We start from the raw sequence: 70,946 nt of genomic DNA on the forward strand, positions 1-70,946 counted from the left end.
CGGGGCCGCGGGAGGGGGCCGGGCCGGGCCGCCGCGGAGGCCGGGTCTGCCGCGAGGCCGCGCCCCTGTCTTCTCCGGGATGAGCTCGTCCTTCTGAAGCCCGCAGGCCCCTCCCTGACGCGCTCCCACCCGCTTCTCTCTCCTCGGCCCTGGGTGGGCTGCCCTCCCGCGGGCGGAGGCCCCTCCTCCCTTTCATCCCCGCCTTCCCCGGTCCTCGGACAGACGACCACCCCGGATGAGTCCCAGATCCGCCCTCCATCGCCTGCTCTGTCCCCGCGGGACTCGCCCTGGGGCCACCCCTTATGCAGTCTCTAACCCGGGCCGGGAAGAAAGAGGCGCTGGGAAAGCCGCATCCTTGGGTCTGAGTCGCCTGCCCGGCTTCGTGACCTTGAGTCAGGCGCTGAAGTTTCGCTCAAGCCAGGCCTCAGTTTCCCGTCTGTACAATTGGGGGCCGCGTAGTTGGCCTCCGGTCCGAGTGGTTGGAGGCCAGATGGTCAGAGCGGAGATATGCCTCCAGGGAACGGGAGACTGTATGCTGGGGGCCCCCACCCCCTCTCCCTGCACCAGACCTGCTGCCTGCCATCAGCCTTGGCAGAGAGGATGACTCGCATCCCATCCTCCTCTTCAGCCGCTTCCCCCTTACTGGGGTCCAAGCTTGAGGTGGCACGATGGTTAGGCTATGAAGACCCCCAGGACTCCCCCAGCCCAGGACAGGATCAGATCTCCTTCCCTGCGTTTCTTCAGCCGGGCCATCACATAGGCCCACTGGTCCAACGCAGGTCCTAAATGCCAGCTCCTGCAGCACTGCCCTCTCCTAGGGCTACTGCCAGTCCTCCCCCAGCTCCTTGAAGGCCTGCTTGGGGCAAGGGTCCACCTCACCATAGCCCCTCCGTCCCTGGGTGCTCATGGAGAGGCAGGCTGTGGCTTGGAGCCTGGCTGAGTGTCTCTCCAGGGCTCAGTCTCCCCAGCTGTCCGATGGGAAGGGGCAGGCTTGGATCTTCCAGGGCCCACCCTGCTCCAAGGGTGCCAGGCCCCAAGGATGACTAAGCATGCCTAGTGGCCGGCTTGAGGAGGTGCCAGCCCTCCCCAGAGCAGGTGTCTACGAGTGCCCGGCTCTGCAGCCCCAGCCCCTAATCAGGCCAGGGCATAGCCAAGGCTCAGTCGAGGCCAGCACCTCTGGGCTCCCTGCCCTTCCCCTCCTGGGGCGGGGGAGGGGGGCTTCAGCCCAGGACGCACCAACCTGGCCCAGTCTAGTCCCTGCCCTTTGAAGAGTCCTTTTAGTACCTCTTCCTGGGCATGCCAGGGGGGAAAGGGAGCGGTGGCAAGAGTGTTACCCGCTGCCTTGTTTCTAAATCCTGCTGCTCGCTTTCTCTGCATTTACCTTGCTAGACCCTGAGTTGAAAACTGCTGTTGCTGGAGGGTGGACATCTGACCCTCCTCTTCAGTTTCCAGATAGGAAAACTGAGGCCCAGAAGGGCTTGGCACCTTAGCCAAGGTCTCAGCAAGACTCTCAGACTTACGTCCTTCCTTGTGCTTGGCGCAGTGTGTGTGCACAAGGATTTGTGCAGGTGCACGTGGGGTCCGCAAGACAGGCTGGGCCTACACCCAACTGTGCCTCCTAAGAATCGTTCCTAACTCACTTTCCACCCTTGCAGGAAGCGAGTTGCCCATGTGTGCGAGCTGCGGCCAGAGGATCTATGACGGCCAGTACCTCCAGGCCCTGAACGCGGACTGGCATGCAGACTGCTTCAGGTAGGGCGGGCTGGCCAGGAGCGAGCGCCCTACGCGAGGCCAGGAGACCTAGGTGTGCCTCCTGGGGCTGCCTCTGGTGGTGACTTCCAGGGAGTCCTCAGCCTCCATTTCCCCCTCTGTAAAATGTGACATTTGGACAAGAAGATCCCTAAAGGCATTTCTGTTTGGTCCTTCTAGACCTCTGAGGGGTGGAGAGGGGAGACATGCGTTTCAGCCAGTGCTGCCGAGGCCAGCTGGCGCCTGGGGGGGGGATGGAGTGGAGAGCAGTGCGCCCTTGACCTGGTGCTCATGCTCCAGGGGAGGGAGGGAAGCAAACCTGGCCTTGGGAGAAGCTGGCCCTCCTTCACCAGCCCCAGTCTGGTTGTGAAGATGCATAGCCCAGTAAGACCAGCCCCTTCCTTCCAGAACCAACCCCCAGGAGTAGGAGAGAGGGTCAGGGCTGTGGCCGAGCACATGGGGACCCAGAGGCGGCCTAGCAGGACCATCCTGAGAAGCAGGAGCAGGGGATACCCTTAGAGTTGTCTGTAGGGCCAGAGCAGGGGTCTCCCGGAACGTGACATGCCCCAGGGGAAGAAGGGTGGCAGGAAGGAATCCCAGGCAGAGGGCCCAGGAGGTGCAGAGGCTGGAAGAGCAGAGTTCAGGCGGGAAGCCACTGTGAGGGCCAGACGGTGAAGCTGGGAGACCCAGCGGGGGTCGGGGCATCGACCGCCAGCTGAAGGAGTTTATTTTAGGCAGTGGGAACCTCTGACAAGGTGGTTTTTTCCTTTTTTAAGAATAATGTTTAACATTTTCTACAATTTAGTAAGGGCCAGGCATTGTTGTGAGGTAACTGTTATAAAGTAAATATTGTATTTCCTCCATTAACTGGGACACAGAGAGGTTGATTCTCTTGACCAAAGTCACACAGGCGGGCAGGGAAAGGTACACACAATGCCCCTCCTGGCTGGGGAGGCCAGAAGAGAGGCCAGCAGCATGCCCTGGGGTTCCCAGTCAGGTGTTCAGAAGGAGGTCTTCAGGGAGGAAGGGGTCTGTCAAGAGGCAGAGAAAACCACGTGCACAGAGACAGGGCAATGGGACGCTTGGGGGAATGGGAACAGCTCATCTGATTGGAACAGAGCGAGTCGAGGGACCCGGTAAGGAGGCACAGTTGGGACTGATTTGTGAAGGATCCTGAATGCCAAGATAAAGACCTTCTGAGGGCAGTGGGGAGCCAGCAGGGGAGGGACGTGGGCAGAGGTGCTATTGAAAAATGCCATCCCAGTGGGCGGATGGTGGCAACTCAGCAGGGTAGGGACTGTTACAACGGTTTAGGGATCTGCGCTCAGCATGCCTGACCTCGGACAGTGACTCAGAGTGGAGAGAACGTCAGATAGAGAAGGGACAATATTTGGCAAGTATTAGTCATGTTAGCCAGCATTTATTGAGCACTCTTAATGTTTCACTAAACCTTCACCGTAGCCGAACGAGGTGCCATTATTTGCCCAGTTTGCATGTGAGAAACAGAGGCTCAAAGAAATCAACTTGCTGAAAGTTGCAGCAGCTGGAGCTGGGATTCGAGCCTGTGTCTGCCCCACCCTCAGTCACTGCAGAGTTGAAGCAGGCCAGGCCTCGGGGTGGAGCTGGGGCTGGTGCCTGGCGGGGCAGACTCAAAAGTGGTCTAGATTTTGACCCTGGCTGCTGGGGCGGGTGGTGGTCCGCTGGCGCTGGTGATGAATTGTACCCTGTCCATGTTGAGTGGGAGGCGGGTAGACCGTCTGGGGGGCAGTACCCTGCCCAGAGCTGACCGAATTGATCTGAGACCAGTTAGAGGTGGGAAGACCAGAAAGAAAGGCCCACTCAAGGCTGGCACTGAGATGGGGCCAAGAGAAATCAAGGAAGAACTCTGGGGGCCCCTGTGCCTGAGGTGGGGAGGGAGGTGGGGCCTTGGGAGACATGGGGGAAGCCCGGGAGGGAAGCAGTGGGGCAGGATGCACTGAACGTAGCTTTGGAGGGGCCCTGCCCTGTGTGCCCAGAGAGGTGGGGGCAGTAGGGAGAAAGCGTCTTCGGGCTGTCCCTGGTGTGATGGGGACACCAAGAAGGTTCCCACAATGAGGGAGGGCCCACATTGTGGCTTACACGGGTGTTCCTGTCCCAGTGGCCTGCAGTGCTCCCAAAAGCTCCCAAAGCTGGATGAGACCAACAGTGTCCTCACCTCTATCTATGACAATTAGAAAAGCGACTCGGAGAAGTGTCACTGCTTTCCTGGGCCCCATGACTAACAGGCACCCAGGCTCTGGATTCTGCCTGGTTTCCCTCTGGAAGCATCTCAGTGCCATGAAGTGGGGCTGACACCAGCCCACGAGCTCTGAGGCCTTGCAGTGGGAGAGTTGCTGTGGGATCACAAGATACCTCTGGCATTAGCATTAGGGGTCATTGTCACCCCAGGACCTGCCCCTTTCTCTCTTCCAATTGTCCCACCCACCATGGGCCCCACCTCCCAGAAGTTTATGCCAGGCCCAGATTGGTCCAGGCCTCCCTTTGGCCCAGCTGCTGCCTCTGGGAGGTGCCTTTCCAGAAGCCTGCAGTGCACAAGCCCTGGGGCTGCCATGGCCCTGGTAACATCTCTCCAGAGGCTGGATGGGCTGGCCCTGGGCAAGGAGGGGCAAGCACGCAGATGGCACTGGGGCTCGGAGCCTGGGCCAGGATGTGGCCTCCCCCTCTTCAGGGGACCTTTCTGCCCCTTCGAGGAGGACAGACTGTCCATGCAGGCCGACCTCCATTCCCTTGGGGGCACCACCAGAAGAAGCAGCTGCTTTGGAGTGTGTCCCTGTCCCCAGACAGTCCCAAGCCCCTAGCGCCTTTGTCAGAGCAGAGCCCAGGGGCATGGAAAGCGCTTTTCTCGGGTGTGCAGGCCTGAGGGCGGAGTGCCAGCCAGAGCCTCCTGGGTGCACTGGAGCCCAGACAGAGGCCCTTCCACTCCTTCCTGTTGTGGGCTCAGACCCAGTCCCCTCGCACCCACATGGCTGGATCCTCCTCCCATGCTGTGTGGCCACTCTGGCCCCACCCTCTGCAACCACCAATCCTGAGTGCCTAGAGTAGGATGGGGAAGCAGCTGGTTGACCCACCCCTGCGTTCCCCACTGCACTAGGACTCCAGAGCCCCTGCTGCAGGGGGCTGCAGAGGATGCTTGCCTCGGCCCCGAGAAGAAACCGCTTCCTCCGAGGGGCCAAGTAAGTTGAAAGCCCCCACCCCTCCTTCCCAGGCTTCACCCAGGGCCCCTGGTGTGAGGGCTGGGGCGGGAGGCAACCGTGGGACAGACCCACCTGGGTCGAGGCTGTGGGGCAGAAGTGAAACTCCTTGGTCATTGCTGGCCGCCTCTTGAGGGGAAGCAGGCCGCTGCTGAAGCTTCTGGCCCTGCTGGTACAGTGTTCTCGTGAGGCTGGTCCTCCAGCTGCTCCTTCTTCAGCCCTGGTGTCCGGGGATGTGGGCACGCCGGGGCGGGATGGACCTGTCATTGGAGAGGTTGCCACTGCCTCCTAGCCCAGCCCTCCCCAGGCCTCCCCAGTGATCTCTCCCCTCCTGCCCGAGCCTGGCTGTGTCTTCACCTGCTCTCTGGGAGGGGTACCCTGTATCAGAGCAGACAGACAGCTGTCCTCCAAGAGCTCCTCTCTGTTTGGCTCTAGGCCACTCTACACATCCTTAGTACCTGGTGCTCCTCTCTTGACATCCTTTGTCAGCAGGGCATGTGGGGGACATCCCTAAGAGGCCTGCCTGCCCCCCTTCCTCCTCTGGCACCTGGCTGGATGTTGGCCTGACGGGAGAGGGGATGGACAAGGTCAGGGGCTCCTGTGTGCCTCCCATCAGCAAAGGTCCACTGAGGCCCCAAGTGCCAGCCACTGCGTGAGCCTGGGCCAGATCCCCGTCTGAGATGGAGGTCCCCTGCCCCCTGTCTGAGATGGAGGCCAAGCCAGGGTGCCCTGCAGCAGCCCTGAGGACGCTGTGATGGTAACTGTGCCAGGCGGAGTGTCTAGCAGGAACTGCTTTTGTTGTCTTTGGGGTCCAGCGCTGGTGCCTGGCCTGGGACCCCAGGGGCCTGAAGGTAGATGGCAGAGACAGGTGGGCACACACAGGCTGGTGGTGCAGGCTGCGGGGGGTCACTGGGGGCCCCCCAGCCGGGCCCCTGAGCACGCTTCAAGGAAGCGGTAACCTGTGAGCGATTACACTCATGGAGCCCTTGGGTGAGTCAGCGTTGGGTCTTCCAGGGCTGCTGAGATGGGTGACGATGATGCGTGTTTGTGAGTGAGTGAAGGAGTAGGAGTTTGCAGCCGGGAGAAGAGTATTCTCTCCCCTGAAGGAAGGCAGCTGCTCCTGAGCCCGACCAACACACCCACCTCGAGGCAGGCGGGGCCCTGCTTCCTGCAGCCTGGCAGCCGGGGAGGAAGGAGGAGGTTCCTGTGATGCTGTGTGTCTGGTCTGCGGAAGGGCTCAGTGAGTGGATGGGGCTTCCCCAAGGTCACGGTGCGGTGCCCCGCCACCTCTTTGCAGAGCTAACTCCTCCTGCTGTGCACCTTCCTGCTAGGTTAAACCCACCCTGGGGACATGTGCCTCTCCCCATCACGGGGCTTCCTCCCACCTGGCCTTCTTTCCCCAGGCCTGCTGTCTGTGGGCACCCAGTCCTAGGGCCACGAGGGGGCGGGAAGGGCTGTGGGGGCAGTGAATGACATCATCGCTCCATCCAGCTGCAGCTTCCTGTGCCTCCTCTCACCTCCCTGGGTGGTGGCGGTCTCGGTCTCGGAGGCCCTCCCTGCCTACTCCCCCGTCTCCTGCCCCTCAGAACCCCCTTCCTGGATGCCCTCCCAGCAGGGGCTTCTGAACCCAGGCGTTTTGTGCTCCTCCCCACCCCAGCCCCTGGCTGTGGTCCCCGTGCTCCTCCCTCAGGCTCCCACACAATGGGGAACTGGCTGGATCCTCTTAAAGGGACAGTGTCCCGCCAGCACTCCAGCTGCTGTCGTCTCCCTCCTCCTCGTCCCAAGTTTCCTAGTTTCACTAAATGAACAGTCAGTGAGTGTTGAGGGCTTCGTGAAGGCTGAGGGAGGGTGGGGGGTTCCCTGGCTGCCTGGGGGATGGGCTCTCTCACCCAGCGCCCGGCCTTCCCAGCCCACCTCTCTCCTGGATTGTTTCCCTACTGAGCTCTGAGCGTGGGGCCTCCTGTCCCTGCGTGACCTTGGCACATGACCCCCAGTGCCCAAACAGCAGTGGAGTTGAATGGATTCTGGACATGGTGTGTGCTCCAGCCAAACGTACGGATGCACCCAGGACCCTGGGTCAGGCTCTGCAGAACATGGCGGGGCCTGTGCCCCTGCAGGCTCACTGGGGGTCCTGCATTTCTGTGTTTGCTCATCCTGGCTTAGCTGGGCTGCTGGTCCCCACCCTACTCAGACGCTTGGGTGGAAAGAAACCAGGCATGGCGGTCTAGCTCCTGGCCTGTGGCATGGCACCTAGAAGCCGGTGCGTCGTTTCTCCCCATCTGCCCTTCAGGGGCCCACCAGCCAGGCCTCCCTGGTAGGCCCTGGTGATGGTGCAGGGGGCCCCTGGCGTTGATGACCCCACGCCTCTGGGCATTCTCCATACAACGCGACTGCTTTTCTGAGGGAAGGCGTGGGGACTAAGGCTCTGGCTGGGCTGCCCCTGAGCCCCCTTCTTGTGACTGGCAGCACCTGCAGGGCTGGCTGGGGTCTGGGAAACCAGGAGCTACCCTGTCTTGACTGATCCTGGCCGGTCTTAACTAAGCTTAGCTCCTGCCTTGTATCTTAGCGGAACAGGGAGTCGCTTTGTGGGGATTGTGGCACCAATCATGTGACCTTGGGCAGTTTAGAAACCCCAAGGCTCATCTACCTCATCTCTGAAATGAGGCTAGCTGTGTCTGCCTCATGGTGGCCTGTGGCGAGTCAGTCATTTAATCAGCACAGTGGGAAGGGGCTGGCACTCACAGGTCTTCACAGCTCCACAGGTCACGCAGCTACATCAGCTGGCCGTAGATGCTGGCCGGATGCTGGCCGAGCTGCCTCCTCATTGCTGGGAGTCTGGGATGGGAGGGGTGGGGAGCAGACTAGACTAGAAGAGAGGCCCACGGTTCGTTCCAGCCCCACTACCTGGATCCTGGGCTCCCAGGTTCCATTCCTCCCTCCACCTGCTAGTGACCAAGAGCAAGTCACTTGCCCTCTCTGGGCCATCGTCCTCACATGACAAGGACAGGGCTGAGATGAGGAGCGCCTCTCACCTCGGGGCCAGCCGGTGGGCCAGACGCTCTGGATGCAGAACTGCTCTGGGTGGTTGTGCAGGCTGTGCACTGCATGGAGGCTTCCAGCCAAGGGGCCCACATCCATTCCTGGCTCCACTTGCCAAGTCCCAGCGTAGGCTGCTTCTGCCCAGAGAGGGCACCTTTTTCTCCTTCTTCCAAAGGCACCTCTGGACCTTGGCAAGGCCTCGATGTGGGGGTGGGGTGGGGCCTGGGCCTTCCTGAGCCCCAGCACCTCTCGCCCGCAGGTGCTGTGACTGCAGTGCCTCCCTTTCGCACCAGTACTATGAGAAGGACGGGCAGCTCTTCTGCAAGAAGGACTACTGGGCCCGCTATGGCGAGTCCTGCCATGGGTGCTCGGAGCACATCACTAAGGGGCTGGTCATGGTAGGTGCCCCTCCCCCACTCACACCCCTCGCCTGGCGCGCGTGTCCATCCACATGTCCTCACAGGTCTCCCTGCTCCAGCTCTCTCTTGTTCTTCTCCTCACCAGTACTCTGATTCCCTCAGGCCTTCTGAGCCTGTTTGTCTGTCTGTGTGTCCCTCGGCCCCCTCTCTATGGAGCCAGCTCTGTCTGGGAGCTCAGCTGGCTAGCCAGACCCCTGAAGTTTATCTGGGGCTCCCCTTCTGAGAGGAGACTGAGGGGAAGAGCTAGGGGGCCTGAAGGGGCCGCTGAGCTGGCTTGTCCCCCATTTGCCGCCAGGTGGCCGGGGAGCTGAAGTACCACCCCGAGTGCTTCATCTGCCTCGCGTGCGGGACCTTCATCGGGGACGGGGACACCTACACACTGGTGGAACACTCCAAGCTGTACTGGTGAGTGCCCGGGCCCTGCTCCGAGCCTGGTGCGCCCACCTGTATCACAAGTCTCCCCACCAGGGCCCCTTCCGTCCCTGTGTGGGAGCGGTCATTGAAAGCGTCATGGAAGTGATAGTGTAGAAGTCATGGGAAACATGACACAGGAGCCCCACTGAGAAGGCCCCAGACATCAGCTTTCTTACTGACGGATTGCTGCGCTGCTGTTCTGGCACCGACCGCCAGAGTCAGCGCTGGCCCCGTGAGTTCAGGGCCCGGTCCCAACAAGACCGCCCTCGCTTCAGATGCCAGCCACAAGATCAGGGGTCCCCAGGCCACTCCCAGTCCTGACTGGCTGGTTACAGAGTCAGGGATTCCCACAACCCACTCAGGTTCGATAACTCGCTAAACCGCTCACGGATCTGAGGAAAGTGCTTTCCTTAGGATTGCAGGATTTTTGTAAAGGGTACAAATTAGGACCAGCCCGATGAAGAGACCCAAAGAGCAAGGTCTAGGAGGGTCCCAAATGCAGAGCTTCTGTGCATTCTCCCTGTGGAATCAGGACGTGTGATGACCCCCCTGCTCTGGCATCACCACTTTTTATTGGGGTTTATTTTGTAGGCATAATTGAATGAATATTGAGCACGTGATTGAACTCAGTCTCCAGGCCCCCTTCCCCCCTTGGAGGTCAGGCTGAGTCGGAGCCCCCGCCCTCCAGTCACAGGGTTGGTCTTTCCGGTGCTGAGCCCCATCCTGAGTCATCTCCTTAGTGTAAACTCAGGTGTGGTCTGAGGGGCTCCTGAGAAACAGAGACGTTCCTCTTCCAGCCTCTTCCCCAGGAACCAGAGACAAAGAGGAGACAAATTATTTAGTCCACAATGCTTATAAAGCTGGATTTGAGGGTGGTGTGGCTTAGTCCCAGATGGGCTTTTAATGACTTCCTCCTGAACTGGATTTATCCGCAGGCCTTGGCCCGGCCAGCTCACAGCATGGCAGAGAGTAGACAACCCAGAGTGACTGAGCCCAGAGAGGGCGGGCTGGGCTGGGCATGTGCAGTTCCTGCTCCCAGTCCCATCGGGCAGCTGAGACCCCCTGCCTCCCATGGGGAGGAGAAAGGGACTGGGGGATGGGGGAATGGGGGAAGTGGTGATGCTGGTGACTGTCCTGACACTCTTTTCTTCCCACTCTTTGGGTCCCCACCGCCTATGGCTCGTGCAGCGGGCACTGCTACTACCAGACCGTGGTGACCCCCGTCATCGAGCAGATCCTGCCTGACTCCCCCAGCTCCCACCTGCCCCACACAGTTACCCTCGTCTCCATCCCAGCCTCATCTCATGGCAAACGTGGCCTCTCGGTCTCCATCGACCCCGCTCACGGCCCACCGGGCTGCGGCACAGAGCACTCCCACACCGTCCGCGTCCAGGGGTGAGTGGCTGGCCTGCCGAGGCTGCAGGTGGGTGGCTGACTGTGGGGCTGGGGGCCCTGAGACCAGGTGAGCATTTGGGCACAGATAGAGCCCAGCTCTGACTACGTGGTATACCAGATGCCTGGTCCAGTCTTTCCTTTAAAAACCGTTACAAGTGCTGGATAAAATATTTAGATTTTTTTCTTTAATCCATATATGATCCAAGAAGAAAGAGGTGTAACCAGGTCAGTAAGGAGTAAAGGAGGGAGCCAGGGGCGTCGCAGAAGACTGAGGGCAGCCGTGCCTTAGGGGCAAGTCTAAACCGAGTGAGCTGGGGCTTTGACAGGCAAGTCCTTCTGTGGCTGGGCCTCTCAGAGCCCCGACCTGCTGGAGGAGGCTGATCTCACGGGAGAACTCCTCCCTCCCCCCGCCACTGGGACCCCAAGGCTCTCAGGGTGGGGACGAGTGAGAAACAAACCACACCTTCCATCAGCCCCCCACTCAGCTCCCAGAACTGTAAGATAAACCGATTGGAACCTGGGCGGGAGAGGAGGGGAGTCTCCCCTGAGAATTTGTGAACTTGGACTTGGAAACCAAATTCATCTGCCTGGGCGGTTCAAAAGACCTCAAGGCAAAATTGTAAAAGTTTAACGTCCTTTCCAACTGGTAGTGTCCCAGGCCACAGCGGAGCCGGACGCAGGGCCTTCCTGGAGGGACCCAGCTCCAGGCTTCTTTGAATTTACTTAGAAAGCGTCCCCAGGAAGATGAGCGATTGGGTCACAAACCATTGAACAGAGGAGGAAGCAAGGGACTGGGAGCCAGAGTCAGCAGAAAGGACAGGAAGCAGAACCAGAGCTACAAAAGCTTCAGATAGTGGCATTATCAGAAATGATATAAAATAATTATGCCCAATGTGTCTTAATAAATAAGAGCTGCTTGAAAAATGAATAAAGAGCAAATAAATTTGGAAAAGAACCAAATAGAACCCCTAGAAATGAAATAAATAATTATTCAAATGAAAACATCAGTGCAAGGGTTTAACAGTAGAGTAGGGTTTAAACAGCTGAAGAGAGAAGCGGAGACACAAAAAGATGCAAACTGTGAAGGAGATTGAGACACGTGGAGGACAGAGTGAGAGGGTCGAGTCATCTCTTTGGAATCCCAGAAGAAGAGAGAGAGAAGGGGAGAGGGGCAAGATTTGAAGACACGATGGCTGAGAACTTCCCAGAACTGGTGAAAGACACCAGTCCACAAACTGAAGCCCAGTAAATCCCAAACAGCAAAGTAAACAGAAAGCCACCCATGCATCACCCATCTAGTGGAACTACCACACCAAAGGCGGAAGACCTTAACATTGGCCATAGGAAAAAGACAAATTACCAAATTACCTTCAAAAGAGGCCACTTAGGCTGACAGCTGATTTCTCAACAGAGACAGTGGAAGCCAGAAATCAGTGAAATGATATATACAGTAGTCATCACCCTAGAATTCTATACAGACGAACCTCATTTTATCATGGTTCGCTGTATTGTGCTTCTCGCAAATACTGCGTTTTTTACAAGACCCTCTACCAGCAAAAAGATTATGACTCACTGAAGGCTAAGATGATGGTTAGCATTTTTTAGCAATGAAGTATTTTTTAGTTAAGGTATATAGATTTTTTTTTTATTTTTTTACTTTTATTTTTGTTCCCTCCCCAAAACCCCAGTTACGTCGTTGTAAGTCCTCTGGTTCTTCTGTGTGAGCTGCCGCCACAGCATGGCTACTGACAGACGGGTGGTGTGGTTCCACGCCTGGGACCGAACCCAGGCCACTGAAGCGGAGCGCCCCGAACTTTAACCACTAGGCCATCAGGACTGGCTCAGTATGCTGTTTTTCAGACATGATGCTATTGCATACGTAATAGACTACAGTATGCTGTGAACGCAACTTTTACATGCGTTGGGAAGCCAAAAAATTCACATGACTTGCTTTAGCACAATAATTTGCTTTTTTCTGGTGTTTTGGAACCAAAACTGCAGTATCTCTGAGGTATGCCTGTACTTGAGGAAAATGTCCTTCAAGAATGAGAGTGAGGAGCCAGCCCTGTGGCTGAGTGGTTACAGTTGCGCGCACTCCACCTCGGCAGCCCAGGTTCACCGGTTCAGATCCCGGGTGTGGACCTGCTCCACTCATCAGCCATGCTGTGGCAGTGACCCACATACAAAGTAGAGGAAGATTGGCACAGATTTTAGCTCAGGGCTAATCTTCCTCACAAAGAAAAAGAAGAGTGAGAGTGAAATAGAGACATGTTAAGGCAGACCAAACCAAGATTTGATACTAGCAGATCATCCATAAAGAAAATTCTAAAGGATGTGGAAAAGGTCTGAGATGCAAGAAGGGAAGAACATTAGGGAGCCAGCGCAGTTGCTAACAGTGTGTGACGTTAAGCAGCACCCTCGTCCTCCGGGCTTTGGGATCTTGGAATAATGAGGAAGCTGGACACCTTGGAGTCTTCTAAGGTTTCTCCTGGGCCTTTGATGACTCCTTGAGAAGTAGTCTTAAATGTCCCCATGCCCAGGCACTGGTGAGGAGTGAGGATGGCGCTGGGGAGGGGAGCCGCTGGGCTTGGCTCTGCCTCGCCACCCACCTCAAGCATCAGCCGGGCCAGCAGCTGTGCACAAGTGAGCGGACAGACTGGTGAGAGAGATGGGGAAGCTCCCAGACCAGCTGGTCCCTGGAAACCAGGCAGAATTTGAGAAATGGAAAGCCAAGGACACCTCGTCCCTGTCTCCCTCACTGGGTGAGCATTCTGTCCAGCCAACATCTGCTTTCCCAGCAATTTCTGCAGAGAGCCACGCCCTTCTTGGAAGCGGCCCAGCTTGCCCAAAGGCCCCTGACCAGATTTACTGGTTTGTTTTAAGCGAGTCGTAGTTGACCATTTTTCATTTATTTATAGGAGCCTTCTAAGGAAAGTTTAATTCACTGGTGCCCCTGCCCCCTGCTGCCCTAGCAGGAGACTGAGGGAGGGGACATGGGAGTCTGAGACATAGATTTTTAAGGCTATATTCATGAGAAGCCTATATCGATGAAAGTATAGTCGTTTTTTCAACTTTTGACCTTGAAATTTTCAAATTTACAGAAAATTTTCTAAAACAATAAGTATATTGAATACCTATGTACCCTTCACCTAGGTTCACCAATTTTAACTTTTTGCCACATTTGGGGTGTGTGTATCTCCCTCTCTGTATGTGTGTGTATTCATATACACGTATATACTGATGTATTTATACTTACATGTGCACACATGGTTACCATTTACTGAATCATTTGACAGCAAGTTGCAGACATCATTGACCCTTCCTCCCCTCCCAAAAAAAACTTTAGACATTCTCCTAAAAACAAGGCCACTCTCTTAGATAATTGTCAGTTGTACATTATAGTGCAGTTATGACACTTAGCAAATTTATCATTAATACATACTTTTATCCAATATACAACCCATATTTGAGTTTTCCCAATTGTCTCGATGCTGTCCTTTCTAGCAGTTTCTCTATGATCCAGGATCCAATCCTGATCGTACGTTGCATTGATTCATTATGTCTTTTCAGTCTCTCTTAATCGGTGACGGTTCCTCAGCTTTTCATTGTCCTACGTGACGGTGACATTTATGAAGAGTACAGGCCAGTTGTTGAGTAGAACGTCCCTCCGTTTGGGTGAGACTGATGTGTCCTCTTGGTTAGGTTTAGGTTGTGCGTTTGGCCTGACGCTGCGTAAGTCATGCTGCGTCCTTCTCCGTGCATCTTACTGGTAGACATACAATGTCAATATAGTCTGCCCTCTGTTGGGCATACATCAAAGTTGTCAACTTTGATTACTTGGTTCAAGTGCAGTCCACTCTCTCTGCGGTAAAGGCTCTCCCCCACCCTCGTAATGTAATCATAAGTCATTTGTGAGATTGGAGTCTGTAAATATCCAACAGCCTTTTCACCAAGTGATTCTAGCTTCCATCCATGATTCTCACCTGTGTCAATTATTACTCTGATGGCTACAGAAAGGAGATTTTCCAACTGTGTTCTTTCTTCTGCATTTATTACTTGACCTTCTACTATAACGAAGAGCTTCTCCCCCATGTGAGAATATACCTTTTTTTAATTGAAGTATAATTGACATATGATATCCTGTTAGTTTCAGGTGTATATCATAACGATTCAGCATTTATATACATTACAGAGTTGATCAGCATAAGTCTGGTTACCGTCTGTCACCATACAAAGTTATGACATCGTTATTGACTATATTCCCTGTGCTGTACATTACCTCCCCTTGACTTATTTATGTTATAACTGCGAGTTTGTACCTCTTCTTCTCCTTCACCTGTGTCACCACCCCGCCCACCGATGCCTCCCGCCTCTGGCAGCCACCAGTGTGTTTCCTATGGCTATGAGTCTATTTCTGCTTTGTTTTGTTTGTTCATTTATTTTTTAGATTCCACATATAAATATTTGTCTTTCTTTGTTTGACTTATTTCACTTAATATAATACCCTGTAGGTCCATCCATGTTGTTGCAAATGGCAAGATGTCATTCTTTTTTATGGCTGAGTAGTATTCCATTGTATATATACCACATCCTTATGCATTCGTCTGTCGATGGACACTTAGGTTGTGTCCGTATCTTGGCTCTTGTAAATAATGCTGCAGTGAACATAGGGGTGCAGATATCTCTTCAAATTAGTGTTTCCATTTTCTTCGGGTAAATACCCAGAGGTGGAATTGCTGGATCATATGGTGGTTCTATTTTTAATTTTTGAGGAACTTCCATACTGTTTTCCATAATGGCTGCATCAGTTTGCATTCCCACCAACAGTGCACAAGGGTTCCCTTTTCTCCACAACCTCACCAACACTTGTTATTTCTTATGTTTTTGTAATAGCCATTCTGACAGGTGTGAGGTGATATCTCACTGTAGTTTTGATTTGCATTTCCCTGATGGTTAGTGATGTTGAGCATCTTTTCGTGTACCTTTTGGCCATTTGGATGTCTTCTTTGGAAAAAGGTCTATTCAAGTCCTCTGCTCTTTTTTTAATCAATTACGTTGTTTTTTTGATATTAAGTTGTGTATGCTCTTTGTATATTTTGGATATTAACCCCTTATGTATGATTTGCAAATATCTTCTTTCATTCAGTAGGTTGCCTTTTCGTTTTGTTGCTGGTAGAATATATTCTTGATAATGAAAATTTTTTAGGAATCTGTTTTTCCTGAAACTCAGTCTCATCCCTCAGCCCTTCCCCACCTCAGGGCAGAGACAAAGTGAACATTCCTTAAAAAGCTTTTATGAAGACAAAATGAAAACCCGATAACTAACAGCAAAGAGCTAAAAGAAGCAAGTCAGTTTGGCAAATTCACCACCCCGTGAGCTAGCGTGTGGCTTCATCCCCTCCTGCACTATGCAGCTGTGGCTCAGGGCAGGTCGCTGGCCCCTTCCTGCCGACTCCAGAGGAGTGGGGGCCTTAGCCTCATCCTGCAGGGCAAGTGTGGGAGTCACTCAGGAAGCCAATGGATCTGGACCCTTTTAGGACTCATGACACTGGTCTGCTCCAAGCATACAAGGCAGCTGGAAGGATAGGTCTGTCCTCCATGGCAGAGCCAACGTTCTGTTGAACAGCAGCCCCTGAGCATCAAATACTGGGTGGCAGATACCTAGGGACATGCCCAGTTCTTCAGTTTCACACCCATGGCAGACATCAGTAATCAATTACAGAATTCTTCCCACCAAACCAGAACTCAGGGTTCTGGACAGTTGCCCCCTAGTGTTTACACAAGATAGGGTCATTTGCCCCCTCATCCCTAATCTGATCCCCTTGGCCTTGGTTTCCTGTCAGGGCTCTAGGGCGAAGGCAGGAAGGGAGCTGACCACTGCTTTATGCCCACAGTGTGGACCCAGGCTGCATGAGCCCAGATGTGAAGAATTCCATCCACGTTGGAGACCGGATCCTGGAAATCAATGGCACGCCCATCCGGAACGTGCCGCTGGATGAGGTATGGGTCCTCGGTCTGGAGAGCAGGATTGGAGGTGGTGCCTTCCTGCCTGGCCCTCCCCAACCCTCATCCCCACCACCTCGGGCTCACGTGTCTGCACCCCTGCTCTCCCCAGATTGACCTGCTGATCCAGGAAACCAGCCGCCTACTCCAGCTGACTCTTGAGCACGACCCCCATGACACACTGGGCCATGGGCTGGGGCCTGAGCCCAGCCCTTTGAGCTCCCCAGCTCACACTCCCAGTGGGGAGGCGGGCAGCGCCACCCGGCAGAAGCCTGTCCTGTAAGTCAGCCTGCCTCGTGCTGCATCTGGGTACTTTCACTGGCTCTGGGCCTTGGGGGATGGGACCTGGTCCCCACCCTCCAGTCGCTCACAGTCTGATGGGGAGTCATTCCTGCAAAGAAGCAGGCCTGCAAGGGACACTGGGGGTGATAAACAAGGGTAATGAGAAGTAGGACGTGAGAGCCCCTCCCCCAGTGAGGGTTAGAGCGCTTCCAGGGTGGCCCAGCACCCAGGCTTCTGGAGCAGCTGGCAGGTAGCTCAGGATGATGCAGCCTCACGTGTGGCTGGGGAGGGGTGGGCTCTGAGGTGAAGCCAGTGGCAGGGCTTCAGATGTGGCAGGGGGCTTTGGATTTTGTCTGCCTGTTGTGGGCCCCACTGAAGGGTGTTGCACCAAAGCGATGTGTTTCGCAGAGGCTAGTCGTCCCCTATGCGGGAGGGTGCCCCAGACCAGAGTCGGCTGGGGGGCTGTGGCAGTGGTCCAGGTGGGAGGGGCCAGGTGCCCCGTACCCTCTTGAAGGGAGGCCAGGGGGCACAAGGAAGAAACCCAGAGGCAGCCTGGTCCTCTCTCCACTTCCTGTGGGGCCTGCTCAGGACTCCTGGTAAAGACATCTGGGGTGACAGCCTTTACTCTAACAAACAGCAATGTTGAAGGCACGTATTTCCTCCTTGCCTGCATTTGGAGCTCAAGCCATGCTGCAGGACCACCTAAATGGCAGGGGTATGGGCATCCCAGGCAGGTTGTCTGCCTCCGCACCCCACAGCCTCGGACCTGAATGCTGGGAGACAAAGCATCTGCCTCAGGGTCACCAGCAGAGAAGGCCAAGGACAAACATTGCTCCCAAGGGCACCTGCAGGATAGTGGGCCTCAAACGGGAAGTCCGAGCAGGACAGGACACTGGGTCTGGGCATCGGGATGGGGCAAGAGCCTTATGATGGCCCCAGGAGAGGTGCCCTGTGCCCCCTCCACTGGAACAGGGTGATTATACATAGTCTGGCATAGATGGGAGCATGGCAGGTGGGAAGAAGGGGGCAGGGCCTTGGCCAGGTGGCCCCCTTGCCCCAGTGGCACTGAGCACTGTGTCTGTCTCCCCAGGAGGAGCTACAGCATCGACAGGTCTCCAGGTGCTGGCTCACTGGGCTCCCCGGCCTCGCAGCGCAAGGACCTGGGTCGCTCCGAGTCCCTCCGCGTGGTCTGCCGGCCACACCGCATCTTCCGGCCGTCAGACCTCATCCATGGAGAGGTGTTGGGCAAGGGCTGCTTTGGCCAGGCCATCAAGGTACGGCGTGTGCCCAGGCAGGCACGGGGCCGTGAGTGGCACCCGGAGAGCAGTCTGGGTGTGACCATCAGTCCTCCTTCCTCCTCCCACCAGTGCCTCCAGGGATCCACAGTGGAAGGGTGTCCCGCTGGCTTCCAGACTCCCCGGCCAGTGCTCTCCTCCACCGGGGCCTCCTTGAGCTATTTGGGAGAGGGGACTTACCATAGATAGACCCCAAACTGTATGTGGAGGAGGTTGTTGGAACGTGACTCCTTGGGGTAGAGGATGGGAGTGCAGCCAGACTGACCCTAAAGGGTTCCTCCCCTGGGACCCCATACTGAGCCTGATGCCAGGTCTCTCGTGGCCTCTGGGCTGCTTCTCCCCTCACACTCGCCCCCAGCAGAGAGAGGAGCCCTTCTCTGGCTCTGATGTCACCTGGCTGTGACCAGGCTGGAAGGCTCAGATTCTACAAAAGGTGCCAGCCAGGCTGCCCACATGTCCACACAGACCCCAGCCCCTGTCCCTGTCCCTGTCCCCCTTGCCTGGGGAGGAATCTCTGGTGGAGCCACCGTTCGACCTTCAGGAGACCGTCCAGCAGAGCAGAGGGAAAGCGCTGGCCTCTAGCTCCAGCAGTCCTGGACCCAAGCTCCCGCCACCCCGTTCCCTGCCACCTGGGTGAACTTGGGCACTGTCAGGAAACCTCCCTGAGCCTCAGTTTCCTCATCTGTAAAGAAATTGAGTCCCACCCACTCGGGGGCTGGGAGTATCGCATGAAACGTCTGTGAAGAGCTCTAAGCCGTCTATCCATCTCCCTGGCAGTCCTGGGGCAGGGATGGGGCCTCCTCCAAGGCAGGCTTAGAGCAGAGCCTCTGTCAGTACTGAGTCTCTGTGCCTCGGTGTCCCCGTGCAGGTGACGCACCGGGAGACAGGCGAGGTGATGGTGATGAAGGAGCTGATCCGGTTCGATGAGGAGACCCAGCGGACATTCCTCAAGGAGGTCAGTGAGCGGAACTCTTCACCAGACGTCTGGGGCGGCCCGTGGTCCTCACCCCCTTCCCCGATTGAGAGCGGGTAGCAAGGGGCTCAGGGAGGGTGTGGCACTCATGCCACACATTGGAAGAAGAGAAAATGTCTTCCAGGAGGGTGAGAGGGGCAAGGGCATCCGTTGGTGTGGGAGCAGCCCGAGCAAAGAGCACAGCAGCTGGCAGGTGTGGCAGGGCCCATGGGGCGCAGGGGCTCCTCCATCTCTGGGACCATCTGTGGCCTCTGGTGGGACGGCGGAGGGAGGAGATGTGGGCACAGCCCCGGGCCCTGCCTGTTCACACCCCACCAGGTGAAGGTCATGCGATGCCTAGAGCACCCCAATGTGCTCAAGTTCATCGGGGTGCTCTACAAGGACAAGAGGCTCAACTTCATCACCGAGTACATCAAGGGGGGCACCCTCCGGGGCATCATCAAGAGCATGGTGAGTATCCGGGCAGAGGCCCACGTGCTGTGCCGTCCCAGCCACTCCCCCTCTGGGACCCCTGGGACCCAGCCTCCTAAGCTCTTCGATGGGGTCAGCCTCTGGTCTCAGAGACCCTCCCAGCCCTGGTTCTGAATGGAATAGGGAGCAACAGACTCCGTCAAAAGCTGGGGCCCAGAGAAGGGTGGCAGCTTCGCTGAGGGGATGCACAGACTGTTGGCCGCCCTGCAGGGTGCCAGGCCCTGCCTCAGAGCAGCCCGACCCAGCCGCACCTGCCACAGGTACCTGAGGATGGGCACGTTCCGTTACCTCTCTGCCGGGGGCCTTTGTTTTGCTTCTGGCAAAACCAAATCATTTTTACTATTTGCCATGTTCCAGAAAATTCAGAACTTTCTTTAAGGGCTTGGATCACATCACAAATCCATCTCGAGAAATAAAATGCTTGCAGCGGGGCCTTCCAGCTGACAGCGCCCCGGGGCTCCAGGGCTCACCCCACCCCAGCATCACCCTGAGACAGCGGGACCCTGTTCCCTCCCATGCTGATGCCTCCCTCCCTCGGCTGGACTCCCTGGTGCTGCCCGAGGTGGTCCCTGCAGCCTCCTAATAGGTGTAACTTCTCAGAAGGGATGCTGTGGGCACCCACGGTTTAGAGACGCAGGACCCACCCTAGGTTGCCTAGCTGACCTCTGAACCTGATACACTCTGACGTCCCCGCCCTCCTGCCTGAGGTCTCCATGGGGTGGGGTGACAGAACGAGGCATTTCTCCAAATGATCTGAGCCCACAGCCCTGCTCTCCCCAGCCCAGGCTGGCACTCTACAGGCGACCTCACCGGGCCAGCTGTCTCCACCTGGCCCTGAATGTAGGTTCAGATTTTTTAAAAACTTGACAGAACAGGATTTTATAGACGATAAATAGAGCTTTTCTTCTCAGAGTTGGCGAGTGAAGAACTATGGGGGAATACTCCCCTACTATTGGAAATCAGCTTTACCGGAAAGCTGTTTTGAATTACTCACCCACACCCCTTAGAACGGACAGTGGTGGGTGCAGACGAGAGTGGGGATCATTAAACCCTCTCGGACACCTGCCCCCGCCTGCCGCTCTCTCACCCACCTGCCCTGCCCATGGCCCCATTGGCCCATCCTGGCCCTCTCTCTGCCCCCAGGAAAGCCAATACCCATGGAGTCAGAGGGTGAGCTTTGCCAAGGACATCGCCTCGGGGATGGTGAGTGGGCCCTGCTGCCGACATCCCGGGGGTGTGGGCAGGGCCATCTGACCCCTCTTATAACATGTTCTCTGCTGCTCACCTAAGATTCCACTCGGAGTTTAGAAACGAAGCCACGGGAAGCTCTGAGAGGGCGGACGGGATCAAATGGGGAATGGGAAGAGCGCCCCACATGGCGTGATGGGGGCGGGAGGGGAGCTGGGAGCCCTGGGGTCCCTCCGCGCAGCCACCTCCTGACCTCCATACCCCCCACAGGCTTACCTCCACTCCATGAACATCATCCACCGGGACCTCAACTCCCACAACTGCCTGGTCCGTGAGGTAAGCAGCCTGGACCCGGGAGGGGACAGCAGGAGCCCCGCCCATGATTCTCCCAGCCTCGGGGCCTCCCCTGAGCAGGGCTCCCTGGGGCGCCTCCCTCACTCCAGTTTGGCCTGTACGGAAAGGCAGGGCCAGGAGGCAGACAGACCTGGCTCTGCACTGACTGTCAGTGTAGCTCCAGCTCTCTGAGCCACCCACATCCCAGGCTGTAGGAGGATCCGATAAACTGATAAAGGAGAAAGTATTGAGTAAACTGTAAAGGACAGTGAGCGTGGCATTCACAGAGAACGGTCCACAGCAGGGTGGCCAAGCCTGTAGCAGGCAGCACCAACAGCTGCAGGTCCGGAGGAGGGCTTGGACGTGTGGGCTGTGTGGTCCGGGCAGGCTGCCCGAAAGAGGCTTTAGGGGGACATACTTAAGTGGGGGGCCGTGGAGGCAGGGAGCCCAGGGTCTAAGGGGCGGTGATTTAGGGGACCACAGGCGGTCCACAGAAGGCAGTGGGGAGTGACTGGCCATGCCCAGCTGGAGAGGCAGCATCCTGGTTTGCCGGGGCTGCCAAACCAAGTACCACACGCTGGATGGCTTGAAACAACAGAGATGCTTCCTCAGAGTTCAGGAAGCCAAAAGTCCGAAATCAAGGTGCTGGCACGGTTGGTTCCTTCTAGAGGCTGTGAGGGAGCGTCTGCGCCTCGCCTCTCTCCCAGCTTCTGCTGGCTGCTAGCACTCCTTGGCGTTCCTTGGCGCATCACTCCAGTCTCTGCCTCCATCTTCACACGGACGACTTCTGTGCGTCTCTGTCTTCTTCTTACAAGGACACTGGTCGCTGGTTTTAGGGCCCACCCTCACCCAGTATAACCCCATCTTAACTGATTACATCTGCAAAGACCCTATTTCCAGATAAGGGCATTTCCACATAACCAGTTAGGTTCTGGGTGGACGTGAGTTTTGGAGGGGACACTACTCGTCACACCGCAGGCAGGTCGAGATCTGGTCCTGGAGGAGGTTCTCCAGGTGACTTCAGCACAGGAAGAGTGTTTCTGGTGGCAGGAACAGCACGTGCAAGGACCCAGTGGTATGACATTCAGGAAGTGATGAATAGCTCACGTGGAGTGAGGGTCTCAGCCCTCTGGGAATGTCCACTAGGACTGGGACTGGGAAACACTAGGCAGTGAGCACAGAGAGGTGGGTGAGGCTGGATCCACAGACCTCCCAGGCAGCCGGCTCGGACTGCCCCTGCCGGCAGTGGGTGTCACTGCAGGGCCAAGCCGGTGTAGTGGGTGGGACGAGGAGAGGGTGACCCATCGCAGCCTGGATCCCGCAGCAGGGGCCATCGCTTGGGAATCTGATGAGCGTCGTGAGCCCTCCTGTCCCCAGAGTCCATCTACACACAGCCCAAACCTTTGCCTACCGTTTGGGGGCCTCCGGGAATCCAGCGGCCGCCCTGGCTGCCTTCCCTGGAGCTCTGTCCTGGAGCAGCATCTTTGGACCCCCATGCCTTGGGGGGCTCGTCAAAGCGCAGAGGCCTGAACCCCACTCCGATCTTCTGAAAGGGCCGGGGCAGGAGTCGGCTCCAGGACAGTCCTGGTGGACCCTGGCCTTCAAGAACCCCCTCTGGGGGTCCAAGCGTCCGGGGTCAAGACCTCCCCCAACCAGCCTGCCACCTGGTATTACCCCCGAGGGGGTGGAGCCCTGAGAGGGGCCGTGTCACCTGAGGCCCCATCAGGGGGGGCTGGGGACGCATGTTCCACCCCTCCCCCGTCTGCCGTCTTTAGAGTTTCTCTAGGTGACTGTCCGTGTTGGCATCACTCCCAGGGGTGGCTCAGGGTCCTTCCCTTCAAAGCGAACCTGTCCTGACCCCGCCTGGCGGGACCTTTCCACCTCGGCCTCTCTGAGCTCACTCCTCAGTGTCCACACAATAGTGGCCAGTCCTGGAGCTGGCACGTAGGGACCAGACTTGCAGGGCTCCCCACTGTCCCTCTTCTTCCTGATGTTCCCATCTTGCTGGGCAGACACAGCAGTCAGCATCTGCACTCTGCAGGATTCCAGGCGGGTGCTGGGAGGGGCTCCCTCACACCTAAAACAGTAGAGCTGACCTGCTGGGTGGCTTGGGCAACTTTCTTAACCTCTCTGGGCCTGAGTCACCTCATCTGTAAAGTGGGGATAAAAATAACCTATTCCTCACCAGATTGTTGCAGGATTAAGAGACGAAAGCTGTAACAGGCCAGGGAGAGGACCTGGGTCTCTAGCTAGAATTACTGCTCTCCTTCCCTCCACAAGGCCAGGGCCCTGCTGGGGCGCACAGAGCGCTCAGAGAGGCCCATGTTCTCTGGGCTGTCTGCGCATGGGTGTGGGGTCCAGGCTAGGAGCAGGTGGTGCCAGGAGCGTGTCCGAGTGTGACCCCGCTTCGTCGACCCCCCAGAACAAGAATGTCGTGGTGGCCGACTTCGGTCTGGCGCGGCTCATGGTGGACGACAAGACGCAGCCCGAGGACCTGCGAAGCCTCAAGAAGCCGGACCGCAAAAAGCGCTACACGGTGGTGGGCAACCCGTACTGGATGGCGCCCGAGATGATCCACGGTGAGGGACGGCTCCCTCTGCCACGCCCCGGGCCTGGGGTCCCGGCAGAGCTACAGCTGCCTGACCCCCGGCCTCCTGGGCCCCTCAGCTTCCTCTGAGTCCTGTAAGTCATTTCCCAAAGCTGCCGTAGTGGATTACCACACGCTTGGCTTAAAAGACACGCGTTGCCGTGTGGCCTGGAGGTCAGTTGCGCTGGGCTGAAGTCAGGCTGTTCCCTCTGGCACACGAGGGGAGAATCTGTCTCCCTTCCTTCTCAGCTTCCAGAGGCTTCTCCCTCCTCGGCTCATGGCCCTTTCCTCCCTCAGGGCGAGCAGCGCAGCCTCTTCTCTCTGACGTCGGTGTCCGTTGTCACATCTCTTTCCCTGACCCTCCTCCCTCTCTCGTAAGGACCCTGTGACTACGCAGAGCTCACCCAAAACTCCAGGATCACCTCCCCATCTCAAGATCCTGAACCACACCTGCAAAGTCCCGCGTAGGGCGGCGTGTTCCCAGGGCCCATGGAAGGGGACGTGGACCTCTTTGGGGCCATTACGCAGCTCAGCACAAGTTCTCTCTCTCCCACCCCATTTTTTTTTTTATCAGGCCCGTCACACAGTGGTCCCGTGTGTGCCTGAGGTGGGGTTAGAAAGCCCCTCCACAGGCAGGTGGCGTGCAAGTGCAGGATCAGGGCAGGCAGAGACGGGGCCACCTCAGCGCCAGCTCTGACCGAACTTAACATAGGCCCCCAAGTGACTTCACCTGTAAAATGGGACTAAGGGTCCCCATCTTTAAAGGGCAATGTGAGGATCAGATAATCTAATCTAGCCAGCGTTCACTGAAGTAGAACGGCTGAGGGCATTGCTGTTAACATCGTGAGGTGACTGGAAATATTCCCACTTTACAGATGAGGAAACTGAGGCTCAGAGAGTCTATCTCGGCTCCTGAGGCTGCGGTAACAAGTCACCACACACTGAGTGGCTGGGAACAACAGACATGTGTTGTCTGGCAGGCCTGAGGGCTGGAGGCCAGTCAGGTGTCCCCCTTGCAGGGACCTTAGGGGAGAAGCCATCCGTGCTGCTTCCAGCTCCTAGTGGCCGTCTCGGCACCCCCAGCCTTGTGGCCACATCCCTCCAGTCTCTGCCCTCTCTTCACGCGGCTGCCTCCTCTTCTGTCTCTCTAATAAGGACACTTGGGATGGTGTTGGGGTCCACCCACATAATCCAGGATTATCTCGTCTCAAGACCCTTAACTTAATCCTGTCTGCAAAGACACTTTCTTCAATAAAGTAACATTCGCAGGATCCACGGTTTGACGTGGTTATCTTTCGGGGCCACCATGAAGTCCGTGACTTGCCCAGAGTCACACAGCTGGTCAGTGACGGAGCTGGGCCTGGAACTTCGCACCCAGGGCTCTCATCCTCACCCCCAGGGCTCCCAGAGGGTTTCCCTGGTGGGGTCGGGGGCAGAGCCTAACCCCTGATTCCGTGGAGTTGCCAGCATCTGTCTTCTGGTCCCGACCTGCTGAGTGGGGCATCGTCCCTGGACCGGCCCCCTCAGCGATTGACATCCTGGCCCCGCCTCGCTTCCTGACTGTCGGTCTCTTTGTCCAGGTCGCAGCTATGACGAGAAGGTGGACGTGTTTTCCTTTGGAATTGTCCTGTGTGAGGTAGGTCTGGGGCGGGCAGCAGTTGGCGTCGGGCCCAGCGGCTCCTCTCCGCCCCCCAGACTTGCAGGCTGCAGGCTGGAGTCTGCAGGGGCCCCAGCCAGGGAGGCTCCTGGGAACAGGGTTGCCCACAACCACCTGCATCCCCTGGGGGTGCGGTGGGCAGACTGGCACCAGGCCCAGGGTGACCAGTCCCAAACCCACCTGAGTGGCACTCGGCCCCAGGGGCCCCCGGGTAACTCCTGGGCCTCATGCTGGACAGATCATCGGGCGGGTGAATGCTGACCCCGACTACCTGCCCCGCACCATGGACTTTGGCCTCAACGTGCGAGGCTTCCTGGACCGCTACTGCCCCCCAAACTGCCCCCCAAGCTTCTTCCCCATTACTGTGCGCTGTTGTGATCTGGACCCTGAGAAGAGGTGAGTCGAGTGGGGGCCCAGCCTGGGGGGTGGAGCCAGTCCCCAGCAGAACCAGAACCCACTGTCCCCCTGCCTATCACCCCAGGCCCTCCTTCGTGAAGCTGGAGCAGTGGCTGGAGACCCTCCGCATGCATGTGGCCGGCCACCTGCCACTGGGCCCACAGCTGGAGCAGCTGGACAGGGGCTTCTGGGAGACCTACCGGCGTGGCGAGAGTGGACTACCTGCCCACCGCGAGGTCCCTGACTGAGCCCGGCCTGCCCAGCTGCCCCCGTGCCCCTCTCCGGAGAATCTACCTGCACCAGATCCCTTTGCACGAGTGGCCAGGTGTGGAGCCCTCACTGGAGCAGTGGGCACCCAGACCCCTCCCCAGTGCCAGGCCCTGACTTGCCTTCTCCTACCCTGAGGGCTGTGGCCCCTGTCCTGTCTCTGCCCCCGGCCCCAGAGCTGGCTTGGCTGCACACACACCACCTCCTCACCCTGCCTTACCTCTGTCTTGGGGGCCGCCCCATCTCACTTCTCCTTGCATGAGCTGGCGGGCCTATGTGAGTTTGCCCCGTCCCATGCCCACCACCCCAGCCGTCCTGCATACACTCCGCCTGTCTGCAGCTCCTCCGAGGCTGGGCTGGAGGACAGCTTCAGCCCGTGCCCTGTCGCGGCTGGGTACATAGGCGGGCATTTCTCAAGGGAGAGGCCATGTTCCCAGGAGCTGAGTGGGGAGTCGGGCCCCTCACCCCCAGGGTGGGGGGTCTAGGTAGCAGCAGATGTTGATAGCTATCCAAATCCCCAAAGAGAGAGAGGGCCGCTCCTGCAGGGGAGGTCCTTGTCGGCTGGGCAGCAGCCCTTTCTCGCTTTGGGTCTTTTCATTTCTTTATTGAAGCCACTTTAGTGAGAAGCAGGTACCAAGCCTCAGGGTGAAGGGAGGGTCTCTTGGGGGAGAGGGGAGCCGTGGTCCCTGGGCCAGAGCTGCTGGCAGGAGCAGCAGAGGGAGGCTGGGCAGAGCGGACCAGGCAGCTGTCCACCAGCATCCCAGCCCCCCGACGTTCATCTCAGTGCCCCCTCCGGGCCCCTCCCCGAGGCTCCCTGCCAGCAGCTGGAGCAGCCCCTGCACACCCCTCCCCACGCCCGCTGTCCTCTGGGTTCTTTCTGTGTAATCTATTTTTTAAGAAGAGTTTGTATTATTTTTTCATACGGCTGCAGCAGCAGCTGCTGGGGGCTTGGGGTTTTATTTTTTTGGCGGGAGGGGGTGGGGGGGCCATTTTGTCACTTTGCCTCAGTTGAGCGTCTAGGAAGTATTAAAACTGTGAAGCCTTCTCAGTGCACTTTGAACCTGGAAAACAATCTAAATAGGCCCGTGGGACCACGACTCAAGGAGGTGGGACCATCACCTCCATCCGGGAATCGTGATGTCTAAGGAACAAAACCCAGACTCAGAACAATAAAATAAATTCCGTACTCCCCCCACATCCCGCGTGGCCACGTGTGTCCAGGGGCCCTGAGGAAATAGGACGAGAAGGGAACTCTGTGACCAGAAGCCTGGTGGGAAGAAGGAATGGAGGGGCGAGTAGGGTGGGCGGAGGGTGCAGAGGGCTGGAGCAGAGGTGGCAGCCCCAGGGGACTGGTGACCACTTTCTCTGAGCTGAGTTTGGGAGGCGGGAGGAGGGGCGGGCGATCCTAGGGGATGTGTTGCTTTCATTTCATGTCTTCTTCTTTCTGAAACTTAAAGGGTCCAATCAGGATAACAAACCACACTGGTTACTTCAGAGTAAAGCATTAATCCAGGGAGCTGCTTAAGATGTGGAGAGATCGTGGAAGGATAAAGAGTGGACACTGGGGTAACCCAGAGATGGTGCACTCAGGAGGCACTCCCACCTCTGGTGGGGCATTTAAGGGAAGACGGGGTTACTTCAGTTACCAGGTGTTGCATATAACATCACCCCGTAAACTTGGTGGCTTGAAATAACCGGGACCACTCGTGGCTCACAACTTCTCTGTCAAGAATTTGGGAGCGGCTTGGGTGGATGGTTTGGGTCTGGGGTCTCTCCTGAGGTTGCAGTCAGATATTGCCTGGGGCTGCAGTCCCCTGAGGGCGTGGCTGAGCCAGAGGGCCTCCAAGGACCCTTGTGAGTGGTTCACTCACATCGCTGCAAGTTGATGCTGCCTGTTAATAAGCGGCCTCAGTCCCTCTGAGAGGCCTCTCCACGGGGCTCTTTGAGTGTCCTCACAGCATCCTCTAGGGTGAGCATCACAAGACAGCAGAGCAGAGCGCTCCACTGCCTTTTATGACCTCTTCTCAGAGGTCACACAGCATCACTTCCACCATATTCCATTGGTCATGTGGGCCGACCTTGATGCAATGTGGGAGGGGACTACACAAGGCGACAAGTATCAGGACCAGGAGGGATCACGGGATCGTCTTGGAAGCTGAGGGAGGAGCCCCATGGGACCAGTGCTTGGATTTTTGATGTGTGTTGGGGGGAAGGACTGGAGTCTAAGCAGGTGGTGCTGGAACTACTAAGGTAGGTGCAAAAACAGTGAGTGCTGGAGCTAAATGTCTGCTACTGCTGACTACCGGGAAGTCCCCTCCCTTCTTTCACTTTCCTGTCACCCTCAGCTGGCCCCTGTTAGCAGGCTGACCTTAACAGGAAGCCAGCTAGCAAGGATGTCTGGGAAATATAGTTTTCAGCAGTCCAGCAACAGCATCACAGAACAAAAGATGGGGTGGGCTTGAGCTGAGATGCAATAAGCGACCAGCACAGTCCACCCCTTTGGCTGCTTGTCACCCATACACGCCTTTCTACCATATTTGATTTCCATACAACTTGAACAGTTTCATGCTTCCACCTAACAAGGGACAAGTGTCCTTGTACACGGATGTGTCATCTCTCCCTAAAAGGGAGGGACAGCGAAGTTCTAGAGGAGTCGTATCCATTACTCCATTCATTGCAGGCAGGACCCCACTTGAAGATTCTGTACCTTAGAGACTTAAATCGTCCTCAATACTTTTACATAAAGTAAGGGAAGTAGAAGGAAGGAAGGACTAGTTGATAGACACGTAAGCAAAGAAGAAAATATGCAGAATTCTTATAGTCTTTGTTTTTACAACTGGTTATGATGTCATTACTGATTTTCTAAAACTTATAATGAGATATGCCACCTACTAAAAGGATAAAATTCAGTAGTTTCTAATGTATTCACAGAGTTGTGCAACCATCGCCACAATTTTAGAACATCTCATCACCCTGAAAGGAATCCCTGTGCCCATTAGCAGTCACTCCCTGTTGCACCCCAGCCCAGCCCTAGGCAGCCCCGCATCTACTTCGTAGATGTAGGTATGTTTGGGCTATACACTATGTAGTCTTCTGAGACTGGCGTCTTTCAGTTAGTATGTTTCCGAGGTTCGTCCATGCCATAGCATGCATCGGCGCTTCATTCCTTTTTGTGTAGAATAATATTCCACTGTATGGATATACCACTACTTATCCATTCATCAGTTGAGATGTGATCAGTTTCCACTTTTTGGCTACTATCAATAATGCTACTGTGAAGAGTGGGGTACAAGGTGGTGTGTAAATGTATGTTTTCATTTCACTTGGTTACATACCTGTGAGCAGTAACTCTATGCTTAGCATTTTGAGGAACTTCCAAATTGTTTTCTGCATTGGCTGCACCATTTTACATTCCTACCAGCAATGTATGGGGCTTTCAGTTCACGTCCTCACTAACACTTACTATGGTCTGTCATTTTTGTTATAGCCATCCTTGTGGGTGTGAAGTGGTATCTCACTGTGGTTCTGATTTGTGTTTCCCTAGTGACTAATGATGCTGAGCACGTTCTCATGTGCTTATTGGCCATTTGGGTATCTTCTTTGGAGAAATGTCCATTCAAGTCTTTTGCCCACTTTTAAATTGGGCTATTTACCTTTTTGCTATTGAGTTGTAGGAGTTCTTTAAATATTCTGGATACAAGACCCTTATCATATATATGATTTGCGAATATTTTCTCCCATTCTGTGGGTTGTCTTCTCACTTTCTTGATAGTGGCCTCTGAGGTACAAAGGCTTTGAATTTTGATGAAATGGACTGATGGCTTAAAAGACGCAAACAACCAAAAGTGACTCGAGAATAAATAGAAAATAGGACTAATCATTTATTTACTAAGTGAATTGAATTTGTAGTTTAAAACCCTCAGAAAAAGAAAACTTCAGGCCCAGATGGTGTCACTGGCCAATTTAAAGAAGGAAAAACAGGGCCGGCCCGGTGGCGCAGCGGTTAAGTTCGCACGTTCCACTTCTCGGCGGCCCGGGATTCACCGGTTCAGATCCCGGGTGCGGACATGGCACCACTCAGCACACCATGCTGTGGTAGGTGTCCCATGTATAAAGTAGAGGAAGATGGGCACGGATGTTAGCTCAGGGCCAGTCTTCCTCAACAAAAAGGGGAGGACTGGCAGATGTTAGCTCAGGGCTAATCTTCCTTGGAAAAAAAATTTTAAATAAATAAAGGAGGAAAAACATCAATTCTACACAACCTTTTCCAGAAAATAGTAAAGAACACTTCTTAACTCACTTTATGAGGTCAGTATTACCCTCTTACCAAAATGGAATACAATACAAGAAAAGAAAAGTTACCAATATCATTTAAGAATATAAAAGCAAAAATCTTTATTAGCAAATAGAATCTGGCAATATCTAAAAAGGATAATGTACTGTGGCCAAGTAGGGTTTATCCCAGGAATGTAATAGTGTTTGAATATTTTAAAAATCAATTCATGGAAAACCACAGTAAGATACCACTTTACATTCACAAGGATGGCCATAATTTTAAAAAAGAAAGAGTTAGCAAGGATGTGGAGAAATTGGAGCCCTCATTCTCTGCTAATGGGAATGTAAAATGGTGCAGCCACCATACAAAATAGTTTTGTAGTTCCTCAAAATGTTAAACATTGAGTTACCATATTATCCAGCAATTCCACTGTGAGATATATAAACAGAAGAAATGCAAACATATGTACACACAGAAACTTATACAGGAATGCTCACAGAAGCATTATTCATAATAGCCAAAAAGTTGTAAACAACCCAAATAGCCATCAACTGCTGAATGAAGAAACAAAATCTGCTGTGTATCCATACAATGGAATATTATTCAGCCATAAAAAGGAATGGAGTTCTGACACATGCCGCAAGATGGATGAACCTGGAAAACACTGTGCTGAGAGAAAGAAGCCAGACATAAAAGGTCATATGCTGGTGGTTCTGTGTACATGAAATGTCCAGAACACGCAAATCTACAGAGACAGAAAGAGGATTAGTAGGGGGAAGGGAGGCTGGGGAGTGACTGCTAATGGGTATGAAGTTTATTTGGGGGGCAGAGAAAATGTTCTAGAATTAGTGCTGATGGTTGCACAATTCTGCAAACATACTAAAACCCACTGAATTATACACTGTAAAATGGTGAATTTTAAGGTATAGGAACTATCTCAATTCTTAAAGTCAGTCACTATAATCCATCATATTACCAGGTCATAGCAAATGATGCTGAAAGCATCTGACAAAAATTCAACATCCATTCCCGGTTTTAAAAAAACTCAGAAAACTAAAACTAGAAAGTGACTTTGTTAAACTGATTAAAGGCAGCTACAAAAAACCCACAACATAATAGTGAAATAATGTGTGCTTTCTTCCTGAGATGGGGACAAAAACAAGGAGGCCCCGCCTCACCACTCCTGTTGGGCACTGTCCTGGAAGTCCTGGTCATTGCAGGAGACGAGGAAACAGGAAGCAAACTATGTACAGTTGGGAAGGAAGAAGTAAAACTGTTCCTATTTCGGAAGACGTGATTATCTGTGTAGACAATCCTAATGATCTACAAAAAAAAAAAAAAAACAACTAATAACTAAGTTTAGCAAAGTCAGAAGATACAAAATCAGCCCAAAAAATCAGTTGCATTTCTGCATACCACCAATGAACAACTGGAAGCCAAAATATTTTTCAAGTACCGTTTACGATAGTTCCCCCCAAAAAATAAATCCAACAAAATATGTGTAAGATCTGGATGCTGAAAACTCTCAAATGCTGAGGGAAGAAATCAAAGAAGACCTAAATACGTGGACAGACGTCATGTTCATGACCGGAGTGACTCAGCGCAGTTGTTCATTCTTCCCAAAATGAGCTATTGACTTCACACAATTCCAATAAAATCCAAAAAGGTTTTTTTTTAGAAATAGATGTGCTGATTCTAAAATTTATATGGAAAGACAAAGGGACTAGAAAAGCTAAAATAATTTTGAAAAAAGAAAAAGTTGGAAGACACTACTCAATTTCAAGATCTACTATGGAACTGCAGTGATCCTGGTGAAGAGAGAGACACATACGCCAATGGAATAGAAGGGAGCCCAGAAATAGACCCACATTTATATGGCCAATTGCTTTTTGAGAAAGATGCAAAGCAATAAAGAAAGGATAGTCTTGGGGCGGGCCCCATGGCCGAGTACCTAAGTTTATGTGCTCTGCTTCAGCGGCCCAGGGTTTCGCCGATTCGGATCCTGGGCCGGGACATGGCACTGCTCATCAAGCCATGCTGAGGCGGCATCCCACATGCCACAACCAGAAGGACCCACAACTGAAAATATACAACTATGTACCAGAGGGCTTTGGGGAGAAAAAAGAAAAAATAAAATCTTTAAAAAAAAAAAGATAGTCTTTATAACAAATAGTGATAGAACAATTGGCCTTCCATGTATGCTAATAAATAAATGAAATCCGAACCTAAACCTCAAACTTCATAGAAAAATTAACGCAAAATGGATCATAGATCTAAATGTAAAAGTATAAAACGTTTATAAGAAAAGAGGACCAGCCCCGTGGCTGAGTGGTTAAGTTCGAGCGCTCTGCTTCGGCGGCCCAGGGTTTCACCAGTTTGAATCCTGGGCACAGACATGGCACCACTCGTCAAGCCATGCTGAGGCGGTGTCCCACATGCCACAACTAGAAGGACCCACAACTAAAAATACACAATTATGTACTGGGGGGCTTTGGGAGAAACAGGAAAAAAAAATCTTTTAAAAAAAAAAGACATCACCAAATCAATTTCACAATCCCACCTTTGAAGATTTATTTCTCTTGCCAGCTGGCTTCCTACAAACTTCTGACACTGGGAAGCACTAAAGGGACCTTGGACCATGGACAAAGGGGAGAGAGGACTTGCTTCCAGTTTTCCAGGGTTCATCTGTATTTCTCAAGCAGCAGCAAACATTTGGCTTCTGCCGCCAACTACTTGCAGCACACATAGCCTGGCTGGCCATGGCGCCCCTCTGCAGATGCCGAGCACCAGTCGCAGGCCACCACCTCCTCAATAGTCTGGGCGTCACCCAAGGGCACCCTGTCCTCAGATTTCCCCAGGGTTCTGGATACCAGCTGCATGGAGATACAACTTAAAGCTGCTAGGTCCTGGTAAATTATAAATTTTGTTTTCCATTTCCTGACTGGTCCCTGATTGATATAATGCTTGGTACCAGAAATGGGGTTGAAATACTTTCTGGATAAATTAATGAATAAAATAATTCATAATTGAATTTACAAGATCTAAGACTCCAAGCTGCCATCTTACTCTGCAGATGGGCAGCTAAATTAATCATTCAATAATGAAATCATTCCACATTTACTCTCTGTGTTAACCTTTTGACCACTCCATCAAACCAGTCCATCCACCCCTGACTGTTTCCACTCCTTAGCCCTATAAATTTAAATGAGACTCAGACTCTACAACCCTCTGTTTGAATAAGAAATCCAATTGATTTAGAGTTTCATTTTTGCAGGTAGGGAAAGGAAAAAAGTGCCATGATCCTTTCCTGGTTTAATGAAAAGAATCTTAATTACTTATATCTTTCAGAAAACATACATAAAATGAAACATTATTACAAGGGCAAAAAATTATTACATGCGATAACAAGAAAGCAGATTTTTAGGGATATTGATTACAATTCAGGGAGTATAGTAAAAAACCCTGAAGTCTGTTTGTCTTGAAAGACTCATTTGAACAAACACCACTTCTAGAAGAGGAGTCTGCACGTGCACACTCACATCAGACAGGAGCGAAGAACTGATGCTTTCCCACTTTGTCAGAAGTAGCTTTATGATACTCAACGATGCCTGCATGTCTGTGGCTGTGGGACAAGAGCATATATTATATACTTCTCTTTCTAAGATTTTCTTTATTAGCATTTTCCAGCCTACTCTCCAGAATTCCATTAGTTAGCACTGAAAAAGAGGAAGAAACCTAATGAGCCTAAAACATAAAATATGGAAAATGAACGGCCAAGACAATTTTTAGATAAAATTTACACACAGTGAAATGCGTCAATCTTAAGCACACAGTTAGAAGAACTGTAGTAAATGTATACACCCATGTAACCACCACGCCAATCTAGATACAGAACATTCCCATATCCCTGGAAAGTTTCCTTGAAGCCCTGCCCATCCATCGCCACCACTACCGCCCCCAGGCAATGATTGTGGTGATTTCTATCACCCTACGACACGTTTCCCGCTCTTAAACTTCAAATAAACAGAATCATACAGCATATACTCTTTTTATGCCTGGTTTCTTTGATCAACCTAATTCTTTCCAGATGTGTCCATATTGTTGAGTATTCTTGTATTTTGTTCTTTTTATTGCTCATTTGTATCCCATTGTATGACTATACTACAATTTGTCTATACATTCTTCCGTTAATGGACATTTTGGCCGTTCCTAGTTTTGGGCTATTACACATTCATATACGAATCATTGTAAGGACATATGTTTTCATTTATATTGAATAAATACCCAGGAGTGGAATTTCTGGGTCATATGGTAAGTGTGTGCGTAACTTTGTAGAAAACTGACAAAGCGGCTATACCACTGTTCATTTCCACCAGCAATGTCTGAGAGTTCTAGTTTCTCTGCGTCCGCAACAGCAGTAGGCATCATCAATCTTGTTTAGCCATTGGTATCTCATTGTGAATCAGTATGCATTTCTCTAGTGACCAGTTATGTTAGGCGTCTTCTCATTTGTTTACCATTCATATATTTTCTTTGATAAAGTATCTGTTCAAAACTTTTACCATTTCTTATTGGCTTTGTTCTTCCTATTATTGAGTTGTAAGAGTCCTTTATATATTCTGGGTTCAAGCCTTTTATCAGATGTGTTTTACAAATATTTTTTCCCAGTTTGTGACATGGTTTTCATTTTATGAGCTGTATCTTTTGAAAACCAGAAGCCCTTAATTTTGTTGTAGTCCAGTTTAGCAGTTTTTTCCTTTTACAGTTTGTGCTTTTTGTGTGATAAGAAATATTTGCTTATCCTAAGGTCAAAAAGGTTTTTTCTGTATTTTCTTCTAGAACTTTTATAGTTTTAGCTCTTACATTGAGGCCAGTGATCCCCTTTGACCTAATTTCTTATTAGGGTATGAGTTTAGTAATGAGGTTCATTTTTGGCATTTGTATAGCAAATTGTTCTAGCACTATTTGTTGCAAACACTATCCTTTCCCTGCTTCTTCTATTTTGCAGCTCTGTTATTAGGTGCCTACATATTTAGGATTGCTATGTCTTCTTGATGCATTGACCCTTTCATCATCATGAAATGTCCTTCTTTATCTCCGATATTAATGTAGCCATTCCACCTTCCTTATGGTTAGTGGTTGCCTGGCATATCTTTTTTTTTTTTTAAGATCGGCCCTGAGCTACCATCTGTTGCCAATCGTCCTCTTTTTTTTTCTTGTCCCCAAAGCCCCCCAGTACCTAGTTGTATATTCCAGCTATAGGTCCTTCTAGTTCTGCTAGGTGGGACACCACCTCAGCATGGCCTGATGAGCAGTGCCAGGTCCGTGCCCAGGACCGAACTGCAAAACCCTGGGCCGCCAAAGCAGAGCTCACGAACCCAACCACTTGGCCACGGGGTTGCCCCTGCCTGGTATATCTTTATGCATCCTTTTTCCAACTTATCTGTGTCCTTATATTTAAACTGCATCTCTTGAAAAGAGCATGTGATTTGGTCTTGTTTTGTTATTCAATCTTATAAACTTTACCTTTAATAATGTTTTGTTCATTTACATTTAATATAATTTTAATGTGGTAATTACTGCTTTCATTTTCTAATTATCCATCTTTGTTCCTGTGTTCTTTCTTTTCTGCCTTCTTTTGGATTGAGTTCTTTGTTCTTTAGAATTCCATTTCATCTCCACCTTTAGCTTTTTAGTTATCCCTCTTTGTATGTTTTATTGATTCCTCTAGAAATTACAAAACTAACCCTTAACTTAGTTTGCCTTGACTTAGTGTTAACCACTTCACACGCGATACAAGCACCTCTCAACAATGTGACTCCGTTGCCCTCCTCCATCCTCTGTGCTGTCATTGTGCTACGCTCTACTTCTGCATGTGCTACAAACCTACATTGTGAGCTTTGTGTTGTTTGGTTGGGGGTTTTTCCTTTAAACCACCACCAATTTTCTTAAATAAATTAAGAAAAAAATTAGTCTTTATTTTTACCTACGTAGTAACAGTTGTGGTGCTCTCTGTTTCTTCTTTAGGTCTGAGTCTCTGTCTGGCCTCGTTTCCCCTCTGACAAACATCCTATTGCAATTTCATGGTGCATGTCTGCTAGACACACATTCTCTCTACTTTTGTTTATCAAAAAAGTCTTTGTTTGACCTTCATTTTTGAAGGCTGTTTTCACTGGGTATGGAATTCTAGGACAACAGGTTGAATTTTCAGCCTTTTCATGTGACTTTCAATTATCTTCTGGCTTCCAGCGTTTCTGATTAGGTGTTAGCCATTATTGTTCCCTTGTGTATTGTGTCTTCTTTCTTTGTCTCCTTTTATGGTTTTCTCTTTATCTTTGGTTTTCAGCAGCTTGACTCTAGTTTGCTTAGGTGTGATTTTCTTTTTTATTATTTTTTCAGCCCTTTTTTTCAGCTCATGCTCAGCAAATTTTTTTTTTAAAGTATGCTTTTTTGGTGAGGAAGATTGGCCGTGAGCTAACATCTGTTGCCAATCTTCCTCTTTTTTTTATTTTTCCTTCTCCCCAAAGCCCCAGGGCATACTTGTATATCCTAGTTGCAAGTCAGTCTAGCTCTTCTATGTGGGATGCCACCACAGCATGGCTTGATGAGTGGTGTGTAGGTCTGCATCCACAGTCTGAACCTGCAAGCCCCAGGCCCCCAAAGCAGAGCACACGAACTTAACCACTCAGCCTTGGGGCCAGCCCCCAGTGTGATTTTCTTTGTATTCATTCAGTTTAGGCTTCATGAAGTTTTTTGAATCTATGGGTCAATCCTTCTCATTGAACTTGGCAGATTTGGTTTCACTTCCAGTATGGTCAAGTAAGCGTCTGACAAACCTGGCCCTCTCACAGATAACAAATGTAAGCTCTAGACAAATTTTGTAAATGGTATGCAGGCACTGGAGAATGAGCAAAGGCAGATTCGGAAGGAGAGTTGAAAACTGGAAGAAGGGACTGGCACAGTGTGAGTGTCCCACTTTTATAGCTTTTAGCCTGAGGTCAAGACAAAGTCAGTGTCGTACAGTAAATACTCTGTCCAATCTAAAATTAATACTTCTGGCTTGAAGAACCAGAGGACAGTATTTAGGACAAGCACAGCTGATGGAAAGTAAAAGGGAATCATGGAAAGAGGAGAGCCAGAGGAGTCCCAGATTCTAGTACAAGTTTGCCCAAGTCTCTGGCTGACCCTACGCCGTGCATGCAAGGGCAGACTCAAGGCAGCTAAAAGAACTGAACTGAAATTTGAGCTACTGCACAAAAGATGGAGTTTGCATTTGAGTCCACCAAGTTAATTGCCTGCTGAAAAAAAAAATCAACACAGAATGATATAAAAGGACCTATAATTGCTCTAACATAATATTCTTGAGGTCCAGGACAAACTCCAAAATCCTCAACATACAACAAACTGGAAAACGTGACCAATCTCATGAGAATTTCTTGACCAATCTCAAGAGAAAAGAAAATCATCCAAACCCAATCCTAAGATGACCCAAATGTTGACATTAACACTATAGTATTTTATTTTAAAGTATCTATTTTAACTATACCAATGAGGTAAAAGAAAATATTTTCACAATGAATTAAAAGATAAGTAATCTTAAAAGAGAAATGGAAACTTACAAAGAAGCAAATGGAAATTCTAGAACTTAAGAATAAAATATCTGCAATAAAAACTTCACCAGATGGGCTTAATAGCAGAATGGAGATGACAGGAGAAAATCAGTGCACTTGAAGATACATCAGTAGAAATTATCCAATTTGAAAATCACAAAGATAACACATTTAAAAAAAATGAGCAGAGCCTCAGAGACCTGTGGGACAACACCAAAAGAGCTTACACATATGTGAGACTCTTCAATATGGTCCCATGTCTCTGACATTGTCAGTGCTTTTTTTAAAAAATAATTTCCATTGATCTTCTTCAGGCTCAGTGCTTCTGTCCTTCTGTCCAATGATTCTGTTCAATGCTCTGTCCAATTTGTTTTTAAACTCATCCAACAAATTTTTATCTCAAGCATTATAATTTTAGTTCTTGAATTTTCAATTTTTAAAAAGAGATCATTTTTGTCCTGAAATTCTCCATTTCCACCCATTTTACTCATCTTTTCCTATAAATTTAAAAATGCATTTATAATTGTGTTTAATTCCTTATTTGTTATATCATCTGTGAGTCTACTTCTAGTGACTATTTTTTGTTTTGTTTTCTCGAGTATAAGTCATATTTCCCTGCTTTGTATGTATTTCTCATAATTTTTTATTTGTTCTGGACATTATATATAAAAGAAAAGCAGAGACTAATGTATAATATTTTTGTTGTGTTCGTTTGTTCCCAGAGGATGCAATCCCTTTCCTCTGTTGGGAGGTTAGAGTTAGGAGTTGGTCATCGTAATTCTCCCAAATGATCTGAGGATGGTCTGCAGCTTTAGTTGCATTGAGTTGACCTCTCGTTTCAAATAGGATTAAGGAGAGCCCTCTGCCCTCAGCCCAAACCCCGACTTTCGGTGCCGTCACAGAGGGGCTGATCTCTTTGATCCCGTCAGGATTTGAACTCAGAAGGGGTGGAAGTGCAGCCTTAGTTAGTTTTGCTTCACTTTTATTCACTGGAGTATTAACTCCAGTAGTTTCCTAGAACCTAAGCACCATGAGACTGTGCCAACTTTCTGCTTTGTAGCCTCAATTTCCTTGCCACATACTCAGAAAAATTCCAAAGGAAGTGGAGGCGCTAGGATTTTTAGGTTACTCGACCTATTTACTTGTTTTTAAGAAATAAATAATCTTAGAACATAACACTTTTTTAAGAACAAATTTACCTTACACATACTCTACAAACCAAAATTTTTTCAAATATAAATATTTACCCATATTCTTCTCAGTTGAAATTTTGTTTTGGTTGTAAAACCAATCTCCTGTTCCCAAAAAAATTCAAATACTTAATGTATTTGAGCTGCTTTTACAAATGGACTAATAAGTCTTAAGCTAAACAATATTTTACATGTATTTTTTTACTATGATATAACTCACATACCATAAAATTCATCCTTTTACAATCAAGTGGTTTTTAGTATATTTACAAGGTCATACAACCACCAGCATTCTCTACTATAGAACATTTTCATCAGCCCTAAAAAACACCCCATACACACTAATAGACACTCCCTCTTGCCCCTCTCCACAGCCTCTGAGAAGCACCAATCCACTTTCTGTCTCTATAGGTTTGCCTATTCTGGACATTCCATATAAATGGAATCACACAATATGTGGCCCTTTGTGTCTGGCTTCCCTTTAGCATGATATTTTCAAGGTTCATCCATGTTGTAGCGTGTATCAGTACTTCATTCCTTTTTATGGCTGCGTAATGTTCCCTCGTATGTATATACTGCATTTTTTAATCCACTCATGAATTGATAGACATTTAGATTGATTCCATCTTTTGATTATTATGAATAATACTGCTATGAGCATTTGTTATCAGTTTTTGTATGTACATTCAATTTCATACTCTTTGGTATGTATCTAAGAGTGGAATTGCTGGGTCATGCGGTCACTCTAACTTTTCGAGGAACTGCTAAACTCTTTTCTGAAATAGCTGAGCCATTTTACATTCCCACCAGCCATGTTTGAGGGATTTAATTTCTTCATATATTCACCAACACTTATGTCTTTTTTATTGTAGACATCCTAGTAAGTGTGACATGGTATCTTATTATGGTTTTAATTTGCATTTCCTTAATGGCTAATGATGTTGAGCACCTTTTCATGTGTTTATTGGTCACTTGCATATCTTCTCTGGAGAAAAATATATTCAGATCTTTTGCCCATTTTTTAATTGGGCTATTTGTCTTTTGATCATTGAAGTGTAAGTTGTTTATATAGTCTGTTTACTAAATCCTCATCAGATATATGATCTGTACATATTTTCTCCCATTCTGTGGGTTGTCTTTTTGCTTTCTTGATGGTGTCCTTTGAGGCACGGTTTTTAATTTTGATGAAGTTCAATTTGTCTTTTTTTTCTGCCTATGCTTCAGGTGTCATCTAAGAAGCCATTGCCTCATTTAAGGTCAAAAAGATTTACACCTATGCATTCTTCTGAGTTTCACGGTTTCAGATCTTACGTTTAGGTCTGTGACTCAGTGTGAGTTAATTTTTGCATCTAATGTGAGGCAGGGGTGCAGCTTCATTCTGTGGCATGTGGATGGTCAGAGGTCCTAGCACCATGTGGTGAAGAGATGGTTCTTTCCCCAAGGAATGATTTTGGCACCCTTGTCGAAAATCAGGTGGCCATAAATGTATGAGTTTATTTCTGAACTTTCCATTCTATTCTATTGATTAATATGTTTGTCTTTATGCCGTCCATCATCACTGTAGCTTTGTAGTAAACTTTGAAATCGGGAAGTGTGAGCTCTCCAACTTTGTTCGTTTTCCAAAATTGTTTTGGCTATTCAAGATCTCTTGAATTTGCATGTGAATTTTAAGAACAGCTTGTCCATTTCTGAAAAAAAGAGCCAACTGGGGTGTTTGATAGGGAGTGCTTTGAATCTGCAGGTCAACTGAAGAAGATTGGACCACTAGCATCTTAATGATGTCACCTCTTCCAATCCACAGATATGTCTTTCTATTGATTTAGGTCTCAAATTTCTTTCAATGACATTTTGTAGTTTTCAGTGTATAAACCTTGCACTTCTTTTTTTAAATGTATTCCTAAGGATTTTGTTCTTTTAATAAAATTGTTAATTTCCTTTTGGATCATTCTTCGCTAGCAAATACAAATACAGTTGATTTTTGTACGTTAATCTTGTATCCTTGCTCAACTCTTGTATTAGCTCTGCTAATTTTCTGTGGATTTCTTCGGATTTTCTACATACAAGATCCTGTCATCTGCAAGTACAGATGGTTTTAATTTTCCGTTCCAGTCTGGATGCCTTTATATGCTTTTCTTCCCTAATTGCTCTGCCTAGACCCTCCAGTACAAGGTTGAACCAAAGCGGCGAGAGCAAACCTGTCTTGCTGCTGGTCTTACAAAGCTTTCAGTCTTTCACCATTATGGACGATGTCAAGCGGTGGGTTATTCGTAGACGCCCTTTATCACGTTGAAGAAGTTTCCTTCTGTTCCTAGTTTGTTGAGTGGTTTTATCATGAAAGGCTTTTAAATTTTGTCAGCTGCTTTTTTCTCATCTATTGAGATTATCACGGGGTTTTCGTTGACAATCATTTAAATAGAAAAAAACACTAATTTTCAAATAGTTTAGTACACTATTTCTGCAGTTTACATGCATATGTTAACTTTCTCTTTTATAGGAAGCCTGACAAGTTGGTCACTTACCTTAAGCATTATAAAATAAAGGCAAAGGCAAATTGCTTTTTACCAAAATACTGTGTATGCAACAATTGTCACTATCAGAAATACTATTTAGCAGTTGTCAACTACGAGCCCTGAAACATGGGACAAAAGTCATTTACTGTATCGTTTTTCCGATGGCACCTGACCTTCGGTATTCAGAGACAAGGATTTTCCATAAATAAGACCGCTGCCGTGCCTTTAGTGGTTACCTTGGGTCGATTCTTCTTCCCGGCTGTGGCACCATCTGACTAAAAGCGTTAAGTACCTGGGATTTTTGCTGTAGTTGATTTATAAGTCAAATGATGAACATTTCCTTTTAAAAAGAATCGTTTGTGGTCACAATTGCTTCAAAACGTAATTTTATGCTTTAGCAATTATAGAAGTGTGATTTTTGACATAGGGCAATTTTATAAGTTAGGCAAATATAAAATGTTAGAAGACGTGGACAACTGTTCCTCTGTTTAAGTTTGGAGTGCAGCAAAATGAAAGGCACAGTTTGCAGTGAGCTGATCAGCCTGTCAGACAGCATCCTAACTCACACAGACTCTCGCAAATCTGAAGAAGGTAACTCCTTTTCCAAATTACAAAATTTTGGCAAATCAATACAGCACTTTGTAATACAATAAAATTATGTTGTATTTGTTGGAATCACGTATCACTTTAATGGTAATTTCCACTGCAAAAATACTACTTATGTACGAGATCAAATTACTAAGTCTTTTCATCAGAGCCCTCAGCAGAGCCAGTTGTTTTATACAAATTAATGAGGCTTTTAGAGTTGTCTCATTTCCTTTTTTAGGGTGCGTTCCTTCTTTTTTTTTTAAGGTTGGCACCTGAGCTAACATCTGTTGCCAATTTTTTTTTTCTTTCTGCTTTTTCTCCCCAAATCCCCCCAGTACATAGTTGTATATTTTAGCTGTGTGTCCTTCTAGTTGTGGCACGTGGGATGCCGCCTCAGCATGGCCTGATGAACAGTGCCATGTCCGTGCTCAGGATCCGAACTGGTGAAACCCTGGGCCGCCATAGCAGAGAGCTCGAACTTAACCACTCGGCCACAGGGCTGGCCCCCGCGTGCGTTCCTTCTTGAGAGCTGCTGAGTTAACAGCAGGGCAAGTGTGTGTATAGAAAATGTGCTCTGTTGTCTTCTGAGGTCGGCCACAAACCGCTCATGAAAAACTTTAAAATTCTCTTTAAGAAGCTCAAACATGCCAATAACAAATTAAAGTAATTTTTCAAATCCGGTTGTCTTCCATAAATAGGGAATGACTCAATGATAGATGATGGCATATATAGTTCTTTTTTTTTTTTATTGTGAACCAACATGACCTATTCTAATTCAAATGCCATCCTTTTTTCTCATTTTGCTGTACTGGCCAGGAGTGTCTATATAACGTTGAATGGAAGTGGTGAGAGTAGACAAGCTTTTCTTGTTCCTAATTTTAAAGGGGTGCTTTCAATATTTCTCTTTTGAAAATGACATTTATTATAGGTTTTTGGAAAATACTCTGTATCAGGTTAAAAAAATTCCCTCCTACTCATTATTTGCTAAGAGTTCGTAGCATGAATAGGTTTTGAAAAGTATGGAAGATTTCCTGTTCATCTATTGAGGTTTTAATTAATTTTTTATTGTTAAAAACCTTGCATTCTTGGAACAAACCCAGTTTTGCTGTACTGTATTTATTTTTGTATATACCATTGGATTCTATCGGCTGAGATTTTTTCTGACGCTTACCCCCGTAATCCAGAGGAAGATGGTCCTCTAACTTTCCTTCCTCCTGTTGTCTTTGCTTTGTTTTGAGCAAACACCAACCTCATGGAACTTGTGGACACTGTTCCTCTTGTTTTTTTCTTTTTCTGTTCTCTGGAAGAGTGTATATTACACTTTTCTGCAATTCCTTGAATGTTGGGCAGAAGTCATCTGTAAAGCTGTTGTGAATGTTATTATTTTAGGCAGATTTCAAATAGCATTTAGTTTCTTTGGTGGTTTTCCACGTTGTCTTGAGTCAGTTTTGATCCTTGGCATTTTTCTAGGAAACTCACTATTTCGCCTGGGGTCTAAAATATTGTTAGAAAATGATGGATAGTTTAAATCTCTCTGTCCTCTTTGTCATTTCTGTAAAGTGTTCATTTGTACCTCTTTTTTTTCCTTGATAATTTTGCCACAAGTTTCTTTTTTTTTTTTAATAAAGATTGGCAACTGAGCTAACAACTGTTGCCAATCTTTTTTTTTCTTTTTTTGCTTTTTCTCCCCAAATCCCCCCAGTACCTAGTTGTATATTTTAGTTGTGGGTCCTTCTAGTTGTGGCACGTGGGATGCCGCCTCTGCATGACCTGACGAGTGGTGCCATGTCCGCGCCCAGGATCTGAACCAGCGAAACCTGGGCCAACAAAGTGGAGCGTGAGAACTTAACCACTCGGCCCTGGGGCCAGCCCCTCACAAGCTTCTTTTTGTAGCTCTTTATTGTTTATTTATGTGGGGTTCATTAGTTTCTGCTCTTATTCTGGTGACTACCTTCATTCACTTTTCTTTGCATTCACTCTGTTTTTGTTTCACTAAGTTTCTGAGATTATTAGTTCACTGTTTCTTATTTTAAATACATCTTATTTTCACATGTATTTGTGACTGTACATTTTAAAAACACTCTAATAGCCACATCCTACAGTTCTTATCTTTAGTGTCTGTGTTAGTTTCCTGTAGCTGCTGTAACAAATTACCAGACTTTGGTGGCTTAAAACAGCCGCAATTTTTCTCTCACAGCTCTGGAAGTCTGAAATCAGAATCACTGGGCGAAATCGGGATGTCAGCGGGGCCATGCTCCTTCAGACGCCCTAGGGGAGACATCGTTCCTTGCCTTTTCCAGCTCCTGGTGGTCACCAGCATTCTTTGGCTTGTGGCTGCATCACTCTGATCCCATTGCCTCCTGGTCACCTTGCCTGCTCTTCTGTCTCTCTCTGCCCTCCTTTCATGAGGATACATGTGACTGCATTTAGGGTCCACCTGGGTAATCCAGGGCAATCTCCCCGTGTCAAGATCGTTAACTTGATCACATCTTCAGGGATCCTGTTTCCCTATGAGATACCATTTAGGTTCCAAGGATTAGAACCTGACATCTTTGGGGGCCATTCTTCAGCCTTCCATGACGCCATTCCTCCTACTTTGAAGCAAGTTTTAAAAGGTCCAAATGTAGGAGGAGATCTTGGTTATCTGTCATTGATTTCTAATTTTATTACCTGTAGACAAAGAATGTGATATGTGTCATATTATCTTTTTTTTTTTTTAGTTAATAATAGGTTACAATCTTGTGAAATTTCAGTTGTACATTATTGTCTGTCAGTCGTGTTGTAGGTGCACCCCTTCACCCATTGTGCCCACCCCCCACCCCACCTTTCCCCTGGTAGCCACTAATCTGTTCTCTTTGTCCACATGTTTAAATTCCTCATATGAGTGGAGTCATACAGAGATTGTCCTCCTCTATCTGGCTTATTTCACTTAGCATAATTCCCTCAAGGTCCATCCATGTTGCTGCAAATAGGATGATTTTGTCCTTTTTTATGGTTGAGTAGTATTCCATTGTGTATATATACCACATCTTCTTTATCCAATCATCTGTTGATGGGCACTTAGGTTGCTTCCACATCTTGGCTATTGTAAATAATGCTGCAGTGAACATAGGGGTGCATGGGACTTTTGGAATTGCTGATTTCAGGTTCTTTGGATAGATACCCAGTAGTGGGATAGCTGGGTCATATGGTAGTTCTATCGTTAATTTTTTGAGGAATCTCCATACTGTTTTCCATAGTGGCTGCACCAGTTTGCATTCCCACCAGCAGTGTATGAGGGTTCCTTTTTCTCCACAACCTCTCCAACATTTGTTACTATTTGTTTTAGTTATTTTTGTCATTCTAAGGGGTGTAAGGTGATATCTTAGTGTAGTTTTGATTTGCATTTCCCTGATGATCAGCGATGATGAACATCTTTTCATGTGTCTATTGGCCATCCATATATCTTCTTTGGAGAAATGTCTGTTTGTGTCTCCTGCCCATTTTTTGATTGGGTTGTTTGATGTTTTGTTGTTGAGTTGTGTGAGTTCTTTATATATTATGGATATTAAGCCTTTGTCGGATGTATTACTTGCAAATATTTTTTCCCAGTTAATGGGTTGTTTTTTGTTTCAATCCTGTTTTCCTTTGCCTTGAAGAAGCTCTTTAGTCTGATGAAGTCCCATTTGTTTATTCTTTCTATTGTTTCCCTTGTCTGAGAAGACATGGTGTCCAAAAAGATCCTTTTAATACTGATGTCAAAGAGTGTACTGCCTACATTTTCTTCCAGAAGCCTTATGGTTTCAGGTCTCACCTTTAGGTCTTTGATCCATTTTGAGTGTATTTTGGTGAATGGTGACAAAGAATGGTCAATTTTCATGCTTTTACATGTGGCTTTCCAGTTTTCCCAGCACTATTTGTTGAAAAGACTTTCTTTTCTCCATTGTATGCCCTCAGCTCCTTTGTCAAAGATTAGCTGTCCACACATGTATGGTTTTATTTCTGGGCTTTCAGTTCTGTTCCATTGATCTGTGCACCTGTTTTTTGTACCAGTACCATGCTGTTTCGATTACTGTAGCTTTGTAGTATGTTTTGAAGTCAGGGATTGTGATGCCTCCAGCTGTGTTCCTTTTTCTCAGGATTGCTTTAGCAATTCGGGGTCTTTTGTTGCCCCATATGAATTTTAGGATTCTTTGTTCTAATTCTGTAAAGAATGTCATTGGGATTCTGATTGGGATGGCATTGAATCTGTAGATTGCTTTAGGTAGAATGGACATTTTAACTATGTTTATTCTTCTAATCCATGTACATGGAATGTCTTTCCATCTGTTTATGTTGTCATCCATTTCTTTCAGAAAAGGCTTGCAATTTTCGTTGTATAGATCTTTCACTTCCTTAGTTAAATTCACCCCGAGGTATTTTATTCTTTTTGTTGCGATTGTGAATGGTATTGTGTTCTTGAGTTCTTTTTCTGTTAGTTCATTATTAGAGTATAGAAATGCTACTGATTTATGTAAATTGATTTTATATGCTGCAACTTTGCTGTAGTTGTTGATTACTTCTAAAAGTTTTCCAGTGGATTCTTTGGGGTTTTCTATATACAAGATCATGTCGTCTGCAAACAGTAAGAGTTTCACCTCTTCTCTCCCTATTTGGATTCCTTTTATTCCTTTTTCTTGCCTAATTGCTCTGGCCAAAACCTGCAGTACTATGTTGAATAAGAGTGGTGATAGAGGGCATCCTTGTCTTGTTCCTGTTTTCAGGGGGATGGCTCTCAGTTTTTGCCCATTGAGTATGATGTTGGCTGTGGGTTTATCATATATGGCCTTTCTTATGTTAAGGTAGTTCTCTTCTATCCCCATTTTGTTCAGAGTTTTTATCGTAAATGGCTGTTGGATCTTGTCAAATGCTTTCTCTGCCTCTATTGAGATGATCATGTGGTTTTTATTCCTCAGTTTGTTGATGTGGTGTATCACGTTGATTGATTTGCGGATGTTGAACCATCCCTGTGTCCCTGGTATGAATCCCACTCGATCATGATGTATGATCCTTTTGATGAATTGCTGAATTCGGGTTGCCAAAATTTTGTTTAGAATTTTTGCATCTATGTTCATCAGCGATATTGGCCTGTAGTTCTTCTTTTTCGTGCTGTCCTTGTCAGGCTTTGGTATCACGTGATGTTGGCCTCATAGAATGTGTTAGGCAGTGTTCCATCCTCCCTAATTTTTTGGAATAGCTTGAAAAGGATAGGTATTAAATCCTCTCTGAAAGTTTGGTAGAATTCCCCAGGAGAGCCATCTGGTCCTGGGGTTTTATTCTTTGGGATGCTTTTGATGGCTATTTCAATCTCTTTCCTTGTGATTGGTCTGTTCAAATTGTCTGCTTCTTCTTCACTAAGCTTTGGGAGATTGTAGGAGTCCAAGAATTTATCCATTTCCTCTAGGTTATCCATTTTGCTGGCATATAGTTTTTCATAGTATTCTCTTATAATCCGTTGTATTTCTGTGGAGTCTGTTGTTATTTCTCCTCTTTCATTTCTGATTTTGTTTATTTGAGCTTTCTCTCTTTTTTTCTTTGTAAGTCTGGCTAGGGGTTTGTCAATTTTATTTATCTTCTCAAAGAACCAGCTCTTTGTTTCATTGATCCTTTCTACTGCCTTTTTTGTTTCGGTCGCATTTATTTCTGCTCTGATTTTTACTATTTCTCCCCTTATGCTGACTTTGGGCTTTGTTTGTTCTTCTTTCTCTAATTCAGTTAGGTGTTGTTTAAGATTGCTGATTTGGGATTTTCCTTGTTTGTTAAGACGTGCCTGTATTGCGATGAATTTTCCTCTTAATACAGCTTTTGCTGTATCCTGTATGAGTTGGTATGGCATGTTATCATTTTCATTTGTCTCCAGGTATTTTTTTATTTCTTCTTTAATTTCTTTAATGATCCATTGCTTGTTCAATAGCATATTGTTTAGTCTCCATATCCTTGTGCCTTTCTTAGCTTTTTTCTTGTAATTAATTTCTAGCTTTATAGCATTATGATCAGAGAAGATGCTTGTTATTATTTCAATTCTTTTAAATTTGTAGAGGCTCACCTTGTTTCCCAACATATGCTCTATCCTTGAGAATGTTCCATGCATGCTTGAGGAGAACATGTATTCTGCTGTTTTTGGATGGAGTGTTCTATATATGTCTATTAAGTCCAACTGTTTTAGCTTTTCATTTAGCTCCACTGTTTCCTTGTTGATTTTCTGTCTGGATGATCTGTCCATTGATGTGAGTGGGGTGTTGAGGTCCCCTACTGTTATTGTGTTCTTTTTGATATCTTCTTTTAAGTTTGTTAATAGTTGCTTTATGAACTTGGGTGCTCCTGTGTTGGGTGCATAGACATTTATAAGCATTATTTCTTCTTGATGAAGTGTCCCTTTGATCATTATATATTGTCCCTCTGTGTCCCTCTTTACCTGCCTTATCTTGAAGTCTGTTTTGTCTGATATAAGTATTGCAACACCTGCTTTCTTTTGTTTGCTATTACCTTGGAGTATTGTCTTCCACCCCTTCACTCTGAGCCTGTGTTTGTCCTTGGGGCTGAGGTGTGTTTCCTGGAGGCAACAAATTGTTGGATCTTGTTCTTTAATCCATTTTGCCACTCTGTGTCTCTTTATTGGAGAGTCCAATCCGTTTACATTGAGGATGAGTATTGATGCATGAGGGCTTAATGCTGTCATTCTGTTGCTCGTTTTCCGGTTTTCCTGTGTGTCCTTTGTTTCTCGTCCTGTGTGTTTTAGTCTACCCATGACTTCTGCAATTTCTTATGCTGGGTTTCTTAGATTTTTCCTTATTTATGTTTTGCGTCTCTGTTCTGTTTTTTAGTTTAGTGGCTACCCTGAAGTTTGTATTTAGAATCTCGTGTATAACATAGTCCCTTTTCTGGTGGTCTCTTTCTTACTTAGCCTAGACTGTTTCAGTCCCTTTCCTCCTCCCCTCCTAAATCATTATTTTCATCTCTTATTCCAACTTGTGTTGTGAGTTTGTGGTTAGAGTGATAAGATTGTCTTTGCTTTGGCGATTTCCTTCCCTTTATCCTAATGCTATAGTTGAATATTTGCTATGCTATTCAAATTCTATCTATTTGTCTCCCTACTCTGTGTTTTGTGACCCCTTTCTTCCTTTTTTTCTTTTTTCAGGTATGAGAGCCTTCTTGAGGATTTCTTGTAGTGGAGGTCTTGTGACTATGAAGTCCCTTAGCTGTTGTTTGTCTGGAAAAGATTTAATTTCTCCCTCATATCTGAAGGATATTTTTGCTAGATAGAGTATTCTTGGCTGAAGATTTTTATCCTTTAAAGTTTTGAATATGTCACTCCAATCTCTCCTAGCTTGTAAGGTTTCTGTAGAGAAATCCGCTGAAAGTCTGATGGGGTTCTTTGTAGGTTATGTTCTTCTGCCTTGCTGTCCTGAGTATTCTTTCTTTGTCATTCATTTTTGCCATTTTTACTACTATATGCCTTGCAGTAGGTCTTTGTACATTGACAAATCCAGGAGATCTGAAAGCTTCCTCCACACACATTTCTCTCTCAATCCCTAGATTTGGGAAGTTCTCTTCTATTATTTCGTTGAGCACACTTTCTGCTCCATTTTCCTTTTCTACCCCCTCAGGAATTCTGATGATTCTTAAGTTGCATTTTCTCATTGAGTCAGCTATTTTTCTGATATTTTCCTCATTCTTTTTTATTCTTAGCTCTCTTTCTTCCTCTGTCTGGAGCCATTCAGCACGTCTATCTTTGGTTATCCTAATTTGCTCCTCTATGGTATCTACATGGGCATTCAGGGAACCCGTATTCTGTTTTATCTGATCCACTGTATTTTTCATCTCTAGTATTTCTCATTGATTCTTCTTTATGATTTCAATCTCTTTTGTGAAGTAACTCCAGAACTCGTTGACTTGTTTCTCTATATTTCCCTTTACCTCATTGAATATTTTGATGATAGCTATTCTGAACTCATCTTCACTTACTTTACCTATTTCCAAGTCCTCAGGACATAATTCTGTGTTTTTATTGTTTTCCTTTTGGACTGGAGCTTTTATAAATTGCTGGATGGTAGAGGAGCAGTTTTTGCACATGATACTATTATTCAGTTGTGGTTACAGCCTGTTGCCACCAGATGGGCATGAGAGCTGCATGTTCTGAGCCCTCCGCCTTCAGCCGCGATGGCAGCAGGCAGCGGGGGTTGGGGGAGGAGGGGCACTTTCTCTCGCGTGCGTACCTGGATTCCAATCAGCTCTCACTCTCTGGTTTCCCGGGGCCCTGGCTTGATGGGGTTCTCCCACGCGAAAGCTTTCCCCCATTAGTGGGTTTCCACTGCACCGGCGGTGGAAGTCCTGGACGATCCCCGGATGCGTGGCCCCTGCCCCGCTCCTTCCCTCACCCACGGCAGCAATCCCAGTCTCTAGGGGAGGGAGCAAAGTTCTCTCTTACCCCGTTCCAGCTCCTCCGAGGGTGGCTCCAGCCTCTCCGCCTTCTGTCGTTTGGTTGCTGTGGGTCTCTGATGATTTATGTTATTAGGTTTTTTTTTTGGTTGGAAAGCAGTTGCTCTTTTTGGTTGTAATTTGGAGGGGAGAGAGTCCCAGGTGAGCTCACACTGCCATGTTGCTGACGTCACTCCAGGAACCTCATATTATCTTTTTAATATTCATTGAGATTTGCTTTATCAGATAGCATGTGGTAAATTTTTGTAAACGTTTTACACATGCTTAAAAATAGCATATATTCTCTAATTTGGGGGGATGGCTTATACCCATTTGGGAGTAGATTCTGAAAGGAAAACTGTTTCTCTACTCACAACACTTCTGACAGCAAATATGTGGGGTTTCCAGCCTGAGTAGTTCCCCAGCTCTCTGCAGACACCAGCTGGGTGTCCTACAATTTAATTCAGTTCTGACACTAGCTACTTGGAGTTAGCACAGACCCCACAGGTTAACGGCTCAGTGCCACAAACCTGGCCCCCACTTCAGACGCCAACTGCAAGTAGCAGGTGCCCACGTTGCCCACACTACTGTCTGACTTGGCTACAAATACGGGGTTCCACAACCCCCTCCTCAGTTTTGATAAGTTTGCTATAATGGCTTACAAAACTCAGGGAAACACTTTACCTACATTTACTGGTTTATTGGACAGGATATAAATGAGCATCCAGGTGAAGAGGCAAGGTCTGGAAGGGTCCTGAGAACAGGAGCTTCTCCCTGTGAGGTTTGGGGTACACTGCCCCCCAGCATGCTGATGTACTCACCAGCCCAGAAGCTCTCCAAATCCCACAGTTTAGGGGTTTTATGGAGGCCTCATTAATGGGCACGATTGATTCAATCATTGGCCATTGGCAATTGCCTCCATCTCCAACTCCTCTCTGCTCCCCAGAGGCAGCAGGTGTGGCCGAAGGTTAGGAGGAGAACATCCAGCCTTTCCCAGGGGAGCATGCTGTTAGCTGTGGGTTTTCCCAGATGCCCTTTGTCAAGTTAAGGCAGCTCTCTTCTTTTCCTAGTTTTTGGCGTGATTTATCATGAAGGAGTGTTGACTTTTGTCAAATGCTTTTTCTGTGTTTTTTTGAGATGGTCTCATGCTTTTGTCCTTTATTCTGTTGATGCAGTATATTACATTAATTGTTTTTTGAATATTAAACCAATCTTGTATTCCTGGGATAAATCGCCCTTGGTCATGATGGAGGATCTTTCTTATACATTGCTGGGTTGGATTTGCTAGTATTTTGTTGGGGATTTTAACATCTATAATCCTAAGAAATATTGATCTGTAGTTTTGGGGGGTCTTTGTCTGGTTTCATATGCTTTTTTTTTTTAATCTTTTTTTGCTGAGGAAGAGTTACCCTGAGCTAACATCTGTTACCAATCTTACTTTACTTGCATGTGGGATGCCACCACAGCGTGGCTTTCATGAGTGGCTTTCATGAGCAGGTCAGCCCCTGGGATCCAAACCCACGAACCCCGGGCTGCCTGAAGTGGAGCGCATGAACTTAACTACTATGCCACCTCATTTTGAGGTAAGTTCAGGTTCTACTTTTGAATAGTGCTTTATTTTTCTCTTTTTTATCTGCTAACCATTAATATGGGTTTTTTATAGTGTACGTTTTTTTTAAAGCTTCAGTGCATAGTCGTGTATCCTAGTTGTCAGTTCAGTTCTCTATGTGCGCCGCCACCACAGTAAGACGACTGACGGATGGTGGTGAGGTTCTGTCACTGGGAAACAAACCGCGGGCGGCAGCAGTGAGAGCACTGAGTCCTAACCATTAGACACCAGGGCTGGCTCCAGAACGTAAGTTTAACTGGAACATAAGTTTTAACTGATTTGCAATGCAGTCAATATTTAGTTTCACTGACTTTAGTTACTCATCCTAAACACTTTTTAGAGGCCAGTTTTGCAAAGTAGACACTGGATGCCAGTATTGTCCATATTGTCGTGTTCTCCCTCATGAGGCTGTTATCAGGACTAAAGGAGACCAGTCATATAATGCTCTTAGCATAATGTCGGATGTGGCGAGAAAGTTATAAATATTTTCACATGTAATTTGTTACTATTGCAGACAGGAAAACTTGCCCCTCTCTCCCAGGCGCAACCCCCGCTTTAGTGCCCACTCTGTGATCTCACAGGACGGCGGGATTTCAGCAGCCAGTCCTTTATGTTATTTGCCTCCTCGCACTGGACAGTTGTCTCCTTGAGCACAGGGAGGCTTTGAGCTTTTTGGGTCCCCTCTGGCCACCTGAGGCCTGGCTCCCAGGCTCTGGGTCACAGGAGGGGAACGGAGGGAGGAGAAGCAGTAAGGATGCCCAGGGCACCGTTGAGAGCCCTGTCTCCAAGGACCCCAGCCGTGGAGCCAGTGTGGTGGCCCCGTGTGGCATCATGAGGCCTGAAGTCAGAAGGGCGGAGCTGCTCATCCGGCAGAAGCCAGGCTGCCTCCAGGGTGGCTGACCTGGCCCATCCCCACAGCTCCTGCTCAAAGCTAGACCTGACTTCTTGTGACCTGGGCCGAAGTCACAGGCCAGGGGCCACAGACCAGGTTTGAACCCTCCTACACAAGAGCCCCCGACTTCAGTCTTTCAAAACATTGGAACATAACTCACACAGATGTCTTGATTTTTCATTCAGCTTCAAAAGCTGAGACAACCTGGTGACCCTGGGCCTTCATTTCTTCATGGCACCAGGCACTGGAGCTGAGCGTCAACGCCCCGGCCGTGCTGGGCCTGAGTCCTCCTGGCCTGCACGGCCCCTTCCAAGCCCTCTTGACTTGCATTCCACCCTTTCATCTTGAGAACAGATACTGCTATTATTTCTGTACTTTGCCATTTGTACAATGGTGTCAGACGGTACAACTCCTTTTGTACAGGTTTTCATTCCAAACTGCCTCTCAGATTTATTCATGTTGCTATTTATTTTCTCACAATTGTTGTTTTAGGCCACCCAGTTTCTGGCAATTTGTTTGGGCAGACCTAAAAACACAAATACAACATCTTACAAGTTATTGATTTCCAGTATTTTATTTTTGACACCAAAATCAATTTCTTTTAGAGTCTATGCTTATTTAGATTTACCCACATATGTACTAATGTCTTTGCTCCCGTCACTTTTTGCAATCTACCGCTTCGTTCTGAATTCCACTTCTTTCTTCCTGGAGTACATCCTTTACAATTTTTTTAGAAAGGATTTAAGACTGATAAATCCTCTGTCTTTTCTGAAAAAAATTAATTTTAATTTCATTATTGAAGGATGATTAAGCTGGATATAGATTCAATGGTTGAGAATTATTTTCCTATAGAATTTTTTTTAATTTACAAGAGAAACTATTTTTATTTTATTTTATTTTTTCTGAGGGCGATTTGCACTGAACTAACATCTGTGCTGATCTCCTCCACTAAGGGAGAACTTAAGAAGTCCCCTAACTTCTCTTTTATATTTTCCGTCATTTTAGCTTTCTGTGCACACTGGACACACAGAATCTGTTCTTCAGATGTGTCTCCCAGTTCATTAATGTTCATTTCAGCTACATTTAACCTGTCATGGAACTCATAAATCTTTTCAAAAATTTGTTTCATTGCATGCATTTTTCATTTTCAAAAGTTCTATTTGGTTCTTCTACTAACTTGCCCCCCATAATGTTTTAGTCTTTAGAGTTCCGATTTCTAATAGTTTTCCTTTAATCATTTGTTAAATCATTTTATTGAATCACAACGTACGTCCAGAAGTGTACAAATCATAGGTGACACCGCACTAAATTTTCAAAAACTGAACAACCCTTGGAACCAGCACCTGAGTCAGGACACAGAACATTCCAGTACCCTCAGAAGCCTTGTCAGGTCCAGTTCTGACCTTAGGTGTTCCCCAAGGCTGTCACCTGTCCCCACAGGAGCTTTCAGCACGAGCCCCTGCCGCTCACGCCATCCTCACCCCAGGGCAGAAGTAGGGCGAGCTCATTCCCTGTCATCTGTGGGGGCCAGTCTCTTCTTGTTTCCGGCATCTGGGGATTTCTCTTTCTTTCGTGGGAACTCAGTTGTGCATTTGAAATAATTCCTGTTCTGTTTCATTGCCCATTTTAAGGAGTTTGTGATGAGAAAGATGTCAGGTTATTTTAGAATGCAAAGTCAGAAACTCCTGAGGAGGTAGTCACTGAGCTATTGAGCACTTGAAAGGCACCTAATGTGGCTGTGGAACTGATTTTTAAATTTTATTTAATTTTAATTAATTAACATTGAAATTTAAATAACCACATATGGCCTGTGGCTCCCATATTGGACAGTGCAGCCTTAGAGAAGAAGGAGGAGCTCACCTCCACCCCGCAGGCTTGGCAGGCTCAGGGCAGACAGATCCCAGGGTGGGGACAACTTGCATCCCAGCCTGGGTCCAGCTGTCCGGCGACCCTGATGGAGGTCACGTGGGAAGCGTGTGGGTTGGCCTAGATGCTGTTCTGTGGACTTGGACACATCGGTGCTGGATGAGTGGGCAGTCAGCCTGGAGGACAGGACCTAGGGGTGCCACAGGGGTCTCTATTAGGCCCCACCTATTTCTCTGTGTGGGGTGTGGCACAGAGTTGAGAAGGATGAGGGACACCTTGAGTGACAGTCAGGACCCAGGTGGCCTCTTTTGCCCCTGTAAAGCCTTGGCTTTCCTCCTCCATCCCCTTCCCCGACCCCCTCCATCCTCAGCCCTTTCCCCATCCTCAGACTCTGCAGAGAGCTCCTCCTCCAGCGCGGCTGCCCGCCCTGGGGCTCCGGCTCCCCTGGGCACCTCAGTTACAGCCTCACACATCTTCTCATGAGTCCCCACACACATCCTGCTTTCTCAAGCCTGTGGGCCTTTGCCCAGGCTGTTCCCCTTTCCTACCACGCCCTCTCCATTACCTCCCACCACTCCCCTGCTGGGCACATTTTAATTCTCCTTCAAAACCAATCTCAAATGTCACCTCCTCTGGAAAGCCCAACTTCTACACCCCAAAACTCTAAAATATATGTTCTATTCTGTTGATGCAAATAACCAATAACCAATCTATAGATAAGACAGATAAGGTGAGTGTCACTTGAGCCAGGCTGAGGACTAGCCTGGGAAGGCAGTCTCCACAGAGGAAGAAAGCGTTCCAGAGACGCATTCAGTAAAGTTTTATGCCTTTTTAGAACAAAGAATATACATCGAACTAGTCCAGGACACATATTCCTCAAAGTTTCAGAGATATTTAGTTACTGATTAGCAGGTCAACATGACCCTGACTGCTGGGAAGGGAAACTTGTCTTCAAGGAGTCCGACCCTGGCATCGCAGGACAGGAGGGACGCGTGCCTCTCTCAGGGCACGCACTCCTCACTCTGAGACAATGTTGGAAGCGTCCTTATCTTCAATGGGTATAGCAGACGTAGTGTGCTTGACAGGCTGGAAGTGAGGCTTCTTTCATTCACATGCAGTTCGGGCCAAATCAGGTTTAAACCAGAATCGCTTCTGCATATACCTGAATATGTGAAAGTTTCTTATCAATTCTAATACATATGTGTCTATATATATATGTACATAGACACATATCTAAAATTTGTTTCTAAAAGTAAGCTTTGCATGTACAATGTGCAAGATTCAAAATTCACCCATGGTAAAATATAAACCATGGTTTATGGTAAAAACTCTGTCTCTCCCACCCCCTGGGTTCCAGGCCACCCAATTCCCCTTCCCAAGGGCACCCCTGGCCCTCAACACCGTGAACACCCTTCCTCAAGGGCCAGGTGGATTTCCTTTGACCTGCCAGGCAGACAGCAAGTGCCTGGAGGGCAGACAGCCTGGTCCCTTCTCTGCAGGCTGACTCTCATGCCGGGCAAACCGCAGCCATGTGGGCACAGGCGTCTGGGATAGTCAGAGGGGATATAATGGAGGCGTAAGGAGGGGTCTGGCCCTAAACTCAAACTTGTGAACTCCTGCCAGAAGAATGGACGGCAGCGCTACTGCAAAACTCTCCCCCAGCTTCCTGCGGCCCCGAGGACGCGAGCTGGGATTGGTTCCCGGCAGTGCCTTGTGCTCTTGATGTTTCCTGGACTACAGCGACATAACTCAGTGCAAATGTTTCAGCCTGGGGTATTCCCACCTCCTGTGGAATACCAGTGGAAACACGACTCCCTTGAAAAGGTGTCATGGAGACCTCCATCCCCCGGGAAGGCAGACGTGGGGAGGCGGCTGGGAGAGGCGGAGGGGAGGCAGCTCTATAGGAGCAGGAAATGCCAGCTTTAAAATCAAGTGCTGACTTCTCCTTACAAAGAATATTGTGACTATCCAATCAAGCAAGATTTAGGTTCAAGTCCAGCAAACTTAGGAGCACCTGCTGCGGGCCAGGCCCCAGGCAGGGGAGCTACACTCATTATGCTCTCCTTTAGTGCTTACAACAGCACGTGCAATGACGGAGGCCTGACAGAGAATGGAACGGGGGCCCTGCACGCAACACCCTCCACTCCTCTTGAATAGGGACGTGATAATTAAAGCCGGGATGCTTCATGGATCCAGGCATTTGCAGATGAATTTTGCTGCTGCTCCTCTTTGGACGGGCTCGGAGGTTTCTGAAATGGGCTGTGCAGAAGGGCAACTGCCCAAGGTCGTACACGCAAAGTCAGACAAACTTGTGCAAGAGCTGCCCCATTGGGACCATCGCTAAACTTCTTTTCTTTTTCTAAAAATTTTTTTTCTAGCAAAGAGCTGGGACCAAAGGGAAGGGAGAGGTTAAAGGGCATTGAGGGATAGGGTCCTGCAAGGATAGGGGCTGAGGGCTGAGGGTCCACGCCAGGAGGAGACCCTCTGAGGCACAGCTGCTGGCCTGGAGAAACCTGATGCACGATACCCACTCTAAGCTTTTCTTTTCTGCACCGGTTCCTGCTCTGCTAGCTCAAGCCTTGGGTAGAAAGGGAAGGCCCACATTTTGGGAGTGAAGAGGACCGGAGAGCTCGAACGAAATGGAGAGAGCAGGGAGAGCATCTGAAGCAGCAAGTCAGGCATCGGCGACTGGAGTACCTCAGGGGCATTTGGTGGCGGAGACACTGAGCTTCTTGAGACCACATGGAACAGGTGCTGGAATGATGGCTGTTTGTGCTGTAAAAGCCAGGGAAGTTGGTGACTCTGGGGCTGCAGGAATCACCACACTTGTCCGGAAGTCACCATCTGGTCCTGCCTACCCAACCAGCCCCAGTCCCTCCCCTACACTGTGTCTTCCTATGGGGCTGGACTCCTGGTGGTTCCCAAACCCTCCAAGTCCTGGCTCACCTCTGCGCCTTTGCGCATGCTGCTCCCACTTCCCAGAATGCCCCACTCCCTCTCCATCCTCACTGCTCCCATGTGTCCACCAGACAAAGGCCTACTCCTTTTCCATGCTCATTGCAAATGCTGCCTCCTCCAGGGAGCCTCTCAGCATTGATTCCACACCACTGTCTGGTGGCACGTCTGCCTCCCCCACCATGCTGTGGGTCCTCCAGCGCAAGAGCCATGCGGGGTTCATTTCTACCCCATCCACCTACGGAAGTGCTGGCAAATGGGCATGGAGCTGTGTTTGCCGAAGAAACGAAGTTTTTAAAAAGCTAAGAGCATTGCTATCACACGTGAGACCTGGCTTTAAGCTGTGCTGATGTGGAATCTGTAGCCATCCCCAAGTCATTCTGAGAGCGGTGAGCTCCGGTTCGAAAAGCAAATGCCATCAATCTTGAAGGTAACATAACAGATATCCACTGGTTTCGGTGGCCAGGGTCGCTGTTCCTCCTGCATTCGGGAGGAATGGAGGCGAGGACATAGAATCCAGGCTTGCGCAATCGTAGTTCTCATCTTCCTGGGGACAGGGGTCGGTCCAGGCAGTGTGCAGGTGACCCAGCAGGTCGGTCGGGAGCCTTCTCTGGGCTTGACACACATCTATAGGCAGGCAAACCCTCCCTCGCTGGGCTGCCAGGCTGGGCCTGCTGTGTGAGCCACTGGATTTGATGTTTGTTTTACCTCGTTTTTCTCGAGCCAGTTTGAGTCCGTTTCCATCACCAGTGAGCATCAGAGTTCGACTAGCAAAGGCTAAATCGAGTAGAGCGAGTGCCCCCCGCCCCCCGTCAGGGAAGCGTAGCAGCTCTGAGCAGTGCAGTTTTAGAGTTAGACAAAGAAAGTGATGCTCATTTCCGGTATGTGGAAAGGTCTGGAGACAGACATTTTCCTATATGTAAAATCAGGAAGAACTGGGGATTTTTAGCCAGGAGAAGCAAAACTCCTGAGGCTGAAGTGTGGTCAGACTTACCACCCACTTGTTGAGGAAGCACTGGACAGTGATGCAAGCTGTCCAGAATGGAGGCACTGACTTGTGAGGGAGAGAGATCCCCGTCCCTGGCCGTATTCCAACAGAGGTGTACTATGAATCAAGAATATCGGTGAGGCTGTTCCCACTTTGGTTATGACAATATCCCCGTTAGGAGAAGTAACGCTCTTTCCGGGAGGGGAAACACATGGGCACGTTTTTTTGAATTCACTCCATGCCTGGGGAGTGCAATTGATGTTTGGTGAACGCACTTCTTGGGTAAAGATTGCCTAAACGCAGAGAGTGCCTCCACAGAGAAACTCAGGGGGAAGGGTCAGAAGAGAAGAGGAGATTTGAGTTTTATTTTAGTGATCCAACAAATCTTACACAGAGCCCTAAAACACAATTCCACTTTCAATGTCTAATATACAGATGTATTCATACTTGTCGGAAATGATATATGTACAAGATTATTTCAGAAAAAAAGTTGGAAGCAATTTAAATATCTATAAATTATGGTTCATCCACACAATGGTCTACTATACAGCCGTAAAATCAAGTGAGGGAGGCCAGCCCCTCGCCACGGTGCTTAAGTTGGGTGCACTCTGCTTCAGTGGCCCGAGTTTGCAGGTTCGGATCCTGGGCACAGACCTATACCACTGGTCAGCCATGTTGTGGCAGCAACCCACATACAAAATAGAGAAAGATTGGCACAGATGTTAGCTCAGGGCTAATCTTCCTCCACCAAAAAAAAAAAAAAAAAAAAGGAAGACTGGCAACAGATGTTAGCACAAGGTGACTCTTCCTCAGCGAAAAAAATCAAGTGAGGAACCCACTCATAGGTACATACCAATGAGAAATACCTAACAGAATTGTGTTCATCAAAAGATGTGGACGAGAATGGTCACAGCAGCACTGTTAGTTAGAACTAAGCCTTGGAACCCGCCCAGGTGCCCATCAGCAGTAGAATGGATAAATGAACTGTCATGTATTCATTCAGTGGAGTGGTTCTCAGAAGTGAGAATGAATCAGCTACAACCACAAACAGTGTGGATGAATTTCACAGATGTAACATTGAGTGAAAGAAGCCAGACACCAAAGAGAAAATCCTCTATTTATATAAAGTACAAAAGCAGGCAAAACTATGCCCTGGTGTGAGAAATTAGTACCACGGTGGCTTGTGGGTAGCACGGTGCTGGCGAATATAGTTAATAATACTGCATTGTGTAGTATAAGTTGCTAAGAGAGTAGATCTTAAAAGTTCTCATCACAAGAAAAAGAAATTTGTAACTATATATGGTGACAGATGTTAACCAGACTTATTCTGGTGATCATTTCACAATATATACAAATATTGAATCATTATGGTATACACCTAAAAGTAATAGAATGTTATATGACAATTGTATCTCAATTCAAAAAATATATTGAAGGAAAAAAGATAATAAATACTAAATGAATTTTCAAAAAATACAAAATAGGCCAGCCCCATGGCCTAGTGGTTAAATTTGGCACACTCTGCTTCAGCAGCCTGAGTTCAGTTCTCGGGCACGGACCTACACCACTTGTCAGTGGCCATACTGTGGTGGCAACCCACAAACAAAATAGAGGAAGATCGACACAGATGTTAGCTCAGGGCCAATCTTCCTCAGCAAGAAAAAAAAACAAAAGAAGAAGTTTGACAGTTGTTTTCTAGCCAACCTCTTACCCAGAAGTTCTCAGTAGCGTCCTGGGCGAGCCAGTTCTTTTCATGTAACCATCCCACATGTTGCAGAGCCATCAGCATCCACTGTGTATCAACGACATTTGTGACGTTTGTGAATTAATTTCAAATGGTTCAGCCAAACCAGCAAACAAACCCTATATATACATAGGCAAATGTTAACAATTTTGTAAGTGGTGGGCATGAGGAACTCGTTAACCTGTTATTCAACTTTTCTTAATGTTTGTGACTTATCATAAGTTTGGGCAAAGTCTCTCCTCAAAGACAGCGTTTTATTCTAGTTGTCCTCACTTTTGTGTATACAGCCCTGTACAATTATTTGTAAACGAAGGAGGACCAAACCCCCAATCTACATGCAGAAAGGCCTGGGAAGCGGATGTGTTTGGGAATTGTGAGACCTGTGAGGCAGTCAGCTGGGAGCTCCAGGGTTGCAGGACTGGGGTGAGGCTGGAGAGGTGGCCTGGGTGGAACAGGGAAGGGCCTTGAATGCCACGGTAGGAAGGCTGATCTCTGCAGGGCCTCGGGCAAGCTGCTGAGCGGCAGGGCCAACTTTGGCATTTGAGTCGGGAGCAACGAGGATGATGATGGACTGGAAACAGGAGTCTTAATCTCAAGTGCCTGGAGGGGCAAGACAGCCTGGTTGGGGTCTGTGATCATCAGGGAGATATGAGTCCCCTCTGAAGGGAACAGCTGCCACCGGGGGCAGCCAGTATTCCCGCCAAGGGGGCGAAATGCGTGTGAGTCCAGCAAATTCCCAAGAGCAGGCAGAATTCCTTCTTTGTATGTGAAATCTTCTTGTCTAGTGTGTTGACCCATTTAAAAACAAAAGCAAAACAAGACACTCTTGGAGGCAAAGCAAGTCTCAGGCCCCGATCTGGCTCAGGGGCCACCCTCCGGGGCTGCAATGAGTTAGGAGGTGTGATGATGCACAGGGCAGTGTTGGTGGCTGAGCTCAGGCCACAGCAGGGAGGGTGGTGGGCAGAGCCTGATTGCAGAGACACCCAGAGGTGGGCTCCATCCGGGAGACTGGGTGACTAAGCAGATTCGGAAGGGGGAGGGTGGAGTCCAGGGCGACGCCTGGGTGTCCAGTGTGGGCGACTGACGGGTAAGGATGACACTGTGGAGACGGCATCACAGGAGGGCGGGATGCTGGGGGAGGGTCAGTCTGTGACTGGGCACGCGGATTTGAAGACCCTTTGGGAGCTTGCTGCAACAGGATGGAGACCTGGAGTCAGAGCCGGAGCCCCAGGGCAGGCAGCCGCGCTGGAGGAGGAGCTCTCTGCAGAGTCTGAGGATGGGGAAAGGGCTGAGGATGGAGGGGGTCGGGGAAGGGATGGAGGAGGAAAGCCAAGGCTTTACAGGGGCAAAAGAGGCCACCTGGGTCCTGACTGTCACTCAAGGTGTCCCTCATCCTTCTCAACTCTGTGCCACACCCCACACAGAGAAATAGGTGGGGCCTAATAGAGACCCCTGTGGCACCCCTAGGTCCTGTCCTCCAGGCTGACTGCCCACTCATCCAGCACCGATGTGTCCAAGTCCACAGAACAGCATCTAGGCCAACCCACACGCTTCCCACGTGACCTCCATCAGGGTCGCCGGACAGCTGGACCCAGGCTGGGATGCAAGTTGTCCCCACCCTGGGATCTGTCTGCCCTGAGCCTGCCAAGCCCATGGGGCAGAGGTGAGCTCCTCCTTCCTGTTCTAGGGGAAGAATGTGAGCTTCACTGAGCAGTTACTACGGCTGGGCTGTCAGGTACTATCTAGTTGACTGAGTATCAGACCTGCACCAAGGGGTTATGCTGAGCACAGTGTCGCCAGTGACCACCCGTGCATTCATTCACTCAGCATTCATTTACCCAGTGTCTTCTACGGGCCCTGAAACTGTTAAGCACTGGGGAGGCAGGTCTAAGAGACAGGAGTCAAATCAGAACACTAGGGAAGCGAGCTGTGTGTTGTTTGTCAGATTACCCCAGAGGAGCCCGCCTCCACGCGGGTTCTGGCGCACTCCCCAGGGGGCCGGCTCAGAATTCTGCAGGGAAGAGAGGCCATGAAACACCTTCTGAAAAACCTCCCCGTATGTTTCTGATCTAGCAGGCTAAGACAACCAGGAAACTCTCCCAGTAAAAGTCTTTGAAATGTTTCATAAAATTAAAAAATTTTATTTTAAATACACAGTGGAGCTCCCACAAAAGAAAGGGAAATCCCAGGAGTCCAGAAACAAAGAGGAGACGAAACATCGCCAATGACAGCCAATGAGTTGACAACGCGTCTTCTCTTAGGTGTCAACAAGGGTCAGTAACCAAGAGTGACAGGAGAGAGGCCCTGTACCAGGGCTGCCAGAAAAAAATACAGGATAATGCAGGATGCCCACACACAGGCACGTGTCGCTTAACAACGGGGATACGTTCTGAGAAATGCGTCGTTAGACGACGTCGTCATTGTACGAACATCATAGCGTATACTTGCACAAAGCTAGATGCTACAGTCCACTGCACACTGTACGGAAAGCCTACTGCTCCCGGGCTACAAACCCGTCCAGCGTGTTACTGTACTGAATACCGTAGGCAGTTGTAACAGTGGTATCTGTGTATCTAAACACAGAAAAGGTACAGCAAAAATATGGTATAAAAGATAAAAAATGGTACATCCGTAGAGGGCACTTACGAATGGAGCCTGCAGGACTGGGAGTTGCTCTGGCTGAGTCAGTGAGCGGTGACGAATGTGGAGGCCAGGACATCACCGTACACGACTGCAGACTTGACAAACACTGTACCTTACACTAGACTTATTAAAAAAAATTTTCTTTAAGAATAAATAAAACAGCTTACTGTAATTGTTTTACTTGATAAACATTTTAATTTTTTTAACTTTTTGTCTGTCTGTAATAACACTTAGCACTGCACAGCTGCACAAAAATATTTGTTCATCCTTATTCTATAATCTTTTGTCTATTTTTTAATTTTCCTTTTACTTTCTAAATTCTTTTGTTAAAACTAAGACACAAACACACACGAGCCTAGGCTACAGAGTCAGGATCATCAGCATCACTGCCTTCCACCTGCACGTCTTGACCCACTGGAAGGTCTTCAGGGACAGTCACACGCATGGAGCTGTCATCTCCCTTGATAACGATGCTTCTTCTGGAACACCTCCTGACGGACCTGCCTGAGGCTCTTCTTGAGGCGATGTCACTCTTTTCAGAAATATGTCTACGGTGATTTACTTAGTTTCTTTTTCTCATCATAGATTTGCTTGTAAGCGGATAATGCACCATAAACATTATTCTCTATTAATGAGAAGCTTTTGGTGTTGGGGTCTATGTTTTCAAACTTCTTAAGGAGCTTGCTGAGGTTTGCAAACTCTTCTGCTGAACCTTCACGGTGAATTTTCTTGGGGGTTCTTCTTCTCTTCAAGTTTTTCTCTTGCCTTCTCTTCGGCTGTGCGTTCCTGTTCCAGTTCCAACAACCCCTCACCAGCCAGTTCCTCAGGAGCCTCTCAGCGTCGTCCTCGTCCACACCCAGGGTAAAGCTGTCTGCCGTCTCCACCACAGTCTGGCTGATTTTTGCAGCCTCCTCACCCTTGGCAGATCCCTTGAAGTAACAGATGAACCTCTGAGTGTCTTCTTCCAGATGCCATCCACACCCTCCTCACCCCCAAGCCCAAGCAGGGTCCTTGATGCAGTCACAGACGTTGTGATCCTTGCAAAATTGCATCATTGCCTTCTCTGCGTCTTCCTCAGTTGCAGCAACAGCCTGGGCAAAGGTCCTCCGCAGGCAGTCAGCCTTATAAACCCTCTAAGTCCTTGATCCATCAGCTGGACCAAAGAGGCGGTGTGTGGAGGGAGAAACACTGCTTTGATCTGGGATGAAGATCACCAATAAAGAGAGGATGTGCGGGAGCATTACCAACAATAAGCAAGCTCTTGAAAGGTATGTTGTTCACCAAACAGTACTTCACTATTTCACTGGGATAGCAATTCAGGAGGGCACCTTGGCAGAGGAGCTGCGTCATCCATGACTTCTGATTGCTCCCGTAGTACCCTGGCAGTGTGTGCTTGCTGGTATGCTTGAAGACCCTCACTGAAGGCTCTCACTGTGCCAGATCACCGAGAGTTTCAAGTTGTAGGCTGCAACACTGCCCCCAAGTGAGCCTGTTATCTTGTCCCTGAAAGCCTTGAAGCCTGGCACGGCCTTGGCCTCCTCTGGCTGCGAGTCCTCTCAGGCATCGGCTTCCAGAGGAGGGAGGCTTCACCGTGTGGAATATTGCTCTGGCAAGTAGCCTTCCCCCACAATCAGCTTCTCTAGTTTCCGAAAGTTCTCCAGCTGCCTTCACAACAGCTCGCGCAGACCCACCCCCACTTTCACATCGCGTAATGAACAACGATTCTTGAATCATTTCAACCACCCAGAGTTAGCAGTAAATTCAACACCGTAGTTGGGTCCAGCCTTGTCATTCAACATTACAAACTTTCACTTCGGCTGTGTCTGTCATGGTGCTGAGAGGGACACACTTCTGTGTCTGGTCTTCAGTCCAGGTCACTAGAAGTTTCTCCATGTCTGATGTAGGCCCTTCTCAAATTTGTGTTAGTCTCGTTGCCTTCAATGAAGCAGAGCCTTTAACAGCTTCTGTCACTTTGTTCTTGTTCTTCAAGATCGTAGCTAGGGTGGAATGGAACACGCCTGACTGGCAAGCAATAACCATCACTGATTTTCCACCTTCGCAGCCTTAAATCACTTTAAATTTCGTTTCCAGGTCAATCACTCAACGTGGTCTCTTACTTGCAATATTAGCAGTGGATTTCGTATGTTTAGGGGCCATGAAGAACAAAACAGCATGAGATCAAATCAAGCACAAGAGAAAATGATGCAATCAACAGACACGGTAAACACGAGATGTATGAGGTTACTGCCTGCATGACATGGCATACTATTTTACAGTAAATGTTTTTATAAGTAGAAAGAGTACACTCTAAAATAACAATAAAAAGTATAGTATATACATAAACCACTAACGTAGTTGTTTATTATCATTATCAAGTATTACGTACTGTACATCGTTGTATGTGCTATACTTTTATACGGCTGGCAGCACACTGGGTTTGTTTATACCAGCAGCACCACAAATGTGCAACGCGTTGCACTAGGAAGTTACCACAGCTGGACATCACTTGGCAATAGGCATTTTTCAGCTCCACTACAATCTTATGGAACCACCACCATATATGCAGTTTGTCATTGACTGAAACATTATGTCACACATGACTGCATAAGTTTTCCCAGAGCAATTAGAGAAGAAAATGAAATAAAAATGTATCTAGATTGGAAAGGGAGAAGTAAAACTGTCTCTATTTGCAGAAGACATAATCTTTTTTTTTTTTTTAAAGATTGGCACCTGGGCTAACAACTGTTGCCAGCCAATCTTTTTTTTTTTTTTTCTGCTTTATTTCCCCAAACCCCCCCGTACACACTTGTATATCTTAGTTGCAGGTCCTTCTATTGTGAGATGTGGGACGCCATCTCAACGTGGCCTGACAAGAGGTGCCATGTCCACGCCCAGGATCCGAACCCTGGGCCGCCGCAGTGGAGCGCGCGAACTTAACCACTTGGCCACAGAGCTGGCCCAGAAGACATGATCTTATACATAGAAAACCCTAAGGAATCCACTTACAAGCTATTAGAATTAATAAATGAGTTCAGCAAGGTTGCAGTATACAAGACCAATACACGAAAGTCAATAGTATCTTTATACATTAGCAATGAGCAAACTGAAAAATTACGAAAACAATTCCATTTTACAACAGTATCAAAAAAATACTTAGGGGGCCAGCCTGGTGGCATAACAGTTAAGTTCGTGCACTCTGCTTTGGTGGCCCAGGGTTCACCAGTTCAGATGCCAGGCGCAGACCTAACACCACTCGTCAAGCCATGTTGTGGTGGCATCCCACATATAAAATAGAGGATGATGGGCACAGATTGGCTCAGGGCCAATGTTCCTCAGCAAAGAGAGGGGGATTGGCAGCGGATGTTAGCTGAGGGCTAACCTTCCTCAAAAAATATATACACATTTAGGAATAAATTTAACAAAAACAGTTGAAAACTTATACTCTGAAAACTACAAAACATTGGTGAAAGAAACTAAAGAGAAAGACATCCCATGCTCACGGATCCTAAGACTGAAAATTGTTAAACTGGCAGTACTGCCCAAACGGATCTACAAATTCAGTGCAATGCCTATTGAAATGCCAGCTGATTTCTCTCAAGACTGACAAGCTGATCCTAAAATTCATATGGAAACTCAAGAGACCCCAAATAGCCAAAACAATCTTGAAAAGAAGGAACAAAGTTGGAGGACTCACACTTCCTGATTTCAAAATTTACTGCAAAGCTACAGAAATCAAGACAATGTGGTACCAGCATAAGGCTAGACTTACAGACCAATGGACTAGATTTAAGAGTCCAGAAATAAACTCTTACACTTACAGTCAGTGGATTTTTGACAAGGGTGCGAACACAAGTTGATGGGTAAAGAACAGTCTTCAACAAATTGTGCTGGAACAATTAGATATCCACACGCGAACGAAGTTGGACCCCTATGTCACGCCATACACAAAAATTAACTCAAAATGGATCAAAGACCTAAATGTGAGAACTGAAACTATAAAACTCTTAGAAGAAAACATAGGCTAAACCTTTGTGATCTTGGATTAGGCAATGTTTTCTTAGATATGACATTTAAAGCATATGCAACTAAAGAAAAAATAGATAAATTGGACATGATTAAAATTTAAAAGTTTGGGGGCTGGCCCCATGGCCGAGTGGTTAAGTTCACATGCTCTGCTTTGGCGGCCTTGGGTTTCACTGGTTCGGATCCTGGGCGCGGACATGGCGCTGCTCATCAGGCCATGCTGAGGCAGTGTCCCGCACAGCACAACCAGAAGGACCTACAACTAGAATATACAACTATGGACTGGGGGGCTTTGGGGAGAAGAAGAAGAAAAAAAAAGAAGATTGGCAACAGATGTTAGCTCAGGTGCCAATCTTTAAAGATTTTATTTTTCCTTTTTCTCCCCAAAGCCCCCCAGTACATAGTTGCATATATATTTTAGTTGTGGGTCCTTCTAGTTGTGGCACGTGCGACGCCGCCTCAGCACGGCTTGATGAGTGGTGCCACGTCCACGCCCAGGATTTGAACCAGCGAAACCCTGGGCCGCTGAAGCGAAGCATGAGAACTTAACCACTTGGCCACAGGGCCAGCCCCTCAGGTGCCAATCTTTAAAAAAAAAAAAAGAAAAAAGAAAAAAAATTTAAAAATTTTCTGCTTCAAATGACACCATAAAGAAAGTGAAAAAGAACACAGAATGGGAGAAAAGCTTTGTAAATCATATATCTGATAAGGGTCTTGTATCTAGAACATATAAAGAACACTTATAACTTAGTAATAACAAGACAAAATGCAATTTAAAAATGGGCCAAAGGCTCTGAATATACATTTCTCCAAATAAGATATATAAATGGACAATAAACACATGAAAAGATGTTCATGGTCATCAGGGAAATGCAAATTAAAACCACAATGAGACACCACTTCACATCCATGAGTGGCTATGATCAAAAAGATAACAAGTGCTGGCGAGGATGTGGAGACATTGGCATCTGCACACTGCTGGTAGGAATGTAAATGGTGCAGCCACTTTGGAAAAGTCTGAAAGTTCCTCAAATAGTTAAACATAGAGTTACCACGTGATCCAGCACTTCACTTCCACGTGTGTATCCAAGATAAGGGAAAACACTTGTCCACACACAAACTTGTCCACAAATGTTCACAGCAACATCACTCGTAAGAGCCAAAAACGGAAACAACCCAAATGTCTAACAACTGATGAATGGATAAACAAAACATGGTATACCCATACAATGGAATTTTATTTGGCAATAAAAAGGAAGGAAATACCGATACATGCTACAGCAGGGATGAACCTTGACAACACGCTAAGCAAAAGAAGTGAGTCATAAAGGACCACATATTGTCTAACTCCATTTATATGGAATGTCCAGAATATGCACATCTATAAAGATAGAAAGTAAATTAGTTGGGCCCCAGCTCTGGGGGGATGTGGGGATTGAGGAGTTAAGGCTAAGGGGAGCAGGGTTTCTTTTGGGGAATGACAATGTTCAAAAATTGTGCTGATGGTTGCAGAACCCTGTGAACATACCAGAAACCATTGAATCGTGCACGTCGAATGGCTGAATTACGTGGTATGTAAATTACACCTCAATTAAACTGTTAAAAATAATAATAAAGCACCTGAATGGTGCCGTTGTTGAGCCACAGGGTCTTTTTATCCAAAGAGCTCCAGTGGCTGCAGAAGCTCTTTGCGATGCTACCCAAGTTGAGGGACAGGAGGAAATGGGATGATGAAGAAACAGTTTTCATCTGACTCCAGATATTTTCATCTGACCGTTTCCGTAGAAGCACCAGTATTTCCTGAGCTCCGTCTATGAAGCAGGCCCTGCTCCAGGTGCTGGGGCTTCATCAGCAAGCAAAGCAAACCGCCTGCTCTCAGGGAAGACATGTGAAATAAGAAAACAACAAACAGATGAGAAATCGGTGAGACAAGTGCTGGGAAAAAGAACCAGCAGGGCAGGAGAGAGAAACTTGGAGGCTGTTGCTATTTCAGACAGAGTGGTTAGAGAGGGCTTCCTTGAAGAGAGGCCTAAAGGAAGCAAAGACGGGTGCGACGCAGGTATCGGAGGACAGGAAAGCATAAGCTCGAAGCAGGAAGGTGAATGGGGGCTTAGAGGAACAGCAAAGCCGGTGTGGCTGGGCAGACAAATGCTGGGAGAGACAAGGGAGGAGGGGCCGGAAGGGCGAGCTGCCGAACGCAGGCTTCTGGACACAGCCAGGTCTTGGCTCCTCCTCTGAGGAGGACGGGAGGGTTTGAGCAGAGCTGTGATATGCCCTGATTTAGGCTGGAAGAAACACTATGGCTGCTTGTGGAAAAGAGACCAAAGGCGCAGAGTTGAAGCATCCTTCTTCACATATTTCCACCTCCTATCTGATATATTGGAGATCTTTTTGAAGTCTTTGAGTTATTTTGCAAAGTCTGCACATTTTTACTGTTAGTAAGCTATAGTTTTGTTACAAAGAAAGCATATTCAGCACGGTTTTTTCCTTCTTTATGTTCATCGTGTATAGATGGCGATTCCATGTGTCAATCTCAATTTTTCTCATATTTCTATTCACTTGTTTGGAAAGCCTTCCACCTAGAGTAACAGTCATGCTTGTAACAGAAGCTCTGTAGTGGCTCCAGACAGATGCTTAATGAGACTGACACAGGTGCAGATCTGTATGGCTTTACAGATTATCAGTGTCTTTTCACGTAAGTTGAAGATTTAAGTCCCTGATCTTAATCTCAACATAAAAATGGTTCATATCTAGACTATTTTAGATAAGAGTATTACACCGACAAAACAGCAACATTTCAGAACCTAAGAATAGCACGAATACTGAAAGCTGCTATCACAATCACGATTATTACTGTCTTACAGACAAAGAACTGACACATTAAAAAACATGCTTGAGGTCACACAGCTGGTAGTAAGTGGCCTGGCCAGGATTTAAACACAGGCAGTTTGAAATGCAACCCACAGGATCACCGCTACACTCAAGGCTCCTCAGTGAAAGTGGTATCTGAGCAGGACCTTCGAGAGGGCTGCAGGCCCCACTTCTGGGGCTTAAGGGGACTGGTGAAGGCTGGGATTTCCACTCTGGGGAACAAGTTAGCGAACAAATCAGGATCCAAGCTCATGCTCAGGCGAGGGTGGATCTAATTTTGCCATGGAGGCAGTCACCATGTTTATGGAACTTTCTAGTGCTGGCTTCAAATTCTCTGGATCCTGGGTGGGAGGTGGGCCATGTGCTGGAGACCAAAAGAAAGGGAAAGGGCCTACAGACAGTAGGGTCTAGGAGTGTGCCCGAAGGAACTGGTCTCGGGTGCTGGCTGGGTAGAAATGGGGATTGAGACTGAAGAGAGCGGATGACCCAAGGATGGTCCTGGTGCTGGGAGAGCCCCAGCCACAGGCCTTCCAGAAGTCTTCCCTCCCTTTACTTCGTTAACGATTAAATTGCCCCCTTCACCCTTATGTAGGGCCCCACAGCAGATGACAGAGAGAATCCTCTCAACATGGTTCCTGTCCTCCAGGATCTCGCCTTGAGGTGACTTTGGACTGGGAGACTTGGAATAAAAAAATGTAAGGCCGTTCAAGAATATTAAGATCTTAATAAAACTGGAAGAAGAAAGAATAAATACAGAAGTTTTCATTTAGTAATCAAATGCATTTAACTGCACTTTAAGAATGATAGAGTCATGGGGCAGAGACGGGGGGTCCAAGCTTAAACTGTGCAAGAGAGAAGAAACCACTGGTTCTTCTCTGAGCTATGTGCTATGAGATAAAGCTGTGTGACCTTGTGCAAGTCACTTCCTCTCTCTCCGTGTTTCCACAGCTGTAACATAAGAAACTTGGGAATTATATATGTAAAACACCCATAATGCTGCCAGACAAATAGTAGGTAGGTGCTCAAGACAGATTATTGTGGACCAGG

At 48.2% G+C, this 70,946-nt stretch overlaps 1 protein-coding gene across 3 annotated transcripts; it reads left to right on the plus strand.

Annotated features, from left to right (window-relative positions):
* Nucleotides 1-1,655: 1,655 nt before the first annotated feature.
* Nucleotides 1,656-26,893, plus strand: LIMK1 (LIM domain kinase 1). 3 transcript variants are annotated; one of them, XM_046665317.1, is made up of 15 exons: nt 1,656-1,752; nt 8,278-8,416; nt 8,733-8,842; nt 10,040-10,246; nt 16,141-16,246; nt 16,362-16,528; nt 17,622-17,805; nt 18,695-18,781; nt 19,118-19,249; nt 20,414-20,473; nt 20,729-20,794; nt 23,214-23,370; nt 24,959-25,014; nt 25,274-25,431; nt 25,517-26,893. In XM_046665317.1, exons 1-15 carry the CDS (start codon nt 1,670-1,672, stop codon nt 25,677-25,679), a joined length of 1,875 nt encoding a protein of 624 aa, XP_046521273.1. In that variant the 5' UTR covers nt 1,656-1,669; the 3' UTR covers nt 25,680-26,893. The 3 variants fall into 3 exon arrangements, 2 of the variants coding, with proteins under 2 accessions (XP_046521273.1, XP_046521274.1); XM_046665318.1 differs by lacking the exon at nt 1,656-1,752 and adding an exon at nt 4,883-4,961; XR_006889236.1 differs by lacking the exon at nt 25,517-26,893 and having other exon boundaries at nt 23,214-23,473; nt 25,274-25,351.
* The last annotated feature ends 44,053 nt before the right edge of the window (nt 26,894-70,946 follow it).

Source organism: Equus quagga, chromosome 7, assembly GCF_021613505.1.
Source record: "Equus quagga isolate Etosha38 chromosome 7, UCLA_HA_Equagga_1.0, whole genome shotgun sequence".
NCBI classification, from domain to species: domain Eukaryota; kingdom Metazoa; phylum Chordata; class Mammalia; order Perissodactyla; family Equidae; genus Equus; species Equus quagga.

Coding starts and splice junctions, on each gene's coding strand:
- LIMK1 (XM_046665317.1), top strand. CDS start 1,670: ATGTGTGCGAGCTGCGGCCAGAGGATCTATGACGGCCAGTACCTCCAG. Junction 16,247..16,361: donor GGAACGTGCCGCTGGATGAG/GTATGGGTCCTC, acceptor TGCTCTCCCCAG/ATTGACCTGCTGATCCAGGA. Junction 20,795..23,213: donor ACAACTGCCTGGTCCGTGAG/GTAAGCAGCCTG, acceptor TCGACCCCCCAG/AACAAGAATGTCGTGGTGGC.